General features: G+C 46.1%; 2 protein-coding genes across 20 annotated transcripts in view; one reads left to right on the forward strand and one right to left on the reverse strand.

Annotated features, from left to right (window-relative positions):
* Nucleotides 1-2,234: 2,234 nt before the first annotated feature.
* Nucleotides 2,235-37,305, forward strand: PARP6 (poly(ADP-ribose) polymerase family member 6). 5 transcript variants are annotated; one of them, XM_078380954.1, is made up of 22 exons: nt 2,235-2,513; nt 3,774-3,851; nt 4,163-4,257; nt 7,504-7,564; nt 8,539-8,629; nt 8,886-8,952; nt 10,171-10,320; nt 12,369-12,519; nt 14,753-14,806; nt 15,747-15,842; nt 16,778-16,870; nt 18,354-18,479; nt 19,674-19,739; nt 21,966-22,033; nt 22,935-22,983; nt 24,126-24,235; nt 25,018-25,090; nt 27,030-27,099; nt 31,840-31,919; nt 33,965-34,028; nt 35,886-35,970; nt 36,732-37,305. In XM_078380954.1, the coding sequence occupies exons 1-22, from the start codon at nt 2,511-2,513 to the stop codon at nt 36,832-36,834; spliced, it is 1,833 nt and encodes a 610-aa protein (XP_078237080.1). In that variant the 5' UTR covers nt 2,235-2,510; the 3' UTR covers nt 36,835-37,305. The 5 variants fall into 5 exon arrangements, 4 of the variants coding, with proteins under 4 accessions (XP_078237080.1, XP_078237077.1, XP_078237078.1 ...); XM_078380951.1 differs by having other exon boundaries at nt 2,380-2,513; nt 12,369-12,546; nt 24,123-24,235; XM_078380952.1 differs by having other exon boundaries at nt 2,380-2,513; nt 12,369-12,546.
* Nucleotides 37,306-55,995: 18,690 nt separating this feature from the next.
* Nucleotides 55,996-70,894, reverse strand: part of CELF6 (CUGBP Elav-like family member 6) — a 179,917-nt gene continuing 165,018 nt past the window's right edge. For 10 of the 15 annotated variants that reach the window (XM_072982145.2, XM_072982143.2, XM_078380956.1 and 7 more), the window contains 5 exons: nt 69,781-69,843; nt 67,784-67,864; nt 63,539-63,682; nt 60,877-61,032; nt 55,996-56,402 (listed from right to left, as the gene is read on the reverse strand). In XM_072982145.2, coding sequence (XP_072838246.1) covers nt 60,905-61,032; nt 63,539-63,682; nt 67,784-67,864; nt 69,781-69,843 — 416 coding nt within the window. In that variant the 3' untranslated portion in view covers nt 55,996-56,402; nt 60,877-60,904. Of the gene's footprint in view, nt 56,403-59,479; nt 59,590-60,876; nt 61,033-63,538; nt 63,683-67,783; nt 67,865-69,780; nt 69,844-70,894 lie in introns of all 15 variants that reach the window. The other 5 variants (XM_078380959.1, XM_072982144.2, XR_012081638.2 and 2 more) reach the window with 4 other exon arrangements.

Here is a 70,894-nt window from a genome sequence, read left to right on the forward strand (position 1 = left end):
AATAGGTTGCTCATCCTACAGAATATACTTCAGTAGATTCACCATATGTGACGAACCCAGGGTGATTTACTGGGTGTGGATCTTATTACTCCTGCACAGGGACCGATGTGGTAAGGTCGCACATTAGCTTCCTGTCTGGGAAGAGTGTGGAAACCTGAAAAATGGCAATTCTGCCAAATTGAATTACATGTTTTCGAAAAGAAAATCACTTCTTAAAGAGAAAAGTGGCAACAAAAAAGTTTACAGGGGCTAGGAGACCAGAAAATAACAGATGATATTGGAGGGAGATCAACAGCTAGAGTGTGTGTGATTTGGCAAGAATGGTCTATAATACAGTGGTGCCTCGCAAGACGGTGTTAATTTGTTCCACGAAAATTGCTGTTTTGCGAAAACATGGTCTTGTGAAATGCGGCTCCCCATTGGAATGCATTGAAATCCATTTAATGCGTCCCAATGGGGAAAATAGTCGTCGTCTTGTGAAAATAATCCATAGGGAAAACCGTTTTGCGAAGCACGGACCAGCTGTCAAAATCACTGTCTTGCGAAAATCGCTCCCTTAAAAAAAACCATTTTGCGAGTCGTGGAGCTAGCTGTTAAAATTGTCGTCTTGCGAAAAATGGTCCCAAAAAACCCACACCGTCTTGCGAAGCAAGGACCGAAACATTGTCCAGTGAAAATCGCCCATAGGGAAAACCATTTTGTGAAGCACTATAGTGATCGCAAAAACTCATCGTCTTGCGGATAAATCATTTTGCGAAGTAATCGTTTAGCGAGGCACCACTGTATTGTGATAGTGTAAGTATTTGGCCTTAGTGGTGGGGGAATTTCATGCCCTCTGACACCAACTGGTGCTGTTCTTAATCACTGGTTGTGAGCTTGTGACAGTTAAGGTTGATGGGAATTTCTGGCTATCTCAGTAGCTTAGGTATTTGGCTGTGGAACCAGAGGTTGTGAGTTCGATTCCCCACAGTGCCTCCTTGATAGGGACTGGACTCTGTGATCCATAGCGTCCTTTATAGCTCTGCAGTTCTAAAACTATTATTGCAACATCTGGAGGCCACAAATTGCCAAACCTTGGCTTAGCTAAAAGACTAAAATTAAACCTCATTTCATGGGGCCATCTTGCTGCAGAATTCTATACAGATCTATGGAGGAGTAATTCCCACCAAATTCAATGAAGTTACTGTAATTCACAGAGATGTGGGAATAAGTGGACTTCAGCCCCAAAAGGAATCCAGCCACTCAGTTTTGTAGCCGTTATCTCTGGCAACGGGAGGCGTTTTAAGTGATACTCTACCACATCCCATCTCACAATGAACCAGTGGCACACTCCCCAGGGCCACAACGTTGTCACCTTGCGTCTCAAAATATTGAGAGTTGCCTGGGGAGGACATTCTATCTGAACACAAATCTGCAAAAAATGGAAGGAGAGAACACCATAAACTCTGTGCTCTTGTTCATAGGACAGTAAAATGGTCGCATATAGGAAGTGTGTGTGTGTGTGTGTGTGAGAGAGAGAGAGAGAGAGAAGGAATGATTCCACACACTCCAATTTCAATAGGATAGATTTTTCCTACTTCAGAACTCTGTGGGTAACTTTGGATCACGGCTTCCATCATCCAAGCTATCTTGGCTGGGACTGGTGGAAGCTGAGTGGGAGGTCTGGGACAGCTGCATTCCGATAGGATCTATTTTTATTTATGATTTTTGTAAGATGCCCCGAGTAAAGATTTATTTATTTATAAATATTTATTTATCAATCAATCAATCAATCAATCAATCAATCAATCAATCAATCCGTGGAACTGAGAACCTAAACTTTATTTAACATGCCGGTTTTGAATCAGTCTTGTGGACCTCGCCGACTTGAAATCAAAGGGGTTTAGGGAATCTGGTGGTGAAGCCAGAGGTCGAGGGTTCGATTCCCCTCCATGCCTCCTTGACAGGGGCTGGACTTGATGATCTGGAGGGGCCCCTTTTTTGCATTTCGAAGACCTCAAGATGATTTGGGTTGTGTGAAAGGCTCCTTCTCTGGGCCAATGGAAACGGGGGACATTTCTCTTTTGTGTCTTGCCGGAAAGGAAGCAAGCCCTTTCCACCAGAAGCAAGAGGGGACTTTCCTGCCTCCGCCTCACACCTTGTGTTTTACTACGTTTAGTCGAAGCACCTTAAAACCATCTTCTGTTTTCCCTCCCTTTTTCCCCGCCCCACCCCCCTCCCCGTCCTTTTTTCAGGCGGCTGAGGAGAGCCCTGACGTCATCCCGCCTCGCGCCCGGCCTTCCTGAGGAGGAGGAGGAGGAGGCGACGGGACTCGGTTGCCGGGGCAACGGGAGGAGAGGCTCTCCCCTCAGCCCGGAGACCGAGGCCTTCCCCCCCTCGTCGCGCCGCCAGGATGAGGCCCGCCTCGTCCCTTCCCGGCCGGCTGGTGGTGGTGCTGGAGGCGGTGGCGGCGGCGTGGAGGGGAGAGGCCTAGCCCCGAGGGGAGGCGTGCCTGGGAACCAGCGGCGCAAATGGTGAGCCGGCCGGGAAGGCCCTGCCCCAGTCGGGGGTGGGGGAAAAATAGAGTCCGAGGAGCATCCTTTCCCTCAAGGGGGGGGAGGGGAGAGAGGGCCGGTGGGGGCCCCGATCCAGACACCCCCCCCGAAGGCCAACACATTCGGGCGAACGAACGCTCAGGGGTTCGGGTCCCCAGTCGGCAGAGTTGGGAGTTCGATCCCCCACCTGGGGCCACTCGGTCCCTTTCGTTTCTGCCTTTCTAAGAGGGAATCAAGAGATCAGACTGCAACAAAATGTTGCTGTGTGAAGTGCTTCCGTTCCCCCCCCCCCCGGTGGGGAGGAGGGATTAACTGGGTGCTGCAATGATGGGACACTTCCCCTTTGCATTTGTCCCTAAAGGACTTCCTCCACTGGCCCTACCTCTACCTGTTGGTTCTTCAGCACAATGATTTTATTTTATTTATTTATTTGATTTGTATCCCGCCCATCTGGTCTATACGACCACTCTAGGCGGCTTCTGTTAGTCTTCTGTTTTGTTTAGTCTTCTGTTGTGTTTAGTCGGTGGTGCTTAGTCTTCGGGTTGTGTTTAGCTTCTTTTGCTTCACAGTCCCCCCACATGCACCCCCAGATGCTTTGCACATGACTTTTAAGTGTGGGGTCTGGTGGTCTGTGTTTTCGCTGCACGGGCCGTATGATGTTAAGAAATCGGCGTTTGGACACCTGTAGGAAAGAAAAAAATTAATAGCAGCCCCTGTGAATTAGAGTGCACAGGTTGTAAAACATTTGCAAAACTTATGGGTCCCCAGAGTTTGTTGTGCATGGCTGGCGCTCCTTTGGGCCACACAGGAATCCTCACTGGCCACTGGAATCTGAGAAAGAAGGGAAAGATGATTATTTACCCTGAGTGTATTGTCCAGAGTAACAACAAGGCAGGTCTCTGCCCTGAAATGAGTACAGTGGAACCCTAAACTCAGAAAATACAGGGCAGAAAAGGGAGGAAGCTAGAAGAGGGGAAAGAAAAAAGATAAACTAAGAAATGTATCTTAGCATATGTAATCCTGAAAGATATAGAATCATTTAATGTGGCTCCCAGCCCTTCCACAGTAAGGACTAGCAACTTACCTTTTATTTCTGTTTTTTTTTTAAAAGAAGGAAATCTAAGAATCTTGGGACATAACGGTGAAGCACTAAATTCTGGGACTGACGGTCTGCAGCCGTGGCTATATTAATATGTAGACCTCTCCTAGCTCCAGTCTGATAAGCTTTCTATCATTTAGGACATCAAAGGCCAGTACTGGACCGATGATGATTCCGATGGAGAAAATGAGTCGGAGGAGTTCTTATACGGAGTACAGGTGAGACTACCGGCTGGGTTGTGCTAGACATTTCTATGGATGTAGTTGAGGCTACCGTCTGGGTTGTGATAGATAATTCCAAAGAGGTAGCGGAACTAGGTCTTGCAGGGATGATGTGCCAGGACTTTTTGCTTAACAGAGATGATGATCCCATTTTGGGACTTTCTTTGAGGGTGGCAGCAGCAGGGGCTGTCCTGATGAATGACTCTCCAAATCCACTGCTTCGCCACTGGAGGCTTCTGTCATGAGGTTGTCCGGAAGCACTGACTGCATCTTCTGCTGTCGTTTCATCCTGTCTCTCCTCATCACAGGGGACCTGTGCGGCAGACCTGTACCGTCACCCGCAGTTGGATGCGGACATTGAGGCTGTGAAGGAGCTCTACAGCGAGAATTCTGTGTTCGTCCGGTGAGTATTGCTATTTAGATGCCTGCTAAAAGAGGGATCCAGAGTCAATGCTGGTTGAGGGCGGCAACGACTGCATTGACAAATAGTACGGGAATTGCTCCAGGATTGCTATCCTTAGATTTATTGCATTTTTCATAGACCACATGATGTACAGCTCAGTGTGAATCGGCCCATATGTTTTTCTTCCTTATCTACAATTTTTTCCTTCATTGCTGGGGCTTCTACTTTTTCGCAAGCTAATGTATTTGCATCAATTCAGAAGGGTGTGATTACCTGTGTCGAGGTCGAAAAGCAATTAAGGCATGTGCCGGGATCATTCAAAGTGCTGAAGGGTGGTGTTGAGGAGGCTTGTGGTGCAGTGGTTAAACTGCAGTACTGCAGTGAAGACTCTGCTCACAACCTGAGTTCAATTCCAAAGCGTTCATGTAGCTGGCTCAAGACTGACTCAGTCTTCCATCCTTCTGAGGTTGCTAAATTGAGTACCCAGCTTGTGGTGGGGAGGGGCAATGTGTAGCCTGCATAATTATATTGTAAACCACCCAGAGAATGCCTTCAGCACTGTGGGCCAGTATCTAAGAAGCACACACTTTGAAGGTGATGTTTTAAGTGGGACATTTCTCTGTGACTGTGGGGACACCCACCCCCAATAGCTCTCTCCTTTTCACGTACAGTGGTGCGATCGCTTGAAGTGATTTCTTCGCTATGTGGAGCGAGGCACCACTGTATTTTATTTTTCTATTTTTTGTTTATTTGTTTGAATTACCTACCCTAGCACCCAGTTAACTGGGTGCTGCAATGGGACACTTCCTTGGCATTTGTCCCTAAATTACTTCTTCCACTGGCCATACTCGTTTGTTCTTCAGCACAATTAGTCTTCCATTACGTTTAGCTTCTTTTGCTTCACAGCCCCCACATGCAACCAGATGCTTTGCACATGACTTTAAGTGCAGGATCTGGTGGTCTGTGTTTTCACCACACCAGGCGTATGATTTTAAGAAATCAGCATTTGGACACCTGTAGGAAAGAAAAAAATTAATAGCAACCCCTATGAATCAGAGTGGGCAGGGATTGTGTTTGCACTGTGTGTGTGTGTTTGTGTTTTGCAAAATCAATCAGTGCTGGTTGGGGAATAAGAACAAACTGGCAAAAGGTGGCTCACAGCAGAGATGAAACAGAGGAGGTGCAGGAAAGACAGAGAAGAAGGCATTAATAACGACAGACCTGGAAGAGGGGGTTTGATGCCACATATTGAACCACAGCACACTGATGTGCAGTGGGTAGGTGGCTGATATTGACCGGGAAGGTGTCATGTGGGAAGAAGGAGGGATACAATCTTCTACCACACGTTGCATCCCGATATTATAATAATATTAAAACGATGCCAACAGCAGCAACAATACATTTTAATTGCTCACTTCGCCATGTTTCAGTTACTTAAGCACCATGCTCAAAATGTGTCTGTCTGCTTTTCAAGATGATGCACAGTAGTGTGCTTTTGCTCCTTTTTCAGATGAGTGCCAGTGGCCAGGCACATTTTCCACCCCCCCTTCCAAGAACCTATTGGAAGCTTTCAAAGCAGGGTGGGTCAAAATCCACGAGTTTTTTAAAAAAATCGAATCGATTTGATTTAAATCAAACCCACCCTGTTTCAAAGGAATAGCTCTCTAATTGCAAATTGAGTTGGTGTCAGTATTTGGGTCTGGGGAGGTGCTATCTTTCTGGAGAAACAAACCTTGCTGGAGTGACTTCCTTTAGGCCAGCATTAAATTCGGGGGTGTTTGCTTCCAAATGCATAAGCTTAACCACTTCAGGCTTTCCCAACAGATCTTCGCTTGGCCAAAATGCACTGAGCCCCTTTCTGACAAGAGAGAGTGTGATTTACTTTGGAGTCAGAGAGCTCAGGAAGTCATGCATGCGGTTGAGTGGAAAGATGCCCAGAGTGCTCTGGCCAGAGGGCAGCCTTCTATTCCCCATCTAAATATAGTTACACTGAAAAAGCCCTTCCGTCATATTTGGGAGCTTTCAAGAGCTTTTATCTGTCCTTGAAAAAGCCAGGCCTTTACAAATTCTCACTGCGTGAACTGGGACGATGCAAACCGCCATGCTGCCCTCGCTAGAGGCAATCATCTTGAAGGAGAAGGCTATTTTAGGGGTCAATCAGCTCAAGTCACAAGGCCCATCCAGGTGGGCCAAAGTTGTGCTGAAAGTACTACTGCATTCCGTGTGGCTGGTTTTGGTGTTAAACATGCAAAGCATTGACCTCATGTGATTCGTGCTTTCTCCTTCCCTTTTTGTGCTTTTTAAATTTTCAGCCCAAAGGCCAGTGTAGTTTGGTGTGATTTTTTTTTGTTAGGGCGGAAATTAGCGCTATGCCACTTTCAGTGAACAGTTCATTTCCCCTCCATAGGCTTCTAGTTAGAAGGCTTTAATTGGGTTTTTAATTTAAGTTTGGAGTGGGGGGGAGGAGGGAGAAACAAAATCTGAAAGTAAGCTCTGCCAGCGAATTGGTCTTATAAAGGTTTCTTTTGGAAACGAGTGGTTTTTGAAAACAGGCCTCCTGCAGTGCATTCCAGATGGAAATCCATGCAAACCCTCGTTAAGAACAGTGACCAGCTATCACCAGCTGGGGCACAGATCGGCCTCTCTAGAGAAGCCCTTAGTTTAGAGCTAAGCCGTTGCAGAAGTGAGAAAGGTTTTGACTTTTAGATTGCCATTTCTAGAATTCCTCAAGCAGCATGGCCAACAGGCATACCGCATGTGGCATTTTGCAAGCAGGCGGCCAGAAAGTCACCAACATCTCTGAAGGATCCTAGGAAAGGACCAAGAGGGACTTTGGATTGGTCTTGCACTGCTTGGCATCTAGGCAGGAAGAGGAGGAGGACAGAGCATACATTTTCATGGACTCCAGCCAACTTCCTCGGATCCAATGAGGACTGTAGCCTGCTTCTGAAGAACTAGGCTATTGCCATCCGTGAAAGCTTATGCCAATTAAAACATGCTAGTCTTTAAGATTCCCTGAGGCCCTTTGTTATTTTTGCTGCAGCAGACTTAACACTGTCAAACTCCTTGAAAACTGACTCGCTCAAGAGAGGGTTGTGGCACCCGATGCAGGAAGAGGGAGCTCAATAAGAGGGATGTGTGTTGGGAGTGGAGTTTATTGCCATCAATCAGTCATTACCCCGTTTGGTCCTTTGCCGTTCCTTCCTTACACAGGATTTTCACTAACCCTCCTATTTTCTTCCATAGAGAATATGGGACCATTGATGATGTGGATATCGATCTGCATATCAACATTGGCTTTCTAGATGTAAGTCGGAGATGGAAGTTGTGCGTGAATCATAGCAGCTCCAAAGGGGGGTGGGTGGGTGGGTTGCATGGAAAGCTGTAGGCCATGTTTGGTTTTGTCTGGATATTTTGAGGTCTAGAAGCTTGAAAGATACCCAACTAGGAAGGTTCATTATTTTGGATTGTCAGTAGAGAACTCTTGTGTTTCTTTTGCATTTACTACAGCGTAGTAGTTGTGGTGGATGACACACTAGCAGTATTAGTAGTACCTTAGGACCTCTATATCCATGGGATCAGTATCCACTGATTCACCTATTATGGTCTGAAAATATTGAAAGAATAATTCTAGAAATATGTATTTCTAAAAGCAGAGTTAGCAGAACTGGCCACTAGAGGGAGCCAGAGACCATGCTATCTCTATAGTATTTGCTATTAAAATAGCTTTCACTATAATCTGTGTTTTTCAGCATCTGTGGGGGGGGGGCTTGAAACTAATTCCCCATGGATACAGGGGGCCTTCTGTAGTCATTAATCATCATAATAATATGGATAATAATTTTTCCTGTCTCTTAGAACTACTGCCCCAGACTTGCCACTCCGTCTCAAAATTGGATTGTCAAAAATAAACACATGGGATGTTTTACACCCTGTTTGTCTGATTAAACCTGTTTCCTCTAACTCTGGTAGCTTTCAAATGTGTTGCATGGCCATGGCTATCAACGGGACCATGTTGTGCAGGAATGATGATGTGAACTGTATTCCAGAGTTTTCCAGACTGGGGAAGGCTAGATTCACAAAGTAGTAATAGAGCCCCACAGATCAAATGAGGGCAGGGCCATGTCAAGCCAGGATGTTTTGCTGCCTGAAGTGAAGTATGGATCTTGGTTTCTTCCACTTCTAGGCTTTGGTCCTCCTTCTCCTTCTCTTTCTTTTTCTTTTTTCTTTTGTGTCTGAGGTCCAGCCTGATGGTTGATGATAGTCTGGTTCCCATTGCAGGAGGAAGTGGCAACAGCGTGGAAGGTCTTACGGGCCGAGCCCATTGTCCTCCGGCTGCGGTTCTCCCTTTCGCAGTACCTGGATGGCCCCGGTGAGTGGCATATCGGCTTGTCAGCCGTGATGGGGAATTGAAGAAGAGCACGCCCAACAGACGTCTACGGCCAGATGAAATTAGCCCCTCTTCCCCAACCTCATGCCTCCTACCACTTGTTCTGGACTACAACTCCCACAATCCATGTGGGTGGGGGGATGATGGGATTTGCCACCTTGCCTGTCACGGAGGTGTCAGGTCAAGGAAAAGCTCTGGGTTCTATCCCTACTAACAAATGCCTGGTATTGTTCCCCAGAACCATCGATTGAGGTTTTCCAGCCATCCAATAAGGAAGGGTTTGGACTGGGCCTACAGCTGAAGAAGTGAGTAAGACCTCCACGAGGTTCAAAAGGTTGGACTGCGGGCAAGGCTGGTTTATATAGGAGCAAGCACTGGCTATAGTCGCCCATCCCCATGGATTTATTTATGGAAGCAGCCATTATGAGGTTGTGGTTGCCTCTTAGGAAACCTGGGCTCGAATCATCGCTGTGCCATGAAATACAGACCTAGGACCTATCATCCTCTCTTAGCCCGACTTATCCACAGGGTTGTTATAAGGATAAAGTAGACAGGAAGGGAGCTGTCTGTGCTCAGTGGAGAAAATGTAGGGTGTAAACACTATAAATAAATATATATGTCCAGGTTTAAAGTGCTTTCATTCTTTCAGATACCGCAGCCCACACACAAGTGTAACTAAAACAATGCAGAATGTCATAAAAATACCCCAAATGGGTTAATAATCATCATGTGTCACTTTTGATGAATGGCAACTCTTTTCAGGGTTTTCCAGGAAGGGATTACAGTGGTGCCTCGCTAGACAGTTACCTCGCATGACAGTTTTTTTGCTAGACATTGGCTTTTTGCGATCGCTATAGCGATTCGCAAAACAGTGATTCCCATGGGGGAATTTCGCTGGACAATGTTTGGTCCGTGCTTCGCAAACCGATTTTCGCTAGACGACGATTTTGGCAGCTCCCTCCGCCCTCGCAAACAGGTGTTTTCGGGACCTAAGCTTCGCAAGACAGCAATTTAAACAGCTGATCGGCGGTTCGCAAAGCGGCTTCCCTATGTTCCCACTGTTTTTCCAGTTGGGTCCCTAAAAAATGTTCTTGGACTACAACTCCCAGAAGCCAACACCACTAACTGTGCTGGCTTGGATTTCTGGGAGTTATAGTGCAAGAACATCTGGGGACCCCAGGTCAGGAAGCACTGGCCTAGGGGAAGCCTCTGGTGAATGACAGCTGTGAAAGAGACAAATTGTGATGCAGTTAACGCCACTTAGGGGACTACCGGCGGCCCCGGTTTTTCTCTATGTTTCCCTCAACCTAGTAGAATTGCTGTTGGGTGGCTTTTATGTGTCTTGATGACATTTTGTGTGTTTTGAGACCCAGGGACAGGGATAAAAATGCTTCAAGATCTTTTCCCTTGGTCCTTCTCTCCCTTTCTCAGAGAGAAAACAGCAGAATGTGGGAGATCCCTCCCCCCCTCCCCCGTGGGCTTGCCTGCCACCTAATTTTGTGGTCTCTTGTTGGCTTTTGTAGGATCCTGGGAATGTTCACATGCCAGCAATGGAAGCACCTCAGCAACGACTTCCTGAAAACCCAGCAAGAAAAGCGACACAGCTGGTTCAAGGCCAGTGGCACCATCAAGAAATTCCGGGCGGGTCTCAGCATCTTTTCACCCATTCCCAAGTACGATTGCATTTCTGTGCCCTCTCCTCTAAATGAGGTTTTGGTTCTTTCCTTACTGCTTATTGTTACAAGTAGATGTGTCCACCCAGAGTGGGATCATTGGGCTGGTTGACTCCACAGCCTGGAAAAGTTACTCTTTGGGAATCTACTTCCAGCGCATGCAATGGAATCAAGCTAGTTGGTTACAGTGACTAAGAGGCGAAGCCATGGATCCAGAAATCCCTGGTGCAATGCCCACTTTCTTTATTGGCGTACATTAAATTCAGGGGTACAGTCGCGCCCCGCTTAACGATTGCCTCACTTAACAAGGAAATCGTTTTATGATGAGGTTGCGATCGCAAAACGATGGTCTAAATGGGGGAATTTCACTTAGCGATGATCGGTTCCCTGCTTTGGGAACCGATTTTCGCTTTACGACAAACAAAAACAGCTGATCGTCGGGTTTCAAAATGGCCACTGGCTGAAGAAAATGCCCCCCCGCTGTGCTTAGGGACGGATTCCTCATTGCACAGGCATGGAAAATGACCGCCCCTATGGAGGATCTTTGCTGGACGGTGAGTTTTCAGCCCATTGGAACGCATTAACCGGGTTTTAATGCGTTTCAATGGGCTTTTTTATTTTGTTTGATGATGTTTTCGCTCTACAGCGATTTTGCTGGAATGAATTAACATCATCAAGCGAGGCACCACTGCACTTGCTTCTGAATATGTAGGCTTAAACTTGTCAGTTTTTTCCAAAAGATCTTCACTTGGCCAAAACACACCCCTGATCTTTGAATTAGAACAGGAAACCATCTGTCAAAGAACTGGGGCTCTTTGAACTGTTAATGTGAAATAGGAATCCCATGAAGAAAGAGGAAATAAATATCTAGTCTCTGCATGATTGTTTCCCTCCTTGGCAGATGGGGTTTACTTGGCTCAGTAACACTAGACTTGAGAACGATCTTGAAATTGTTGTAGATCACACGCTGAATATGAGCCAACAGTGTGATGGGGCAGCAAAAAAGGCAAATGAGATTTTAGGCTGCATTAACAGAAGCATAGTTTCCAAATCATGGGAGGTGCTGGTTCCCCTCTATTCGGCACTGGTCAAACCTCATCTTTAGTACTGTGTCCAGTTCTGGACACCACATTTTAAGAAGGCTGCCAAAAAAACTGGAGTAAGTTCAGAGGAGGGCAACAAGGATGATCACGGGACTGGAAACCAAGCCCTAGGAGGAAAGACGGAAAGAACTGGACATGTATTTAACCTTGAGAAAATGAGAGGAGATCTAATAGCACTTTTCAAAGACTTGGAAGATAGTTGTAAAGAGGAGGAGCAGCATCTGTTCTCGATCATCCCAGAGTGCGGGACATGTAATAATGGGGAGAATCATGTATACTGCCTGAGCTTATTGGAGGAAAAGAAGGATATAAATGTAACAATAAGAACAATGATAATATTAAAATATAGCAGCATGTTTTAGAACTTGCTCTCTAAGAGTAACTTATGAATCAGTGTTTGGTTGACCCCTAACCAGCATTTTGTGATTTATTTATTTATTGGTGGCTTGATCCAAGAAGGCCACCCACCATATTGGGCATCATCCATCCTTGAAGGCCTAGTTCTGCCAAATCTAATACAGAGAACAAGGACTGCCCGAGATATTTTGTGGGTTGAGGCAAAGGCAAAAAGGTGGCCCTCTGATTTCACATGTACAGAAACCAGCCAGATGGGCAGCTGAATTCTGTTTTGGCTCTGGAACAGGGGCAAGATCCGTCACCAGACCTCAGGCAGCCGGTGAGTTTAGGGCCTGCAAGACAGACTGTGTGGCAGATGTGGCTTTGTCCTCTGATGGAGAGAAATGACATAGGGGCTCGGGAAGAACAGTTAAGGACGCTGCCCCCCTCGTCCTCCTCGAGGATGTACTCTTTGAGGTTGTTGCCTCCTTTTGTCCAAGGGTAGGACTGAGTTTTGCAGAGAAAGTTCCGAAAAGGCATGCAAATAACTCACCTTTTGTAGTTCCAGGAGAGGGATCCCTCATGGCTGATCTCTGCTTGATCCCCTAGGTCTCCCAGCTTTCCCGTGATCCAGGACTCCATGCTGAAGGGCAAACTCGGAGTGCCGGAGTTGCGGGTCAATCGCCTCATGAACCGCTCCATCTCCTGCACGATGAAGAACCCAAAGGTGGAAGTGTTTGGCTACCCTCCTAGCACCCAGGCAGGTGTCGCGCCATTCAACATCCTGGTGGGTTTCCTCTCTGCCCTTGTCCCTTGGGGGGTTGGCCTGTGGAGGGTTTTCTTCGTGTGGCTGTTGATTGTGCTCCCCTCCTGTTAGTCATAGTCATAACCATGTCAGATGATCTAGAACTGTGGTTCCCAACCTTAGGTCCCCCCTTGGGTCAATAGTCCCCCATGATTGGGGACCGCTGACCTGGGTGAATCTGATGGTGGAGAACTTGGGTCATGCTACATGAGACTGCAGCTGGGAAGGGGGGAGGGAAATCCAGTGCTTCTGGATATAAAACCACTTATACCACAACAAAATACTCTCTGCATGTAGAAAAATAGCATCTCAAGGAGAACACTGGGCAAAACCTTGTCATGCTAGCTTTCTCTGCATTTTTCAAAATGTTCGGTATAGGAACAACAGTCAGATGGGATCTGTCGCTTGCAGGCAATGTGTTGCTGTGGAACTTATAATTCAGCATCAACTGACTAGAATCTGCTGTACAGAGAGGAGAAACATTTTCTCAAACTACAACTCCCAGAATCCCGTAGTTAGCTTAGCCGCTGCGGTGCTGGATTCTGCAGACTGGGATTTTAAAAAGGGAACGTTTACCATCTTTGCTGCTGTGATTACTTTTCATCGGTATTTGAGACCTACTGTCTCTCTTATCAACGGACTAGAAAATGTCCTTTGTTCTCAAGCTGGAGCCAGAAATGGCTCAACTCGCCAAAGCTACTCATTTTCTCTTTTTGGGATTCCAGCTATATGCAAGAGGGGTACATTCAGCTGGCTGGCTTTGTAAAGCTAGATGTTTTGGACTGCAAGTCTCATTAGCCCCAGCTAACAATACCAATGGTGAGGGATGGGGGGGAATGCAGTCCAGCTGGAAGGCATCAGATCGGGAAAGGCCATAAATATCAAAGGAGAACTGGAGACTGCCTTTGGACCACGTATCTATTTAGCTGAGGATTGCCGATTCAGAGGAAGTAAGGATTCTTCAGGCAGAAAGTGCTTTGTCTTGTGTGACAGTGTCACCTTTCCCAATCGGATGGTCTCCAGATGTTTTAGATGGCAACTCCTATATCCCTCATGGTGGTAGCTAGGGCTGGCGGGAGTGAGGGCCCAAAACATCTGGATTGCCTGAAGTTCTGCATGGAGTTGTGATCCCAGGGATTGAATCTGGGCCTTCTGTGTGTGAGACCACGTAGTATTTCACCCCTGGGTATGGTCCCTCCCATTTTCTCCTTCCTTATATATATATATGGTAGTCCTTGTAGTACCACTTAAGGATTTAATTTTAACAGTCTGCCCCACCAGTGACATCCTTGGGATTGGAGGTGGGCACAAACTGGCAAGACGAAAAAAAACCCAGGGTGGTTCATGGCTACCCCCGAATCCTGGACAAACAAACCGATTCGTGGCTTGTTTTTCCAGTTTGGGCCTGGGGTTAGGGGAACCTCACATTTCCACGCCTTCTGGTGTCCGCCCACGGCCTTCCCACTGCTGCAGCCACTTCCCTGTCAGGTCCTGCGGCCATCTGCAGTGCCAGCAGCCTGGCTTCCCTTCCGGGAATGTATGCCCGTCATCCCTCTTGCCAAAGCAAAACGAAGCGCTGGGTAGAAGAAAGTTGGGCATGTTTGCTTCATTTGGGCAAAATGGCTCATATTCACTTATTGTACCATGAACCAGGTTGGGTTTGTGTTTTCCCCCGGTTCGTGCCCATCTCTGCTTGGGACATATCCTATTACTGCTCCTCTCTCTAGATACTGGGAAGTTGGCTCGGAAATTCTCTAGGGAGAGAGAATGACTGCTTTCCCTTACCAACTACACCAGAACTTCAGTCTTCTGAGCAGGGGCCCCCAGAGATGTGAATCGGATCAAACTCCCATCTCCTCCAGCCAACGAGGGGCATAGCTAAGGGGATAATGGAAGGGGTGATGTCCGGAATCCATGCAGGACCATAGATTTCCCATTTCTTATCTAGAGAGATGACAGAACGCTTGTGCACCAGGATCTTGATAGGAATCAAAATGGCGCGAGGTGGGGGGGATTTGTTCGGAGGGGCTTCCGCATGGACGTTGCGTCATGTCATGGAAGCCACTCTAGATGACTCCGCCATCTTTGCCAGAGATTTGCATGCAAAAAAGCAGTGTCTCCTATGAGAGATGAATGGACAGATGCTGAGTAATGTGGCTGGATTCTCTCCTTGTCTTGCTCTCTGTAGGTTGGCAGTCACTGCAAAAACATTCCCACCTTGGAGTATGGATTCCTTGTCCAGGTCAGCAGCCTACGTTTCTAGGCAAAGCCTGGAAAAATTATGCTTTTGTTCTGTAGCTCTCAGAATCCCACAGCCAGGATGATCAGGAGGTTTGGGGCACCTTGATGCTGGTGACGGGGTCTAAACCAGGAGGGTCAAGTATAAAAGATGTGGCCTCTTTTTCTAGTCTCTCTTTCTTCCACTTCCTTCTCCCTCCTTCTTTCCTCCACCCCTTTGTTTCATTCCTTCCCTTGACACCAGTGGTTTCCATCCTTGCGTCCCCAGGTGTTCTTGGACTAAACCCCCCCCCCAAATCCTGGCCAGCTAGGGGTGAAGGCTTCTAGGAGTTTTAGTCCTAGAACATCTGGGGACCCAAGGGTAGGAACCACTGCTTTACATAATTTGCTTCCTCCCTCTGTTTTTTTAAAAAAATACCTTTGTCTCCTTCGTCTTCCCATTATCCCTCTCGTTCTCTCTCTTTCCGGGCCACCGCCTTTCCCATTATCTCTCGCCTCTTCTGCTCACCATCCAGCTCACTCTTGACAGTGGTCTAAACCACCAAGGGCTGACATTAGACCCAGGTGCACATGAAATGAAGCCTGAGGTTGCTGGTCTGTAATACAGTAGGATCACCTTATCCCTAGGGATCGACTCCACGGCCCCTCCACAGATGCTGAAAAATATGGAAGTGTTAGAATGCTAATGATTGCATGGTCTCTGCCTCCCACTAGTGGCCAGTTCTGTTAAATACACCCTGGAAATACATATAATTACACATTTCTGGGTTTTTAAATTTAGTATTTTCAGCCAGTGGATAAGTGAATTGGATAATGATCCCATGGACAGTGTGTGTGTGTGTCCTATTGTATATCCCAACTTGCAGTGGCTTGTGCAGCCTATTCTCCCCCAGTTGTAAGGTAGATCTTCTAACCCGGGTGTGATGGCCTTCCCTTTCATTCAGATTATGAAGTATGCTGAGCAAAGGATTCCGACGCTGAATGAATACTGTGTGGTATGCGATGAACAGCACGTCTTCCAGAATGGATCCATGCTGAAGGTACCGTGCCCTTTCTGAAGCACTCACCTCTCTTGTCGGCTAGCACAAAAGAAAAGAACAGGAAGAGCTCAGAAAAGTTCCCCCTTTTGGCTGATGGCTCCCAGAATCCCCCAGCTAGCGTGGCTACTGGCCGCGCTTGCTTTTAGGATTCAGGAACATGTGGTCTGAAAAGGAAATTTCCCCAGGTCTGTAGTTAGGGAAAGCTGACTGGATAGCTCAGTGGTTGAAAGAACTGACTGAGGAGCCAGAAGTTGGATGCTTGATTTCCCACTGTGTGTTCTAAGAGAAGAGCCAGCCTGGGTGGCCTTGGGCAAGCTGCACAGTCCCAGGGCTCCCCCTAGAGGAAGAGAAGGGAAAACCACTTTAGAGTATCCTTTGCCTGGAAAACCCTGAAAAAAAGAGGGGGGGTGTAAGTCAAAATGGACTTGATGCTACATGATTATTATTTATTATACTGTAGTTAGGAAAGGTGTGCATGGATTTTCTCACCTGAGAAGAACCTGAGGTCAAGATTTATTGACCTCAGGATTCTTTCTTTAGATAAAAGAACTGGGTAGAATCTGAGTTGTGGACAAGGGAGGTCTTGCCTTTGTTTCTTTGCATTAAAAAGAGAACAGAGAAGGTAAAGACCATGCTAATGAAATGTGGGACCGAGAAGAGCCGTTGTTGAGCAGTTAAGCAGGACTAGCCCTATCCTTGGGTTTGATCCAGAGTGGCCCTTTGTATCCGTGCATCAGCCATGAAAAGCAGCAGCTGAAGATGGCTTTAGACAACAATCTTGAGTTTTCTTTAAGCAGAAGATGATGGGGACTGGAGCATGAGCCTTCTGCATGCATTTCAGAGGATGTCTGCCAGCCTCTCCATGATGAAGTCAAAAGAGCCGTTTACTGTCATGCCGCTTTCTCACTACCCTTGCGGGCTTTCTCCTTCTCTAGCCAGCCGTGTGCACGCGGGAACTGTGCGTCTTCTCTTTCTACACTCTGGGTGTGATGTCCGGTGCTGCAGAAGAAGTGGCCACAGGGGCAGAGGTAAGAATGTTGGGATGTCAGACTTGGAAAGGAGACGGGTAACAAACAGAAGGGCCGAATTCAATGGATGGATAAAAGGTTATCTTGGACTTTCTTTAGAACTTTCACTGTTTGCGGCTGAATGATGGGGACAAAGCACTTTTCAGTGGCAGGCTTTTGAAATACAGTAGAACCCCTATGCCCCTAGGGCAGTGGTGGTGAGCCTTTCTGGAGCTCGCATGTCCAAACTGAAAACAATGACAACAACAAAACAACCCAGCTGGCGGCGTGCTGCTGTGGCAGAAGGGGGAATCCCAGGCCCAGAGGTGCCTCGAGACCCCACTCTGGATCTGCCGCCAGTGTCAGCTGCTCCAGATCCGCCCGTCAAAGCGCCAGTACTGCGGCTGCAGACGCCTCCTGCGGTTTGGCTGTGTGTGTCTGTGTGTGAGAGAGTAGCGATCTGGTGACTTATGGCTTGTTTGCCCACAGAAAGGGCTCTGCGTGCCAGCTGTGGCACGTGGGCCATAGGTTTGCCATTGCTGCCGTAGGGGATCTGTTCAAAGCCACCTTGTGGATGCTGAAAAACGCGGATTATAGCAAACACTATTTTAATAGTCAATGCTATATATAGTCTGATCTCTGGCTCCCTCTAGTGGCCAGTTCTTCAGCCTTAGAAATGAGATTTTTCTTTTTAATATTTTCAGACCATGAATAAGTGAATCAGTGGATACTGATCCCACGGACAAGGAGCTCCTACTGTATAGATAGATATAGATAGATGACAGATGATACAAATAAGCCATAAATACATAAAATATATTATTCCAAGAACCAGTATTACTGTTACCCTAAAGCCGTAATAATAAATTAAGTAAAATCTACTGGTGGCATAATTAGTACTGAATGTGTTTCCCGCTTAAAAGTTTGCTGCAATTGACAAAAACTAACTATAAATGTACTAAAACCGTTCCTTCACAACTTTTGACTGCAGCAGTGCAAAATCTTGCTACATTAAGCAGCATATTCTGCCCTGAAAGCAATAAAAGGATGTAGTATGGCTCTGAACCTCCAGGAAATAACATTAAACAAGGTTCAGTAAAAGTTTTCTGAATATTGAGAGAAAAAGAGGCCATACCAAAGAACACGAGTTATAGTTTCTCTTCCTCCAGAATTACATTTCTGTTTGCAGTATGGGATCTTTTTCAATTTTTAAATGTAATATTTCATGGTTGGGCTGGGAAAAAAATAGACCAAGGGTGCTCATGTAGTTTGTAGAAGCTGTTTGTTTCATACCTGATTTATTGGAACATCTGCTTGAGGTTTGTTTTCTTTGAAAGCCATCTATTGATATTTCTGAGTCTTGCTTGGCAGATGAACTCTCCCATGTATTTCAAGGGCAATGAACTGCCAGCTGCTTGCATCTGATCCATGAGGATGCTTAGGAGAGATGGTGGGATATGGGTGTACTTGGTCTCTTCCCTGCCTGAAGGCTTCTCTCTTACAGGTGGTGGATCTGCTCGTGGCCATGTGCCGAGCAGCGTTGGAATCCCCCCGCAAGAGCATCATCTTTGAGCCTTACCCCTCCGTCGTGGACCCCAGTGACCCAAAAACCCTTGCCTTCAATCCCAAGGTGGGTGAGATTCATTGGGCCCAAAGCAGTGAAATGGTCACAAGCCCACAGTGGGATTTGCTGTGCTTCTGATCAGCATTCTAAATCGATGTGGAAATTTACAGGAACGTTTAGGATTTCCCCCCCTTGAATCAAAATGCACGAAGAAGGGATCTAATCACAAAAGGCACACACACACAAAATTATGACTGGTTCCCTCGCAGAATGTAACCAGGTCCTTAGGACTTATAGCAGTTATTTTTTTTTAAAGTCCTTTCCAAGGGCAGGTGCTGATAAAATATCAGTTTCTTTACACATAGAGACATTCTGTTTGGGGCTCCTTCGGATCCCTCTGCTGAGAAAAAGACAGATTATATATTAAAAAAGGGGTTGATTCGTTAGTTAATGTCTGGTCCATATTCATAGTGATTGGAGTATGTGCCTACGTATGTGTGTGCCTAGTTAGGAAACCACGTGAGGACTTTAACTAGCAGCAGTTTGTGGGGAGAGTGACATCATTTCCCTTCTGCCAGTGTAATTCTGCAACAGGATTTGGATGGCTCTTTCCAAAATTCTTGTCTTGAAATTCTGCACCTGGTTTGCAGAATTTCAGAGTAGAATTTTAGACATACTGAAATGCAGTATTAGGTGAGCAATAATAGGGGCTTGAATCTGTCATAGACAAAGTTCTTATATAGGCTAAGCAACTGCATTTGTTTCCAGTGGAAGTGGGACATGTTAGAATTATGGGAGACCTGTTATATTCTACATTAAGGGCTGCGATTCATGATTTGTAATACTGCTTTGAGAGTGAAACACTTGTCAAAAACTCAGAAATGTGCACCAAGATCAACCCAGCCTACAAGGGGCCACCTTAATCCACGTCAAGGAAAGGAGAGGAAGGCTTATGGGGGGTGAACACTAGCAAAGCTACTGCCAAAGCAGAGCTTACAAAAGCTATTTTTTAAACTACAGTTTCTGGTATCCACCACAAATGGCCGTGGCTATGTAAGCCATTTATGTCTCTCTCTCTTTCTCTGTGTAGAGGTTGTAGTACAAAATTTTAAACTTTTCTGACCTCTGATGCATGTTAATGTGGCAAGATAAATAACTCAGACTTATGTTGTTCATGTATTCAAGACCTCAGCATTCATACTGTGTGACTTGCTGCTAATGAGGCAATGAAATATTGTCTTCCCTTTTCTTGATGTGTAGAAGAAGAACTATGAGAGGCTGCAAAAGGCTCTGGACAGCGTCATGTCAATCCGTGAAATGACTCAAGTAGGTACCAACACTTCCATTCCACACCATTTTTTTCGTGCTCACCCTCATTTTCTAGGGGTCTGCCATTTTTGGAAGGGAGTCCAGGTTCCAGAATTCTCCCAATAATTCGACAGACAAAATTCTGGAAATTCCTACCCATAGACGGACATCTGCTTATCACTCATCTGCCACAGTCTCTGTCTTCCAGGCTGTCTACTGCTTGTTTTAAAAAAGGAATCTGTCTCAGTGCTTCCTGGCAGTCCTAGGTTTTTGTGGGAGAGGTAGTCTTGTTGCCCATTAGGGCACCCCTCGAGAACCGCACCGCCTACACATCCCATGAAGCACTGGGGTGGTTTCCTTTTTGTACAGGAAGTAGGCCCAAGGCAGCCTGGAATATAGGCCCTGCTCCAGGCGAGTGAAATGCAGGTGCCTATAGATGTGCATCTATAGGCAGGAACTCCCAAAATTCTGCCTGGGGAATATTTGGAGAATTCTGCCAGTCGGAATCCAAAGAAAAAGAGGCGCACCCCATCACTTTGTATCCGGGATGGCTTAAACCCATCTCTGAGCAAGTGATACTTGGCGTCGCCTCTTTCTCTGTGTCACTTCATCTTGACGTTAATTGCAAGAAAGTGTAGAAATTGTGTACGATCCAAATATATGGATCTTTGCCCTAAGTATGTGATGTAATATGCGTATATACGGAGGACTGTGAGAGGAAGAAAAATGGTTTGTTCATTCAGAATAATTTTGCCTCGGGACGTGGTCACAGGGCTACATCTTACAGGCTGCAGCCCTATTTCCTGGTTTAATAATCTGGACTCATCAGCACACTGACAAGGTAGGGGCTGCTGTGTTGCTCCATTTTGCTGCTTTGCTCATGGTGAGTGGCAAGGAGTCTGAAGAAGATAATTTCTTGCTCTCGTGGCAAATTTGCCTTGGCAAATCCGGGTTTTTGGGTGTGCAGAATCTCTCTTCCAAGTCATTTACCGTTCATATGAACCAGGGAGGGGGAGAGGCAAGCTCCTCCCCCTAGTAACCGTTTTGATGATTTGGGATGACAGGATGAGTCAAGAAGGCTTGGGTGTTGTGGTGATGTCATCACATGGGCCGGGTTCCCTGAGTGGCCAGAGAACCAAGTGGATCAGAAGAACCTGCTTGTCAACACTTCTGTTCAAAAGAGCCCCAGAGCAGTTATTGAGAAGGGAAGTGGACTGTTGTAAAAAGAAGGAGCAGGGTTTTTTTGAGGTCTTTTAAGACAATATTTTGGGCTCTGCAAAATATTGTGAACATTTTATGCATCCCTTATATTTTCTGGTAAGGTGTTTGAGAACCCTTTCCAACTACTTGAAAAATGGTCCCACAGAAGAGGGGCAGGATCTGTTCTCCATCATCCCAGAGCACATGTCATCACAGGCTCAAATTACAGGAAGTCAGCTTTTGGCTAAATATCCGGAAAAGCATCCTAACTGTCAGAGCAGGAAAGACCCTGGAAACCATGATCTCGGCAGGTGGCGAGCGCTCCAACGTCGGAGGCCTTCAAGAGCAAATTGGGCCACCCTCTATCAGACCTGCTTTGATTGGGAGTCCTGCCTTCAGCAGGAGGTTGGGCTAGATGGCCTTATAGGCCCCTTCCAACCCCATGATTCTGTGATTCTGTATAGCTGAAAGAATGATATCTTCGTAGGTGAGAGAGGAAATTATGAAAGAGCAGAACAGAGGGGTATTATTTGGCATCAAATCTCCTTTCCAGGGATGAGGATGCAAAAAAAAAAAAAAAAAGTCCCATTGTCCTTCTTAGGGCCCTTTGATTAACGATTGTGAGGTCCTTGCTAGCCTACAACAAGCAACCAAATAAACCAAACAAACCTTACACAATACAAAAGCAAGAGCAGGTGATACCTTTGTTGGATCACAAAAAAAAGGCTAGCTTTCAACCTCTTCATCAGGCTGTGTACCAATATATTATGGGTCGTGCAGAAGAAGACATATGAACATCCCAAATGTCAATGCAAATATCTATACCAAGTCTGTACCCAAATGCAGGCTGCAAACATAAACCAAAAGTATAGGCTTCAACGTCCACTCCTGGGCCAGTTGTTGGATGATCTCTCTGAGCTCCCCAAATGAAGGGCTGCCAGGTATTTGGCATGTCACCCCCCCCCAATTGTCTTCTTTCTGGGTGAAGTTCAGAGTTTCTCTTTGTAGTAGTAACTCTGCCGACAGTGCTGTCTTTTCTTTTAGGGTTCCTACCTGGAGATCAAGAAGCAAATGGACAAGCTGGACCCTCTGGCTCATCCTCTCCTTCAGTGGTAAGGCGCCAGGAGACACGCTCGTGTGGGAGAGGGCCAAGAGGAAGACTGGGAAGAGGGTGTGCCAGAAGAGTGAGCAGAGTGTACAGCATTATCCTGAGTGACAGGGACCCCAAACAAACCTCCTTTGAGGTGTACCCCACAAAACAATTGTGAGTTGACAGGAGTTCTGAAGTTTGGATGGCCATGTATCTGTGGACGCATGGATCGTGAAGTGTCTGGTTGAACTTAAGTTCTGAGGTTTCAGCCTCAAGACAACTTGGGACTCAGGACAAGTTAGTTCTGGCATGAGATAAAACCTGTGGAATCCAACAGAAATCACTGGAAGATTATTATTGCTGCCAGACCCCCCCTCCCTCAGCATCTATTACTTCTGGCAATTTGCATCCAGAAAATCCTGGGGAAGATTGCTAGATCAGAATCGGCTGGATGGCACACACATAATTATTGTGATTAGAGATGGGCACGAACACCAGTTTGGCCAAAAAACGTCTCTAATTATGATGATGCCCGGTGAGGAAAGAGGTGGTGCTATGTAGTCCCCCTCGGGCAGAAGAATGTCTTGGGGCATCTCTGCCTCCAGGAGCAAATACCTTGTGCCTGCCTGCCAGGGAGGGCTTTCTCCACCGTGGTCATCCTGGCATTCACATCTCCAGGTTATGGCTCGACGAGAGAATGGAAGTGTTACCTTTTCAGACTACAGCTCCTGGCCGTGCTAATATGGTGGAGCTGCAGTCCACCAAAGCATACCTTTCCAAGTTCTGAAATAGTTCTGCTCCCTTGTAATATTATGGTAGGCTGTCACGCTCAGTGGCATAGGTTGGGGTCTTGCTGCCTGGCCACCAACGTCAAGGTGAACGTGGTTCTTCCAGCATTCTGACAGTCTCTCTCTCTTTGTTAGGATCATCTCCAGCAACAGGTCTCACATTGTTAAGCTACCTCTCAGCAGGGTAAGTGATTGTTCCTCCCTTTGCTTGAACCTCACAGCCATTTCGCTAACAGGACGAGACAACCTGGTTTGCATACCGAAGGTCCCCAGATCAGTCGCTGGTCTTGTCTGCTTAAAGCCCTGGAGAGCTGCAGCCAGAGAAGAACAGATGATATTGAGCTGGTCCGATCTGGCAGGAGATAATTTCCTATGTAGATAGAGCAAAAGTCGCCCTCGAGATACTGCTGAACTCCAACTTCCATCAGCTGTAGCCATCCCACCTCTGATCTTAAGATTCAATATACTTGGAAGCAGAACATTTTAAGAAGGGATCTTTTTTCTTTTACCATGCTGGTTGAGGGATTGTGAAAACTTCAGTCCAAAAAAGTTACTTTTCCAAGCTCTGCTTGAAAGTTGGGCATACCGAGGTTTCAAATTTTTGTGCAGTCACTGTTAAAAACCTCTAACTGGTTAAAAACCTCTAACTGTGCAGCAGGAGAGCAAGGATTTACAGAGAAGAAATAGCTTCAAGTCCCCCTGGAGTAGACCTCCCCCTACTGCCTCATCAAATGGCACCTACAGTATCAATAACTCACTCTGAGACATTGGTAAGAGAAAGAGTAAAAAGAAAACATACCTAAATATTGCCACTACCTCCATAACTATAAAGATGAATAAAAGTGGTTATAATTATATTGTGGAAGGGGTGAAGCTATATCTCCTTACAAACCACTTGAAGTTTAACTCATTTAGGAATAGTTATTGCAAAAGAAGAGGGAGTAATAACAGATAACTTGATGAGTTTACTTCCAAGTTCTAAATACAACAGCCAGCTAAAGATCACTTGAAGTGGAGATCAGATCTTGCAAATGTCACTTGGTTAGGTCATGCTGACGGGGATTATGAGAGTTATAGTCCAAAAAAAGTAATGTCCCCAAGCTTTGAATTATTTGGTACTTTCAACACCTCAAGTAGTGGATGGACTTCTCTGTATGTGAACATCATTTTCTATCTAACTTGCCTTTTCTAAGGCAATCTGGTTGGCCAGACTCTCTTGCATGATGGTCTTCTCTCTTTCTCTCCCTCTCTTTCTTTCTCTGCTTTTGTTCCTCCTCTGATTCCCTGGCTTTCCCTTTCACGTGGGTCTGTTTCCCTTGGTAGCAGCTGAAATTTATGCACACCTCACACCAGTTCCTCCTGCTGAGCAGTCCTCCTGCGAAGGAGGCCCGCTTCCGAACGGCCAAGAAGCTCTATGGTAGCACTTTCGCCTTCCAGTAAGTCCGGATGCCTCTCTTCCCGTTTCTTTCTTTCTTTTTTTTTTCAGAGAAAGGACATGCCCTTCGTTCAAAGAATCTATCCTGATTTGTGCCTCTACTTCTCCTCTGCCTTTTAAAATATTGAAGCGCTGCATTCTGGCTTCAAAAGAGGAACCTATGATAAAAATTTGCAGTACGAAATACTCCAGTTTGTGGTTTCAGCCAGCCAGTCAGCCATGACCTCTGTCACCATGGCAGGACTCCTTGATGTCGTAAACCACACTAGAGGACTCCATTGAATCTGCTGGGATTTGATGAGTCCTGCCCTCCATACAAGGTTCCATTGATTCAAATGGACCAGTTCTAGTTGTGACCTACTTCAGCATGGCATGTCACTGCTCGAAGAGGCCCATTTAAATCAGGGGAACGTATGGAGGAGTTGATTCACCAGATCATCTCTTATTCAGTAGGCCTACTCTGGTGTAACCTGCTGTGGATTCCAACGGGATTTTAGCTGCTGCTCCATTCAATCAAGGGTCATTTTCTCCACTGCAATTGGTTGAAACGCCTTTTCTTTGTGCCCTACCGATTCTGACCATTTGAGCCCCTCCCTTCAGGCTCTGGCCCTGCCTGCGGCTAGCCTTTGACCCCAGTAACTTCTCTGACATTGAATTTGGGCTTTGGGCTGAACGAGGGTTGCTACCCCTCCGCGAGGAGACAGAGTGAGGGGGCCACCAACGACCGGGATGCTCTTGCGTGCCTGTTGGTTGCAAACGGAGCCTTTTCTTCTTCTTCCACAGTGGCTCTCATATTGAGAATTGGCATTCTATTCTGCGCAATGGACTGGTCAATGCCTCTTACACCAAACTGCAGGTAAGGGACCGCTCCACCCCCCTCCACCTGTCTCATTTCCATTCTTTGTGGCAGGGACAGCTTACTGAAGGTGATGTCCTGGGAACCCCTCCCTGCTTTCTCCTTCTCAGACAGGATTCAGGGACTCTGATCCACCATGAGGGTTGGAGAACTCTGCCTGCTGGTGCTCTCTGTAGAACCAGCTTCCTTTGGGCTGATTTTTTTTCCTCCATTGCCTGTGGTGCCCCCTGTGGTGTGTGTGTGTGTCAATGTGCCTCTTCTTAAGGCTCCCATCACTTGTTGGGCCAGTGATCTGGCCATTAGCCACAGGTGATCCGAAATAGGTCTTTTCCTTTGCAGGCTTTCTCTGTGTCCCAAAAACTTTGCATTGATTTCAATTTAGCACCCTCACTTTCTCAAACTGACCCACTGTCCCAAAGGCTGGCTTCTACTGATTGAGGTTTGTCCTGCCTTTCCTCCAGGCAGCACAAATCAGGGCAATGTAGCTTTCTTTTAACCCACTCATTGCCCTAACACAGGGTAACTGAAAGAGGGACTGAATCAAAGAGGAGCTTCGTGGCTGGAGGGAGATTTGAACCTGCATCTCTGGAACTCCAGATGTGCATTATGTCTGCTACATCGGGCAGTTTTCGCCAGACGTTATTGGTCTTGCAACAGTAGATCTAGAAATATCAGCTGCGGCTGATGGAGTTTTGAGGCCACGTGTTTTTGGCTGTGTTTCCCTAAGAGGCGCTGGTCCCGAAGAGCAGGTGGATGCTCTTCTCCCTTGTGTATCACTCCTCCTGCTCCTTTAGATGAAAGCTAGCAATCATGTGACCTATGGGCTTTGTAGCCAGATCCCCCCAATTGTGGCTCTGGACTCCACCTAGGGCCCTTGGATGCCCCACTAACTGAAACTCCCCCCCCCCACATCCATTGCTCCTATATAGAAACGGGTTCTCCATTAGAGCAAAAGAAAAAGAAAGTACAGCAGAATCAATTATTTGGTACCTTGCTTTGCTCACACAACTCCAGTCCCGAGTTGTTTTTTTAAAAAAACCAAACTGGAAGTGGACTTGTGACCTTTCTAATTTTTTTAATGTTTAATTTTTGGTTATTTGGTGGCGTGGGACAGCCTATGCTGGGTGCTTATGGTGGAAAAAGTTGCTTCTGGAGGTTTTTCTGTCCCTCTGCTCCATGCAGAGAGCCGCTGTGACTTCTAGCAAAGCTGAAGTGAGGAGTTGTGAGCTTCCCCCCTCAATGTCTAGACTCTTTGTCTGACAGTGATGTGCGCCTTCGGCAACAGGAAATTCCACGACCGCCCCATGATCTTTCTGAAAGGAAGAAACATGGGCTATAACCGGTAGTACTAAAACTAGGGGTAGTTGTACTATGACTAGTTCAGTACGACCCGCTATCCGCGGAATCAATATCTGCTGATTCATTTTGTCCGCTGTCTGAAAATACTAAGTAAAACCCCTCAGAAATATGTATTTATTTATGCATATGTCCAGAGTGTATTAATCAGAACTGGCTATGAGATGAAGCCAGAGACTATGCAGGGTGTAACATTTGACGCTTCCTCAATTTCCAGCATCCGCAGGGTGTGTGTGTGTTTAGAACCGCTCCGCCACGGACGCCGCACTCCTCCTGCTCCCATGACATATACCCAGTCTTTGCTTCCAATGAGCTTAGAGAATGTAAACGGCTCTTCTGCTCCCCTGCTCCGTAAAACAGCCTTGTGAGGGAGATTAGGCTGATGGAGAGCGTTTTCTGCCTTGAGCCAGGATGTCAGAGCCCCATTCCGACTGCCAAAGCACAGTCGCTCTCAACCTTTGTGATGGGTGTGAATGGAGGTGTGCCAGTGGCCAGACTTGGCTGTGTCTGCCCTGTGGGGAGGTTGGGTTCTTCCCCCCTCTTTTTTTTTTTTTTTTGGCTCACATTAGTGTTTCTCTGCAAGCTGCATGGAGCAGCCTATGGCAAAGGCATCTATTTGAGCCCCATCTCCAGTATTTCCTTTGGATATTCAGGTAAGCGGCTCTCTTTCTTCCTTCATCTGTCAGTGCCTCTCGTGTCCCATAGCAGACATGCTTGCTTCACCTCCAAGAGCCGCTCTCCCCTCCCTCTCTATGTGTGTTTCTCCTCACATCCTGGTGAACGTCCAGCGCCCAGTGCCAGAAACGGATGCTGCCTTTCTACGTCGGTGCTTCCCCCAGAACCTGTTTCGCATCCACAAGCATTTCTCCTTGTTTAGATTTCTGCTTGGTTGGGCTTCTTTGAACGGTGGCGGTGGTGGTGGTGGTGGGTCTCCTTTCCCCTTCTGTGCTTCCAAACTCTTTGGAGGGCACACCCTGCTGATGCGCATTCTTTGCAACATTGTTGGGATGCCCAAAGGCCACGGTGTTCTGTCTGCCCTCAAGAATCTTGTCCACCTGTTTCAGGGTAGAGGTAGACTGAATATCTTAACTGTTAGAGCAGTACAACAATGGAACGGATGACCCTTGGAGCGCTCCAACACTTGGAAGCCTTCAAGAGAAAACTGGACAGCTGCCTGTCAGATCTGCTTTGATTTGGATTCCTGTCTTGAGCCAGGGGTTGGACTGGATGGCCTCATTGGCCCCTATCGACTCCATTATTTTCTGATTCGGCAGTCTTGGTCCATAGGCAAAACAAGGAAAAGTTCAATTGTTGGAGTACTGTTGCTAAAATACCTGAGGCAGCCTGGATGACCACCATCTTTAATGATTTGATCCGTTTTCTAGCTGGCTTTTGGACCATCTAATGCTGAAGTTGAGTTTGAAAAGATCATGTTAAGAGAGATTCTGGTTGGGACATTGGTCAGTTGGCGGCAACGTGTTTTAATGTATGTTTTTGATGAAGGAATTGGACCAGCAGAGTGGGAAGTGCAAGTCTTCTAAGATGGTGGTGTTGGATTGGCTTCTTTGAGACTAGAGGTGACGAGACATGAAGTCTTCTCATTATTGTCTTGCAGGTGGCAAAGTGATGGCGGTGTTGTTGTTGAAAAGCAAAGTGTGCTGTTTATACACTGCCCTCTAGTGCTTAAAGCTCTCTCTGGGTGGGGTACAATTTAACTTATGCAGGCTACACAAAGGCCCCCTCCTCCCAGCCAGCTGGGTACTCAGTTTAACAACCTCAGAAGGATGGAAGGCTGAGTCAACCTCAAGCCGGCCACTGGAGCCCATTGAGATCGGACTCAGGTTGTGAGCAGAGTCTTCGCTGCAGTAGTGCAGTTGAACCACTGCCCTACGAGGCTCCTGAAAGCTGTTGCCAGCTCTGTCAAGCATGGTGGGAGAATTTGCCAACCTGGGCACAGTGTGACATAGGCTGTGACTGAATGGGGGGCTGGCTTCTGATGATAGGGTCCTTGTCTGTTTAAGAATACCCTTATGAATCTATGATCCCATTCATTTCTTGTAGTGGTAGGTTCTTATTACTATCCTTATTCTGCTGTTGTCATTGGTCATTACTCTTCTGTACCACACTTTCTCCAAGGATTTCGGGCAGGGGGGCACAGAAGCTCCCCTCTTCTACTTTTCTCACATCAACCTTGTGAGGTAGTTTTGTCTGAAAGTGACTAGCCAGGGTCCCCCAATGAGCTTCACAGCTGGGCAAGGATGCTCTTAATTGCTTGGTGGGCCACTATGGGGGCCTCTTTTAATCACAGAACTTGCTGAGAGCCTCCAATAGGGTCATTGTGGGGTAGACTTAGTGGAAAGGGAGCATTGTGTGGAAGGAGGACCTCTGCCCTTCCAAATGTTGTTTGACTCCCACTTAGTTATAGGGATGCTGGGAGTTGTAATCAAGAGACATCTGGAGGGCCACAGGTTCCAAATCCTGGTACGGGTGGTCAGGATTTTCCAAAAACCTTACCATCTCTAGATTTATCCCTGACTACTAGAGATGGGCATGAACTGCTGGTTCAACAGTTCGTGCTGGTTCATTTAGCAGCCGAACAGGTGTTGGGTGCATCAAAGCTCCGCCTCCTCCATCAGGTGCCCACTCAGAGGCAGCAGCCAGGCTTCCCTGCCCTGCCTCCTCTGGGCGCTGCCTCTGAGTTGGCAACCTGCTGGGGGAGGCAGAGCTTTGACGCACCAAACACCTGTTTGGTTACTAAATGAACCAGCAGGAACCGCCAAATGGACAGTTCCTGCTCATCCCTACTGCTTCCTTTTTTTCACTTAAATCTACAAAATGAGGTGTCCCCACAACACTGCATACACATTTTAAGGGGCACAGTGTTCTCATTAGCCTGCTGCAGCCTTGTCCTCTGTACAGACTGCAAGATCAGAGTCCAGGACAACATGTGTTTCTATATTTAGTAAGTTTGACAAACTGTCCTTTCTCCAAAATCCGAGGCGAATAAGAACACTGCTATATACGTGGAAAGGAACAAACAGGAAAAAAAGAGAGATCCGTCAATCCACCCATCAATCAGCCACCCGTTTCTGCATGGAGCCAGAAGTCTAATTAGTGCCATCCTACTCTCTTTCCTTTGGGAAGCACTTCTTTGCCTCTCTCATCCATCAAAAATGAAGCTGGTGAAGGAGGTCATTATTGTCCTCATTTTACAGGAGGAAAATGTGAGATCAGAAGGGGGGGGTTATACAATCCCAATCAGGGAGGGAGTCCATGGCGAACCTGATGGGCAGCAGAGAATAGAAGTAGGCTGGTTGATTCCATTCACATTGGGGCCCAGTAGCTCTGAGACGGATAACCCTCTCCTTCCACGGTCAGGGTTTGATGTTTGAGGGCTACCTGGGAAGAAAGTGGGTGCCATTGCCTGATGCCTGGGCCGCATACATGGGGAGAGTTTTAAAGGACAAGACCAAGGCCTGTTCATTCAGTTCTATTTGTGGCGTTTACACTGCCAGCTGGAGGCGAAAGGCTAGGGCACTCCGTGGTGCTAATTCCCCATCACACCTAATTAATCTGTCTGATTTGGCAGATAAAACTTCATCAAGGCTTGTGATGGGATCGTGTTCTGCATCACAACTGAGGATTCAGGCTAGTTGAAAGGATCTGGGATGGTTTCTTTGGGGCACCCCCATCTCTGCCGATAGATGTGAATGGTTGGAGAGCTCAGGAAGAATAAACAGGAAGGTGTTGCTGTTGCCGCTCATCAGCATCTTCTGCCTGAGGCACTCTAGCCTGCCTTTCATCGGTGACAGAGCTCAACGTAGTAGCATATGCAGAATTTGGGGAATTTTGTTTTTGGACTACAGTTCCCACACTCCCCCTCTCATTGTGGACACTGGCTGGGAGGTTTTGGGAGCTGTTGTAGAAAACCCTAAAATTTCTGAGTGCAGGACACGTTTCAATGGGCTTAAGTTATAAGAAGCCAGATTGCGGTTGAATATCGGGAAAAACTTCCTAACTGTTAGAGCAGTATGACAGTGGAACCACTTACCTCGAGTGGTGATGAGTGCTCTAACATTGGAAGCATTCAAGAGAAACTTAGACAGAACCTGTATTCCTGCAGAGTGAGCAGGGGTTTGGACCTGATGGCTTTAGAGGCCCCTTCCGACTTCATTATCCTCTGATTATCTGATAAGTTGTGGTCCTGAGTGTTCATTCCGTTCCTACCTTCAACACAGTGGCTGAACCATGCATCTTCTCAGACCTTGCCCTGGGTCTCACCTTTGTGCATGTCTGTGCCTCCATAGTCATGCATACCCTCTAAGCCTTCACAGAGAGACGGAGCATTTACGCTGTAACTGTAGGCTTCCTCTTCCTCCAGTGACCTCTGTGTGGTGCATCGTGCTTTTCCCCACCTCTTTATCCTCGGATCAGGGTGAGAGTGGGAGACTGGCAAAAGCACACCGAGTTAGCTTTTGCGACAGTTGGGGACTTTAGTCTCTAGAAATTGAACATGACACATCTGGACATAGATAGGGATGGCCAGGGGTTGAAAGGAGGGCAGCAGCTATTGACCTAGGATGCTCCTGTGTCTTCTCTCTCTCGCTTTCTCCAAAGTGTAACATAATCATATCATGACACCCAGCATGTTCTGGTCCCATCCTCCACTCCAGGTCATCGGCTTCTCCTTTTCCTGGGGAAATGGCAAACGTCACCGCATCACACCATGCATGCATTTTTAAAAATGTATTTCTGATGTTTGAAATGTATTTTGAAGTGTGTGCTGAACATATATATAGAGAAAAAAAATCCATACCTTTAACGAAGAGTCTGTTAAAAAACAACAACACCCTTCCTTCCTCTGAAGAGCTCGAGGCTAAGAGGGTAGCATCTTTTTTAAAATAACGTCCTACCTCACTTGCAGTCATGTGGTGAAGGTGTTGGGTAGACAAGGGGAGAGAGAGAGAGAGAGAGAGAGGAAAAGACCTCTTATCACATGGTTAGTTTTGCTACTGGCCAGTGAACCAGATGTGTGTCTCCATCTTCTTGTCCATTGGCTCCGATTAGGAGTCGTAGGGAGTAGGAACCACGTATATTTGATTGATTGACAGATTGATTTGCTGTGATTTTTCTAACAGATCCAGGAGGGGTGGATATTCTGTCTTGCATGGAACACCTGTTTGTTTGTTTGTTTGTTTGTTGTTTGTTTTTACAGTGCTTTTAGCCGGGACCCTTAGGGGTCCTGTTGTCTCTCAGCTCCTTATTTTCCACCACATATTCTCTTTTGCGCCATCACGGAGCTCAGAATCCCGCGATCACCAGCGACAGAACCCCCCCCCCCGGCCCAGTGTACGGTCTCCCTTGTTCTCTTACTCTGTTTGTTGTCAATGCAGGGATGGGCAAAGGGCAGCACAGGATGCCTTCGAAGGATGAACTGGTGCAGAGATATAACCGAATGAACACCATCCCTCAGGTAACTCTGTGTACGTGTGTGTAGATACCTGTGTGTTTTTACAGGCATGACAACCTCTCATAGAGTCTGAAAACAACTACATAAATAGAGAAATGCTTGTAATGCTTGCACAGTTGTTGTTCAGTCGTTAAGTCATGTCCGACTCTTCGTGACCCCACGGACCAGAGCACGCCAGGCCCAAGGCCCTCCTGTCTTTCACTGCCTCCCGGAGTTTGGTCAAATTCCTGTTGATAGCTTCAATGACACTGTCCAACCATCTCGTCGTCTGTCGTCCCCCTTCTCCTCTTGCCTTCACACTTTCCGAACATCAGGGTCTTTTCCAGGGAGTCTTCTCTTCTCATCAGATGGTGAAAGTATTGGAGCCTCAGCTTCAGGATCTGTTTTTTAATTACAGCAGGATTCCTTTATCCATGGCATCAGTTTCTGCTGATTCATTTATCCACGGTCTAAAAATGTTAAAAGAAAAAGGCTAGAAATATCTATTTCTAAATAGGAAGTGACCAGAACTGACCAGGAGAGGGGGCCAGAAACCATGCTATGTATAGTGTTGGCTCTCAAAACAGCTTCTGCTGTAATCCAGATTTTTCAGAATCCATGGAGGGTTTAGAACTGATCCCTCATGGATGTGTGTGTGTGGGGTCCTACTGTACTTTCCCAGACAACAAAGCCCGTAAAAAGCTACATGATGCAAGGGTTTGTTTGTAAATCTCAGACGTTCAGTTCTTTTCATCGTTTGGGGGGCGGCAGCTTCACAAAATGGTGCTGGAACTGCCTCACCTGGATCACGTGTGGGCTTGGGCTGTCGGCCCTGTTGTTCCTTGGTTGTGCATCTTGAGGAGAAAATGTGATGTGTTTGCGGGGTGGGGAGTGTGTTTTTGAGTCCTAGAGTAAATACTTGTATCAGATAGTTTTTAAAGAAGTAATTAAGTGCGCCAATTACTTTTGAGAAATGGGAAGGGGTTACTTCCAAAAAGTAGCTATTAAAACTACACCTGGAAGTTGTAGTTCCAAAGTGCTGAAAAGTGGTGACATCCTCACAATTTTGTGACGTGGGAACAACTCCTCAGGAACAACCATTAATGTGAGTTTAAAAGATTCTAGCTCAGTGGTAGAGCCTTTGTTATGTGCATCAGAGGCCCCAGATCAAACCCAGTGGTCTCCAGGTTAAGCAGGGATAGATCCCCTGCGTGGAAATCTTTGCCATCACTGGATAGAAGGCAGGTTTTGAAACGGAAATCCAGAACTGCAGAAGCTGGAAGGGACCCTGTGAGATCATCTAGTCCATCCCTTGTCAAGGAGGCCCTGTGAGGGGAATCAAACTTCCAACCGCTGGCTCCGTAGCCAGGTATCTAAACCGTTGAGCATCTTTGGTTTCTAATCCAGGAAAGCATAAGTGTGGTTTTCATCTCCTGTCAGAGATGAGGTCCCTTGGTAATTCGCTTTGTGCACTCATCCGAGAACCATGAAGTTGGAAGGGGGGGCTATAAGGCCAGCGGGTCTCCCCTCGGTCTTCATTTCTCAAGACTAAACATACTCAATTCTTTCAGTCTTTCCTCCTAGGGCTTGGTTTGCAGCAATTGGCTGTGGCAGCTGTTAGGCAATTTATTTATTTATTTTATTAGATTTATACCCCGCCCATCTAGACCTAAGGTCTACTCTGGGCGGCATTACAGATTTTAAAAACAGTAAAACCAGTAAACATGCAATAAATCCAAGATGGTAAAATGTGAATGTAAGATACAGCAGGAGGGAAAGCAATGTGGTCAATCCTTTCCCACTGGAATAAGAGTTCATCTCTTTACTCTCCTGTCTGGGTACATTTACCATGATTGGCTGATCTCTTGGATTCAGCCAGGGCTCCTCTTGAGCCACTTTCTTCAAACCTTTCTGAGGAATGGGGTGGCCTTCAAACCTCCCCCTCCCCCACCCGTTGCTGGGGGAAGATGGATAAAACTGCACACCCTCCGGCACTCCCAGGCTGAGGAGGTCTGTTCTCAAGGGAAAAAGAAGAGGATGTCATTCGGTTTCTGTTTGTTTGCTTGCAGACCAGATCCATCCAGTCCAGGTTCTTACAGAGTCGTAATCTGAATTGCATTGCACTTTGTGAAGGTGAGTGACAGAAGGAAGCCCGCAAAGCTCGCGTGTCACGGTTTTGTCTCCTCCTGCAAAGGTTAGCTGAGCAGAAGGCTCGGGGGGGGGGGGCAGTTCACAGAAAGAGTCTTTGAGCCATGCCTGATCAAACTAAAAACTGAGGAAATGGGCTTTCCCCAGAAGGCCCACTGGCATTGGAATCATGGAAGCTCCCCTGCTCTCTGGTGGGCTCCCTCCTTTGCATGTATAGGATCCATGCCCCAGCCTCTCCGGTCGAGAGGGTTTCCCAGAGGAGAACTGCCCATGACCAGGTGCCTCAAGAGGTTGAGGGCAGAGATCAGGTTCATACGAGGTTCCTGTGCAGTCCTCTAGACCAATATTTCCCAACCTTGGGACCACAGATGTTCTTGGACTGCAACTCCCAAAAGCCCTTGCCAGGACAGCGAGCGGTGAAGACTTCTGGATGTTGCAGTCTAAGGAAGTCTGGGGACCCAAAGTTTGGAACCACTGTTCCAAGATAATAGTGATGGTGGGCTTTGAAGCTGCTCTTACAGAATATGGACTTGGAGGCATCTCAACACACCTTCATCAGCCTTTTCCGAACTAGTGCTCTTCAGATATTATGGACGGCACCTCCTGTAATCCATGATCATTGGATATGATGACTGAGGGCGATGGGATCTGTAGGAATTAACATGTCAAGGACTGTGTTGTGTCCCATCATTTTTGGGGAAGAAATGGGTTATATTCCTGCCCCCTCTTCAGAAAGAAGGGGATGCTGCGGTCATAACATAAACATCTACCTGTTGCCTGAACTTAGGGAGGGCTTAACCTTTGGTATAATCCTGATTATAAATTTAGAACTGCAGAGCTGGAAGGGACCCTATGGATTATCGAGTCCAGCCCCTGCCAAGTGGGGAATCAAATTCCCAACCTCTGGCTCTGCAGCCAGATGCCTAAACCACTGAGCTATCCAGCAGGTCTGAAGAGGCTTTTGTTGTTTCTCTTGGGCAAGAGCCTCTTTGCCCTCTCAGATATAGGATTCAGTTTCCCTTCATGGATTTCTGTCCCCATCGCAGCCAGCATCAAGCAGCTTCTGGACTGCAGAAGCCATTGTTAGCTTGGGTTCATGACGGCTGCTTCATTGGGGTAAGGAGCATCTTCCAATATCCAAGAGGTTTGTGCCCCAAGGAATGAGATTAGCGTTGTTTTTGGAAGCCCAGGTTGGGGGGGGGGGAGGCTGATGCCAGGCCTCCTTTCCCTGGATTATTTATTTGCACCGTGTTCAGTAACCTTGAAATTAGTGGCTTTGTTCTCCCTTGAGCAATCTTCGAGTCTTGTTCTTCTGAGGCTCTGAGTGGAGCAAATTTCAGAATTCAAACTTCTGGAGGGACGCTTCCTGAAATCATCCTAGAGAGCAGCTTTAACACCATGGAGCTCCTGGAGTGATTGTAGATCCCAAGTGTTGCGATCTTGCAACCCATGACTGTGGTATTGCTCCTTGTGTGCTGGAACATCTGGAGGGCACGTCCACCCTTGTAGTTCGATGCCTTTTTTGTACAGCGTCGTGGTCTGTCCTTGTCTTGTCCCTCAGTGGGAAATGCGCATGAGCCGCATCAAGCATATATAACCAGTTAGGTTCAAAGGGTATTTGGGTAATAAGGATCAGATTCCCACCTTCTGAGTTGCACTGTGTGACTCTTCCCAGCATGCTGTGTCTTGGAGGGTTCCGTGACCTCCAAAAACAGGTTGGAGTCGGCAGCCACATCTTGAATCTCGGGCTCCGAAACACCTAGCTGTCCTGCTGAATGGGTGGCACTGCGGCCGGGGTGTCGCATTCTCCTAGTGTCACAGCTGTTCCCTTTCTCCTTGCAGTGATTACATCGAAGGATCTCCAGAAGCATGGCAACATCTGGGTCTGCCCTGTGTCGGATCACGTCTGCACCCGCTTTTTCTTTGTGTGAGTAAATGGCACCGGTCTAGGGGAAGATGCCCCTCCGTATTTTAGTAGGATAGTTTTGGGCAGTGCTCACCTTGAGAAATATGCAAGAAGAAGAGAGTTCAAGCGTTGCAGAAGAAGGGCTATGTTGGATCAGGTGAAGAGGTGCCCATGCAAAGCTCATGAGCAAGACAGAAATGATGTCGTCTCCCTCGCTCTTCTGGCCCAAGACATTATGCTCTCTGTGGCTGGCAAGTTCCTTGTGTAGAATTTGGCTCGATTGTCATTCACCTTCTAGACTGGTAAGGGGATTTTGCCCTTCCCTCTCACTAGAGGCCACAGAGTTGTTTGGAAGACCTGGGTGTCCTACACAGGTCTGCTCTCCAACACTGGGAACAGCAGGGGAGCCCAGGAAAAAGGATAGCTGGGAGCCTGTGACCACCACTCCCATCGTATCTGCCCTCTGAGGCCATTGCCCTCTTCTGCCGCCTGGTAGGGCTGGCACTCTGTTCTCAGCACCTGCTATTAGAGAGGCAGTCCCTGATTCCTGGAGACTGCTTATTGAAAATGTGCCTTGTAGTCATTGCTTGAAAACAAGCATCCCCTTCTGGACTGGTGTTCCCAGAATCCTTCAGCTTGAGATTCCACAGTCTCTTCCTTGAGAGAAAAGCAGCCTACAAATGACACGAAATAGACAGAAGGGGGCAAATTTCCAAATGGTTATGGTCAGTCCATCATGGCTCGCCTCCACAAATCTAAAAGGGTTTCTCTCTTCCTCGCAGGTACGAAGATGGCCAAGTAGGAGACGCCAACATCAATACTCAGGACCCCAAAATCCAAAAGGAAATCATGCGCGTGATTGGCACTCAGGTGTATACAAACTGAGTAAGGTGGAGGATCTCTTTCCCTTCTGCACATGACCAGCGCTGCTCCTGCCCCCTCTGACCTGGGCAGAAGGGAGCCAGGTGTTGGAGGCTACAGAGGAAGCAATGATCACCCTGGCTGGATAAGGGCCCAGACCCACGGAGAGTTTGGGGGGGGTGGGAGAAGGGGGCAACCTGCATCACCTCTGAGCTGCAGAGGCCCATGGGAATGCCTCTGGAGGACTGGCAGTTGCTCTTGCCACCCTAGATGTAGAATATCCAAGAGACACTTGGAGGGGGTGGAGTGACTTGAACTCATCTCCCACGAACAGTTGGGGCTGTGGGCCCTGTACTCCCACCTTCGTGGCGATGACATTTTTAACAATGAAAAAAGGAAGAAGAAGAAAAGAAAAGAATCAAAAAAACAAGTGAGCGAGAGGGTGTGTGAGCAAATGGTTTTAGCTTATTAAAATTCTCTTTAAAATAGAAATAAGCTGTTGCATGCCAGTGTAAACTTTGAGCATGATGGTGGCCAGCAGATTTCCGGCTCGCTGTGCCACACGGAACATGCTGATTTTGTTTGAGTTCGGAAACTAGAGGAGGGTTGGTCGTTAGAAATTAGGGACTGCCGTAAAATGCAAGGGCTTCCCAGGTAGGGTGGGGGGAAAGTCTGGCCTGAGAAATTGCAGTGATGAAGAGTTGACCCAACTTGGGAATATGGACTGGTGGTCCCTATAAGGCAGCTTCTTACATGTCCCCTTCCACTCTTTCTTCCTCTCTCTTCCCCAGGGAGACAAGATAGCTCTTTGAGCTGCCCTATTCCCCCCTTCTCCTGGAATGGGTGCATTTATGAATGTGTCACAGTCACCAACTGGACAACAATTTGTGTGAAAGGGCAAACAGCATTAAGTACAGCAGGACCCCCATATCCATGGGGGATTGGTTCCAAGTACCTCAGTGGATACTGAAAACCGTGAATAATCGTGAATGTTATACATAGCATGGGAAAAGGGAGGGGGGAGGAAATCAGAAAAAATATTTACTGTGTATTACCAGAAGTGGCCACTAGAGGGAGGCAGAGATCATGCTATGGAAGTGGTCACCAACCTTCTCCGAACTGCGGATTGGCTGGGGTGAGCGGGGCACCTGTGTGTGCATGCGCATGCGTGGGGGGGGGAGATCTGCCTCTGCGGCCCAGTCTTGACAAGGCCGTGGCCTGGGGGTTGGGAACTATAGTGCTATGGTATATATTCTTCATCAACAAGAATACATAGCATGGTCTCAGGCTCCCTCTAGTGGCCAGTTCTGGTAAATACCCCATGAAAATAATACAATGGTGCCTCGCATAGCGATCGCTCCATTTAGCGACGAATCACTTTGCGACGATGTTTTTGTGATCGCAAAAGTGATCGCTTTGTGATGGTCCCTATGGGCTATTTTCGCTTTGCGATGATCGCAGGGAAGCGATCATCGCAAAGCCTCCATTTTTGGCCAGCTGATCGGCAGTTTCAAAATGGCCGACAGGTAAACAAAATGGCTGCCCCCTGTTTTCAGGCACGGACTCCTTGCTTTAGAGGCACCGAAAATGGTGGCGCTATGGAGGATTTTCACTCAAAGGTGAGTTTTAAGCCCATAGGAATGCATTAATCGCATTTTAATGCATTTCTCTGGGCTTTTTAATTTTGCTTAGCGATGTTATCGCTTAGCGATTTTTTCAGAACGAATTAACCGCTAAGCGAGGCCCCACTGTAGTTCTATTTTTTCTTTTAATATTTTCAGACTGTGGATAAGTGAAACTGTGGATACTGATCCCATGGATATGGGAATCCTACTACATCATGAAACTGTTATTTAATGTGTTGTTATATTTACATTGCCAAGGATAGGGGGAACTCTCGTGGGAATTCTTTCTCCAGTCACCAAAATACCTTCGTCTGTCTTAGTCCTATTAGATTTGATGGGTTTGATGGTGAATAACAGCCAACCAAGGGAACAGGATCACACCAGTTCATTTTTCCCCATTTATATTTTGGGAATATTCTGCACCAGGTGCCAAATGACTTGGTTGGCTTTGGGTATTACGCACCTTGAATGTTGGAGAGAGAGGCCTTTGCTGCTCCACGTCAAGCAGCAAAATGTCTCTGGTGGATTGCTGAGGGCCAGGTGGCCTTTTGGTGACAGTATCTGCTCTTTTCTTACTGCCCCCTATTGAAGAGGTGACAATGCAGGAGGCCTGCCTAGATTTACCTTTTCTTGAGCCAGGTCCAGAAGCCAAACTTGGGGGTCTTTTACTTGGTTGGGATGTGTTCAATGCAAAAGAGCTTTCCGAGACCGATATACAGTTCCTTTGCAATTCTGTGTCGCCTGAAAAATCTCTAGGGGTGAGACGAAACATAGCTGCGACTACAAAATTTGACAGATTGTGTAAAGTGGTTGCTGACAGCTGAACAACAGTGTAACTGGGTTGTGGTTCCTTAATGGGTATTTCCAACATTTTGCAGCGGTCTGGCAGGGGGCTTTGAGCAGAGGCTGGAAAAGTTTGGGGTTTTTTGTTTCTTCTTTGCTGCAAATCCCAGACTGCAAAGCCACTTTCCCGAGCTCTGGTTTGAGTAAAAGAGTTCTGGCTGCTTGGCTTGAATGCTGTGTCCCTAAGCAAGCCAGTGCATCGCTCAGAGGCACGGCAGATGTCCCAGGTTTGACTCCTGGCATCTTTGGATGGGGATGGTAACAAGCTTGTAGGCACATAGAGCCAATCTCTTTTGCAGGCTGCTCGTGTGCTAAATTCCTTGCTGCTATTCTTTCAGGGAGTTTTTTTCCTTAGCCTCATTGCTGCTGAAAAGTGTGATATATTTTCGGGCTGGATGTGTATTTTTAGCATTTATACATTACTGAAACAGCGACATCTACATTGGCTCGGGCATGTCATGAGAATGGTTGATGGCCGGATTCCAAAAGATCTCCTGGATGGAGAATGAGTGCAGGGAAAGCACCCCAGAGGGAGACCACAGCTGTGATACAAAGATATCTGCATGTGGGATCTGAAGGCATCAGGTATGGACCTCAACAGATGGGAAACCCTGACATCTGAGTGTTCAGCCTGGAGGCAGGCGGTGCATCATGGCCTCTCCCAATATGAAAGAGACTCTTGTCCAGCAGGCCGAGGCCAAGAGGCAGTCCCGAAACCAGCAAAACCAGGGAGGGAGCTGGACAGGGGACAGATTGTATTTGTCTTTCGTGTGGAAGGGATGGTCACTCTTGAATTGGCCTTCTCAGCCACACTAGACGTTGTTCCAAGCCCTCTATTCAGAGCACATTACCATAGTCTCTCGAGACTGAAGGATGCCTGCACATTGATTGGATGTGTATGCAATGGATGGGGAGGGTCAGCTCTTCCCTTCTGACTGCGCCCACAAATTGGAACCCCTTCCCTTACGCAAGTAGGTTTTGTAAAGTCACTAATGAGAGATTATTTTTGTCAATTCTAAATGCTGCCCATTGGGGGCACCCCACACAGTCTGTTTGGGGAAGTCTTGGAGGCCACATCCACCCCACAGGGGAGGTGATGGATGTGGTGCTGAAAAACCTGCCCCCCAGCCGCGGTGCTGAAAATACTGCCCCTGTCCATGGTGCTGAAAATACTGCCCCTGTCCATGGTGCTGAAAATGCTACCCCTGTCCATGGTGCTGAAAATACCCCCCCGTCCGTGGTGCTGAAAATACCCCCCTCCAGTCCATGGTGCTGAAATATACCGCCCCCGTCCATGGTGCTGAAAATACTGAGCTGAATGAAGCCATGGCTCAGACTGAGATAAGGGGATGTCCTATGATGTCTGCATTGGAAAGCACACACAGTGTTTAGGGTAGGCGTCCTGAACATGGTTTCTCTATACGTTTTGGATGTCAGCTTCTACAACCAAGTTATCTAGAGATGATGGGAGCAGAGGCTAACAGAAGGCAGCCATAGTTTGTCTAGGAGTTGTAGGCCTTCTTTCCCTTATGTGTATGTTGGGCTGGCAGTATATGTTCAAGTATGGCTAGATTCATGGAGGATCAAAAGTTGGGATCACTATGTTATCAGTGGAATGGGTAGGAGAGGAACCCGGGTGCCAGCAAATTGGCACAGTGGATCCGGTGAGAGACATCAGTGCAGGGGTGAGGCTAAGCTGATCAGATATCAGAGTACCTAGTCAACCATGGCTGTAGAAGTGAGAGTCAACATTTCACAGAAGTGTGAAAAATAAAGGATCTCTGTCTCCTCCCTCATCTAGACCAGTGGTTCCCAACCCGGGGTCCTCGGATGGACTACACCTCTCAGAAACCCTCACCACTAGCTGTGCTGGCCAGGATTCCTGGGAGTTGCTGTTCAAGAGCATCTAGCACCCAAGGTTGGGAGCCACTGATCTAGCCAAAGATCTGGCCTACCTTCAGAAGGGGTGAGGCTGGAGCTTAGAAAAAACTGCATTTTTGGATTACAACGGTCAAGATTCCCACCACTAGAATGGCCAAGGCTTTGCTGGCTGAGGGGTGCTGGGCATAATTTCTAACCCCAAATTAAGCCTTTCAAGCTTTGAGTGAGGACAGCTTAACGTGGCAGACACTGGCAGCTCATGGACCAAGGTGGGAGCCCATCTCATCCCAGAATGATGGAGGACGTGGCCCTCATTCCACTGTCCACAAATTGCCTGTAGCATCAGATGCAAGAGGCCATCTTTTAGAGGACAGAGATTCCAGTTCTTACCCTTCCAGCAGGTGGCTCCTTCTGTTTGGGAGAAGATGTAATTCCATTTCCAGTACTCAACCAGCTGTCCAGTTAAGTTTCCGAAACTGAAGGGGGCGCCCTCTTTCACCACTGACAGCAAAAACTCTCTTAGTCGGTATCAGAATGATAGCCCAAGCCCTAATCTTACTATGGGGTCTGGTGGCAGATCAAGTGGATCAGTGGCATCAAAACGTGGACACTTAGCAGTAGAGCCTATGAGTCAGTGGTTCCCGAACTGTGCACCACAGTGATCCGGGATGCTGCCAAACCCAACTTGGGGTGATGTGGACTCCTTGGGCTGGGCTTCTCCCCCTCGCCCAAAGTACAGTATGGGGGGAGCCACAGCCAGTGGCCAGTAAGGCAAGGGAGGTGTGAGGCGAAAAGGTTTGGGAGCGTTGTCCTCTGAAGATTCCGGCCACAGAGACTGGAGAAACGTTAGGAAGAACAACCTTCAGAACACGGCCAAAGAGCCCGAAAAACCCACAACAACCGGTTTGGGAACCATTGCTATGAGCTGTTGTCTCAACACAGAATTCGATGCTCAGGGGCTGACGTCCCGCCGCCCATTTTGGAGACGGTGGAGGCAGCCAGGTGGTTCTTTGGAGTTCGCAGGACCTGTTTGCCCAGCAACTGAAAAAGGCAACATCCACCCCAGAGGACTGTCAACAGGAAGGCAACTTTTAATAAAGAGACTCAGGCGTGGGCCAGCTGGGCAAATTCCCACTGGACTGTGCTTTATTTCAGTCTAAGCAGAATATCATTAACTACAGAGCTACAGAGCTACAGAGATAACAATGTCCATTCGTCTTTCTTTATTATACTACAAGAAATCAAAAGAAGGATCAGTCAAAATAATCATAACCCTCTGGAATGCCAAAACTGCCTCCTATTCCCCGGAGGAAGCAGTGTTTCCTTTTTTTTTTTTTTTTTTTTGGAATGACCGAAACAGAAAGCTCCTTGGCGGGAAGGCAAGTGGCAGGGTGAGAAGACCTCCCTCCAAGTAGCCATCCGGTAGGGGAACGCAGTGGAAAAAAAGGGAAATGAATGCCTGGAGGCCAGCAGGTATGTGGTTGTCCTCTTTAGAACCTAACATGAGCAAGATACTCTACTGGCCAGGATGGGTTAAATGGAACAAAAGAATCCGTGGGGGGCTTAGATTTGGAATTGGTTGTCAACCAGCCAGCAGATTCATCCATCAGAGATCAGCAAAACAGACTCCCTCCACATGTTCGAGCCTCAATCTGGGGTATCAGAGGACCTTCTCAATCCTTGGTTAGGCGTTCCACTCCATCGCTTTCCAGCGTGTCCAATTCCCTTCTGTTTCAGGTTTGTGGAACTGGGTTACTGACCTGGGGCTGAAGTTCTCAAGTTTTCGCATGTGGTTCAGAAGGAAGACAGCAAACTGATTCCCTGCTTTGAAACACTGCTGCGGAGGGCTCGCCATCCATGCAACCTTTCCACAGGTGTGGTTGTGGGGTCCTTCACGTCCATATGAACATGAAAATGTTGGAATTGTTTCTAACAGGATTCTTTTGTGTGCCGTTGTGGGCAGCCTCACCTTTTTGATGGCCCGTTTCTGGATGGTCCTTTACCTTTTTGCTATTGCTGCGTGCACGTTGGTGTGCCTTCTAAACACCTACCATGGATTTCGCTCTCGAGAAAGAACTGTGACCAAGTTTGACCTATTGATCAGGATGGAGACCCTTGTAAGAGCCATGGAGTCTCAAGCTGGAACACTTTCCTGGGGTGGGGTGGGGTGGGGCTGGTGTCAATCTCACCTTTTGGCTTGTGTCGTCAAAGCAGAAGCTGAAGGAAACAGCAGGATGATTAAAATGATGAATGGATTGCCTATGATGGTCTCCGTGTTGACGCAGCTGATGGTTCTGTTGAGAAGAATAGGATGTAAAGGCATCCATCAACGGCAGTTCCTCCCGTTCTGACACCCGTCGCAGTTTGCTTGGAAGATTTCCTCTCCAACCGGCTGCAGAGCTGAGATGTCCTTCTAAATATCCCAACAACCATTACAAAATAAAAGCAGGGATGGCTAGGCTACCCCCCCCCCCCCCCGGGCAGAAGAACCTCAGCAATAGTGTTGCTTTTGGGGACCTGTAGAATTTGCTTTAATTTAAAAAAAAATTAGGCACAGTCAATTTCTGCATCAGGAGTTAGCAACTGGATCTGACCCAGTACCTCACTGGGGAAAGGAGGTTGCTGGAGAGTTGCAGTTTCTTGGCCCAGAAGCTTGAACCCTAAGCCCCAGAAATTAGGGCAACAGCTGGATGGGAGTCGGTGGTGATGGCAAGGCACTCTTTGCTCCTGTAGTACTCTTTCTGACAACAGGCATAGACCGAAACAGTCTCAGTAGACTCATAGTTCCAGTCTTCGAGCCCAATGCTGCCTTTGCAAGCAACTTAGCAGAGGTTGAATGCCAGCAAGCCCTGGATCAAATTAAATACTATTTTCCCCACCCCAATATACACATCAGTCCCGTCCCTCCCCTCCCTCCAATAATGTACAAAACCAATCTTCTATGGGCACACAGTTTCTTTCATTCAAATAATCTTAAAAACTCAATCAGCATTGCATCCACGAACTAGGCAGTCAGTACCAAGGACATCCAAGACTCGGGTCCAAGATGAAAAGAATGAGTTGGAGAACAGATGAACCCTCCACCCGCCGCCCACCCCCAAGGTTTCTTCTTTGGAGCCCCTTCAACATGAGAATTTCTGCTTCTGGGAAGCTGTGGATAGCAAAAGGTCTAGCAAAGATCGGAGCAGGGCGGGTGAGAAGGGGGGGGGGGGCAGCAGGTCCACTAGGACATCAGAGGTAGCTTTGCAAATAAGAACGCCCCTACAGTCTCTAATCTGTGCGTCCCTTCTAAGGTAGCAAATAGAGTATGGTAGCAAAAAGGTAGCCCTTAGAGATGGCAGTCACTTCAGGAAGCCGATTGTGCTCTACGGGAGGCAGGGATTGCTATGACAGCGGTGGTCAATGCAACAGTGGGGGCTGGGGGAGGGCAGGAAGATGCTGTACAGCAGAGGGAGAAGAAACCTGTCTCTCTCCCTTTATTTCCGGTTGCAATGCCCACAGTTCCTTACCGGCCAGGCTGGTCGGTGCTGATGAGCATTGTAATCCGAAACAGCTAGAGGGTGTCAGTCTGCCTCCCTCTATTATGATGTCATAAAGTCATGCAATGCAGGCAGGAGCACTTCTACAACTCAACCCATCTTCCATTCCTGCATCCCTGCAGGGTTTCCATCATCTCCAGACCCTCTACTAGAAAGGAATGTTCCCCGTGCATGTCTTTTTTTTTTTTTTAAATCTTTTTGGTTAAGGCTAAGTCCTAGTTCCTTCATCTGAACAGACCTAGAGATGCCAACTGATCTGAAAGTAGGTTGGATCGCTCCCCTTTGCCCTTGGCGATCCGTCAAGATTTACTGTTCTTTTTCTCTGTGTTAAGGACCACTCCTCTTTGAGGAGGGAGAGGAGGACCTTCTGGAGGCTGACTGCACTCTCTGACTTGTGGCTCGTGGTGTTTTTACAGCCGGAGGGAAAAGTCCAGAGGGTGACCCCTTCACATTTCACCTACAATAGAGGATTGGACTGGCAGTTGAAATTGGTCATCAGTGAAATTGGTCATGGGAGAGCATCTTCTACCACACCCGAGGGCATTGGGCTGACTCCTGGGGTGCCAGACAGTATTGGCTGGTACCCCAATCCTTTCCTCCAGCACTCAGCATCCCAGATGGTTACCCCATTTTTCTCTAATGGTAGGACCAGCCCTGTTCTCTCCCTCTTCCCACCCAGCCAAGCCCCCATGAAAAGGCAGATCATACTTGGCAGAGGTTTCAGCTGATCACTTCTACTTCCCTTTTGCCTCTGGCCACCAACCACCCCTTTCTCTCCTTCCCACCCTTCTAAAACCTGTCCTCCTTAGCCACAGGTCTCTTAACTCCTGATCTAAGGTACAAGAAATCACTAAGGATTCTTCAATCCACATGAGTCCAGGCCAAATCTGCTGTCCACCATTGCCACTGCTATTTTACTGCACAAACTCAGTGGAACCACTTGTATGTGTAAAAGCCATGATTTAAGGCAGTGGTCCCCAACCTTGGGTCGCCAGATGCTCTTGACTACAACTCCCAGAAGCTTTCACCACCATCTCTGTTGGCCAGGATGTCTGGAGTTGAGGTCCCAGAACATCTGGAGGCCCAAGGTTGGGGGCCACTGATTTAAGGTCCATCAGATTTCCTTTTTCAAGAGCTAATTCGGTGTACCCCCAAACTTTCTGCACTGCTTGATTTTGAGTTTTTAAACAACATCTCCAGCTCAGCATGTGGCAACATTTCTAGATTGTAACTCCTTTGGATGCAGAGATGCTCCATACTAAGAGAAAGATCAGGTGTCAGGGTTGATGGCTATAGGAAAGGGAGCTGCGCAGGATAAAACCTCTGACTAGAGTCTGAGCGAAATGAGTTCTCTTCCATATCGCAGAGACACCGTAACAGATTATCATCTTCTCTGAAAGGGGGAAGACTTAGCAAGAAACGGATCTTCCTTGGTTATTAAAAATGCTCTGAAAAGTTGTTCTGAGCTCAGACATTCTGGGAAGGAATGAAAGCTGCAGATCGGCAAACTTTCTCTGAAACCACCATGACAGGTATCATCTCCTTGAAATAACTGTTAGCGCCCTGGTAGGGCCTCTTGCTGATGCTTAGCCTAGGTTTCCCTTTCTTTTCTCCCTCATTCCTGCCAAGACAGCAGAGAACAGCTCCCGTTTTACCCTCTCCATGATTGCCTCGCTCAACCATTTAACTGTGCATCCTAAACAAGAGACTTGCAAAGATGCATTTGAAAAAATGGGAATTTTCATCCCCCCCTTTAGGACTCGAAAAGCTTCCTGCCACCATCGGTGGGCAGGATTTGCAAGGTATTTCATTTAAATATGTGCAGATGTAATGTGGCACGCATCCTATACATTTTTTTAAAAAAACTGGAGCATAACTTTTTAAGAAACGCAAATAACTAGCGGACTATATACCAGAGCAATTCAAAGATCTGTGCTGAAAATAGTGCATCAACCTCTTGTCTCTTAGTCTCCTGCTTTCTTTATCATTTGGACTTCAGCTCCCAGAATACCTGGCCATTGGCTTCTGGGAGTGGAAATCCAAAATTACTTGGGGACAAAAGTAATTCCCTGTTTCAGTTCTTAGAAATGGCTTCCCTTTCCAAACTAGATAACAAAACACATGCATCCCGGCAGGACGACACTACTGCAATTTATTAGATTAGATTAGGCATCCTTCAGTCTCGAGAGACTATGGTAACATGCTCTGTATGAAGGACTTGGAACAGTGTCTAGTGTGGCTGAGGATGCAAATTCGAGAGTGACCATCCCTTCCACACTGAAGACAAATACAATCTATATCTGTCCAGCTATCTGATTTTGCTGCTTTTGTGACTGCTTCTTTGCCTCGGCCTGCTGGACAAGGGTCTCTTCAAATTGGGAGAGGCCATGATGCACCGCCTGCCTCCAGGCTGAATGCTTAGATGTCAAAGTTTCCCATCTGCTGAGGTCCATTCCTAAGGCCTTCAGATCCCACTTGCAGATCTCCTTGTATCACAGCTGTGGTCTCCCTCTGGGGTGATTTCCTTGCACTAATTCTCCATACAGGAGATCTTTTCTAATCCGACCATCAGCTATTGTCACAACATGCCCAAGCCAATGTAGACATCGCTGTTTCAGTAATGTACACATGCTAAACATTCCAGCTCAATCTAGGACTACTTATTTGGAACTTTGCAATTTACTAATTATCCTGTATATAGTATGAAAACCAGCCTTTTGAAAATGCCTTTTCCAATTACTGGCAATGACAATTTGAGAAACAGAGCATACCAAGGGTGGTTTGACAGAGGCTCCATGCAAATCAGGACTTCTGGACACTCTGAATACACTCTTGGACTGGATGAGTTCAATAGAACCTGAACAGGTTCAATAGAAGGCAGATTGCCCTCTAAACAGAGTCCAGCTGATGAGCAGTCATTCAAAATGAAAGATGAGCACCTGCAAAAGGCTTAGATGAGGCATCCCATTCGGCACAGCCGCCCCTACTTTGAACTTAAAATACTGTTTGGAAACAATACGTTTTGATGAACTGCTAGATAGCTCTGTGGTTTAAGCATCTAGAGGTTGGGAGTTCAGTTCCCCACTGGGCCTCCTTGACAACTCTTCAGTTCAATGAGGAGGAGTTGATGTTCTTGCCAAAAGTTTGGGCAAGTTGCCTTTGGATTATAGTTCCCATAAACACCTCCCAAATAGCACAGCCAAGTAGCCATGTTGGCTGGGGCATGTGTATAATTCTGGGAATTGTAGTCCAAAACCAGAACTTGCCCAAATTCTAATTCCTGCAGTCTTCGGTCTCTGTAAACTCACTCTTCCGTCTCCCAGCATCAATACATGGAACGGGCACGAAGGCTAAAGCTGATCTTTTCACAGTGCATCCTAAACCCTCTGTTCCAGATCTCAAAATTTCATGGTTAGATGCCAGAATTGCTGCATCAAATGTACATTGCTGGCAAGGTTGTGTCTCAAGAGGACACATCCATTGTTTTAGTGTGCTGCCCCACACTAATCTCAGCATACAGTGGTGCCTCGCTTTACGATTGCCCCACATTACGATGAATCTGCTTAACAACAATCTTTTTGCGATCGCTCAGTTAACTGCAGGACTGTATCTCTGGTTAGCCCTTACAAAGTTCTATGGCTGTACACATGAACATGAGCACAGAGCAATGGCTATTGAGTTGCGATGTCCCAAAGCAAAGGAATAAGGCCAGATCATTGTTCTAGGTAGTCTCCGAACATTCCACAGCCACCTAACTTAAAACAGCCACACCAACATCGAGAATTGGCCTTCCAGATGCTTTGCCCTGTCATCATCATCATCATCATCATCATCTTAGAACTGAAGAGATGGAAGAGACCCTATGGATAATTAAATTCAGCCTCTGTCAAGGAGGCCCGGTGGGGAATTGAACCCCCAACCTCTAGGGGTCCTATCAGCCCCATCCTGAATGGTCAATGATAGATGACTGCAGTACAAAACATCTGGATGGCCAAAAGGTTCCTGACCCATCAAGGCTTCCATAGCCCTTTCAAGGTTCTGAAAAAAAGAGACTTGTTTCATGTTTGCACCAGGACTATGCTAAGAACTGTAAAGTGCTTAAGGCCTGCAAACTTCTCATGGTTTATTGGTCAAACTATACATTACACATGACCTGTCGTTAGAGCTGAAATTGCATTCGTGTTCCAGAGATGTGATTCAGGCAGACTTTCACGTCTGAGAAAACCAGACTGACACATGAATGAACAGGATTATGCTCGGAAGAGCAGTCACAAAACAAAGCAAGCTAATTCCCAGCTACGGGAAACGAGACACGTTCTTGCAGTGGCAATCACACACAGTCAGCACTTAAGGAATGCCCTCTTCTCGTTTTATGTAACCTATTGTTTGGCCCCACTTTTCACGCTATGTCTGCATACAGAAAGCTACAGCACCACCAGCCTCCACCTCCTGGCAGAACGCCCAGCATCCTTCCCCCCAACTCCAGTGGCCTGGACTGCTTCCTGGCCCATCAAGGAGGGCTCATGACAATCGCATCCACGTTGAAGCCCCTCTACTGCCCGTGGCCCTTGTCGGTTTTTGTGCAAAGCGTTTGCTTCATGAAGAAAGCCGGTTCCTAAGGATGAAGAAGGAAAGCATCTCTGCAGGATAGCAAAGGGGGAAATCCAGAGGCCCTCTGACCCACACGGATCTGGTTCTTGGTCTAGAAAAGCTGACTTGTTAGTTTGAAGGCAACGGCACACGTTCCAAACAAAAAAAAATCCCTCATACCCAAACACAGGAGGTCAAGATGATCTGACAGGTTAGAACCTTTATGCAGATGGTTCTCAGAACCGAATCATTGAAAACATTCTCTTACGAGCCGCCTCCCATCCCTGGCATGCATCATGCAGTCCAGCCGTCCAGCGGTAGCTTCTGTGGACATGGCCAGTTCCATTTTCCACCTAAGCACATGGGAATGATGCTGTAAAACGGACTGAACCAACTACACCAAGCACACAGATCCCTTTGACTCCAGGCCTTTCCTTTCTTTACTAGCTGTGGTCCAAAGTTGGCCTAAGTTCCCCTCTTGCTTGTCTTTCACCCGGCTCCTCTGACTTCACCTAGGAATTGCCCTCCCAACCCCCCCCCCCCCCAATTTGATCTCTGTAGAATGCATGTCTAGGCATGTATGTGTGAGTGTTCCGTTTTGTTTCACCTTTTTCTTTTTCTTTTCTTTTTCTTAAAAAAGTCACTTTCACAAAGTCGCTAAAGTCGATTGTCTTTTTTTCTTCTTCCTTTTTTCCCCATTTTTTTTCTAGGTTTCGCTTTTTTCAGATGGAGGGTTCTTCTATGTTAAATGCTAACCACTCTACAAAAAAGGATTCTGTCGTAAACCACTAGGAAATGGAACCATGGAGCACAAAAATTAAAGAAGGAGAGAAGGGGGGGGAGGCAAAGAAAGAAAAGAGAAGAAGAAAAAGCCAGTGGCCCAGTGACTGCATTAGGGAATGTGGAATCATGAAGGACAGGATGACGCCACATCCTTCATGTAACCTGACCTTCATTCACTCTTATTTGGCACTTCCTCCATCCTGCTTTTTTTTTTCTCTCCCTTCCCCTCTCTCTGAACTCCTCCTCCTCGCCATGGGATTTTTGAAAGCTGTATAAAATTTGGCTGACATCACACCAGTGCAATGAGAGACACAGAGACACATGTTTCAGGATGGGATGCTGTCTTCTCCTTCTTTCCAAGCAACCTGCAACAAGCATCTGCCGGAAGAATGGCCAAAGGCAAAAGGAAGAAGATGTGTCTCCATTTAATAATGATGCAGAATTACCTCCCTCTTGTTCTGATTGAGGAACAGAACACATGTGAAGTAAAGGAAAGGGCAGGACCAGAAACTGGCATTCAGAACCACGGAGAGCTCCCTGTTGAGTAGGACAAGAGATGTCTAAGAGTTGTCTAGAAGGAGTGAAACAGCAGCCTTGGTCTAGAGATGACTGAAGCCTTATATAATTCTTGGACTTCAACTCCCAGAAATCCTGGCCAGCAGAGCTAGTGTTGAAGGCTTCTGGGAGTTTTAGTCCAGGAACATCTGGGGACTCCAAGGTTGGGAACCACTGCTCTGGGGAGCCTGAACTTTAGAAAAACTATTACTAAAATCAGAACTGCCAGTTCCTCACAGGCCATGCTGGCTGCTGGATTCTATGAGTTGTAATTGGAAAAAAGTAACTTTTCTTTGCTCTATATATGGCTGAAGTCCTGACCCCTCTTGAATGCTCTTGCTAGGAAGTTAAGGAGGTTACATTTAACATATGAGCATGTGCTAGGGCATGGCTGAGATACCCCTTGAACCCTTGGCAAGGTGGAAGATGACCACGAGCCCTCAAGAGCTACAGGTAGTTTAGGAGAAAGATCTTAAAATAGTTCCCCAAAGTTGATTTTCTTATTTTTATTTTTCTACTTGGGAGAGTCTAGGGGAGTCCTTTCTTTGTCATGGTGTCCCAGAGGTGAGTTCTGAAGTCTTCAAGGACAGAGATATCTGGGTTCATGAGAAAAAAAATGGTGGGGACATTTATTGTGTCCATTAGCTCCTCATTAGCTTGCTTCCTACTTTTTGGAGACGGCTACTTGCAGAGCAATGATGCTGAAGAGGCTGAAATTGACCAATTCTATGAAGACTTATAACACCTTCTAGAACTGACACCAAAGAAAGATATTCTTTTCTTTATAGGAGATTGGAATGCTAAAGTAGGGAGTCAAGAGATAAAAGGAACAACAGGAAAGTTTGGCCTTGGAGTTCAAAACAAAGCAGGGCAAAGGCTGATAGAGTTTTGTCAAGAGAACAAGCTGGTCGTCATAAACACTCTTTTCCAACAACACAAGAAGCGGCTCTACACATGGACATCAGCAGAGGGGCAATACCGAAATCAGATTGATTATGTTCTCTGCAGCCAAAGATGGAGAAGTTCTATACAGTCAGCAAGACCTAGAGCTGATTGTGGCTCTGATCATCAGCTTCTTAGAGCAAAACTCAAGTTTAAACTGAAGAAAGTAGGAAAAACCACGGGGCTAGTCAGGAATAAACTAAACAAAATCCCTTATGAATACACAGTGGAAGTGAAGAACAGATTTAAGACACTAGATTTGGTGGGCAGAATGCCAGAAGAACTGTGGTTGGTGGCTCGTAGCATTGTACAGGAGGCTGCATCAAAAATCATCCAAAAAATAAGAAAATGCAAGAAAGCAAAGTGGCTGTCCAACGTGGCCTTACAAATAGCAGAGAAGAGAAGGGAAACAAAATGCAAGGGAGACAGGGAAAGTTGAAGTTGCAGAAAATTGAATGCAGACTTCCAAAGAATTGCAAGGAGAGACAATAGGGCCTTCTTAAATTAACAGTGCAAAGAAATAGAGGAAAATAATAGAAAGGGAAAAACCAGAGATCTGTTCAAGAAAATTGGAGATATTAAAGGAACATTTTGTGCAAAGATGGACATGATAAAGGACAAAAATGGTAGGGACCTAACAGAAGCAGAAGCAATAAAGAAGATGTGGCAAGAATAAACAGAGGAAATATACCAGAAAGATCTGGATGTCCTGGACGACCCAGATAGTATCGTTGCTGACTTTGAGCCAGACATCCTGGAGAGTGAAGTCAAATGGGCCTTGGAAAGCATGCCTAACAACAAGGCATGTGGAGGTGATGGCATTCCAATGGAAATATTTAAAATCTTAAAAGATGACGCTGTTAAGGTGTTATACTCAATATGCCAGCAAGTTTGGAAAACTCAGCAGCGGCCAGAGGATTGGAAAAGATCAGTCTACATCCCAATCCCAAAAAAGGGCAGTGCCAAAGAATGCTCCAACTACCGTACAATTGCACTCATTTCACACGCTAGCAAGGTTATGCTCAAAATCCTACAAGTTAGGCTTCTGCAGTATGTGGACCGAGAACTCCCAGAAGTACAAGCTGGATTTCAAAGGGGCAGAGGAACTAGAGACCAAATTGCTAACATGCAATGGATTATGGAGAAAGCTAGAGAGTTCCAGAAAAACATCTTCTTCTGCTTCATTGACTACACAAAAGCCTTGGACTGTGTGGACCACAGCAACCTATGGCAAGTTCTTAAAGAAATGGGAGTGCCTGACCACCTTATCTATCTCCTGAGAAACCTATATGTGGGACAGGAAGCAACAGTTAGAACTGGATATGGAAAAACTGATTGGCTCAAAATTGGGAAAGGAGTACAAGGCTGTATATTGTCTCCCTGCTTATTTAACTTGTATGCAGAATGCATCATGCGAAAGGGTGGACTGAAGGAATCCCAAGCCGGAATTAAGATTGCTGGAAGAAATATCAACAACCTCCCATATGCATATAATACCACTCTGGTGGCAGAAAGTGAGGAGGAATTAAAGAACCTCTTAATGAGGGTGAAAGAGGAGAGTGCAAAAAAATGGACTGAAGCTCAACATAAAAATAACCCCCGAAGATCATGGCCACTGGTCCCATCACCTCCTGGCAAATAGAAGGAGAAGATATGGAGGCAGTGACAGATTTTACTTTCTTGGGCTCCATGATCACTGCAGATGGTGACAGCAGCCATGAAATTAAAAGACGCCTGCTTCTTGGGAGGAAAGCGATGACAAACCTAGACAGCATCTTAAAAAGCAGAGACATCACCTTGCTGACAAAGGTCCGCATAATCAAAGCTATGGTTTTTCAAGTAGCAATGTATGGAAGTGAAAGCTGGACCCTAAAGAAGGCTGACCGCCGAAGAATTGATGCCTTTGAATTGTGGTGCTGGAGGAGGCTCTTGAGAGTCCCCTGGACTGCAAGGAGAACAAACCCATCCATTTTGAAGGAAATCCAACCCTGAGTGCTCCCTGGAAGGACAGATCCTGAAGCTGAGGCTCCAGTACTTTGGCCATCTCGTGAGAAGAGAAGACTCCCTGGAAAAGACCCTGATGTTGGGAAAGTGTGAAGGCAAGAGGAGAAGGGGATGACAGAGGATGAGATGGGTGGATAGTGTCATCGAAGCTATCAACATGAATTTGACCAACTCTGGGAGGCAGTGGAACACAGGAGGGCCTTGGGCCTGGCGTGCTCTGGTCCGTGGGGTCATGAAGAGTCAGATAGGACTTAACAACTAAACAACAACTTGCAGAGCTACTGAGAGTGACATTCGGACGCTCTTCAGCTATCCTTTAGCTAAAATCCTGTTGGGTGGGGTCTGCCTGCACAATGGGAAAGATGTCAGCAGCAGACTGCCACTTCCTGTTGCGATCTCAGGGTGCATGCAGTTTCATAGCATTGCATTGGCCATGCACCCTCCAAAAACTGCAAAATTAAGAAGCCTTTTGTCAAGCAACCTGTCAGTGATAGATCTTCGGTGATCAAGAATGCCTTCTCTTTGAGCCGTTTCTTATGAAACCAGAAAATCCTCCTCCACCCTGTTATTTCTTTTGTAAGCTATTTGTTTGATTCCAGATAATCAGATTCTAAGGTCCACTTATTCTAGCGGTATTTGTATGTCCCTCTTTAATATCTGTATACCTATTGTTTTCAGATTTAATATTGTTTTTCAAGGATGTAAGCCACCTTGGGTCCTTTTTAAGAAGAAAGGTGGGGTAAAAATAAGTTACAGTAAATAAAAAAATAAAATAAATTTCGGACTCCATGACAAAGACGTTACTCATTGAGATTTGCAAGAAGCATGTGTGTGTTTTTTTTTAAAAAAAGCTTTTGGTTGGGCTTGAGAATATAGCTCTCAAGGTTCCCCCGAAACCATCAGCGAACTGGAGAAAACATTGCCTGTGTTGGCCACAGGATTCTGAGAGGTGCAGTAACTTTTCTGAGCTGTCTCTAGAACTATGGTTGGTCACAGTCTATGTTCATAAAGGTTATACCAGTGGACCCTTGACTTACAGACGGCTTGACTTACAGACTTTTTGAGTTACAGACTTCTCTGGCCGCAAAATTTAGGTTTGACTTGCAGACTGAGATTTGACTTACAGACCAGAAAAAAACCCAAAATGGAACAAAAACGGCCTGTTACGGGATTAATCGGTTTTCAATGCACTGTAGGTCAATGGAGACTTGACTTACAGACTTTTTGACTTGAGAACCGCCTTCCAATACGGATTAAGTTCTCAAGTCAAGACCCCACTGTACGTACTAAGAGATGTTGGCAAGTCTTTGTTGGGTTCAAGTTCCGAGTCTGAGTCTCTATTAAAAACAAACTTTATTCCCCAGGAAAAAGGGAGGGTGGATGGGTTGGCAGTTGCAAGTTGAGTCATTAAAAAACAAACAAACCCAACACACATTATGTGTAAGTCAAGTCGCTGGTGTGACTTAAGTCCAACTTGACTGAGCTACGCAGACCCATGGTCTGGAGGCTTCCCCCACCCATGGATGATGACTCTGTGTCTCTTCTCACACGGTTGGATGCTAATTTTCAATGCATGCAAGCAGCAGATCGGGTGTTGCAATTATATCCCCCCCACACAGCCACACTGTTTCCCCGAAAGCCAGCCTTCTGCGCGGGGAGAGAGGAGGAGTCAGCGGCTGCCAAGACCCCCCCCCCATCTTCCCAACCAGCTTCTCTTTCCGCTTAAAACCCTCCAGCGTTCAGTGCGGTCACGAGGCCACCGGCCGTTGCGACACCGCGCGCAAAGCGACATCCGCTCATTGGCGTAACTTGCGCTCGCTTCTCTTTTTTGCAGCTTTGACATGAAGCTCTTTTTTTTCCGTTTGCTTTTTTTAAAATTTTCTTTTTTGAGTTTCTTTTTTTTCTTTTCTTTTTGTTTTTTAAATTAATTCCTTATATATATATATTTATATATATATATATTAAAAAAGCAATAGTCCTTTGGTCCCTAAACTCTAAGGAATGATATGACTTTGAAAGAAGTTAATCCAATCTCCCCAGTTGGGGGGGCTGGGTGGGTAGAGAAATCCCACCTCCCCAATCCATGGGATATAGATATATAGACCTATTTATATATATATCTTCTGTTCAGTTCAACATCCGTTTTAGCAACTGATTTTTTTTCTCTTTCGTTTCCCAAACAGACGCGGTGCGGGGGAAAAAAATCTCTCTCTTTTTTTTTTCTTCCCCCCTTTTAAAAACAAAAGCGTTACTCGGGTGTAACGTACAGGCCTGGTCCAAACCCAGCAGCTTTGGTTTAGATCTGTGTGGCCTCCCTCTTCTGGAACCTCAAGCGCTTTAGAGAGGGAGGCTGGTCCCACCAGCAGGCTCGGCGCCTGCCACCATTCCTCTTGCAAAAATCCCACGCTTCTCGAGGCGAGGGATAATAGGTTTTTCTCTCCTTTTATTAACAAAAGAGTCTTCTTCAGCGGCCTCTTCGCCTTGCGGAGCTTTGCATCAGCCAACATCAGTGCCTTTCCCTTCTTGTCCATTATTGTCATAACCGCCTTCTTTGTTTTCCCTTGCCTTGAAAGAGATTTTTTTTTTAAAAAAAGAAAAACCCGCAACCCATTTGAAACTTAAAAAAAAAAAGGAAGGAAGGAAAGGAAAAAATAAGGTACAACCAAACTGGCTCTCTTTTTCGCGAGCATCTCTCCTCCTCCTCTTCTTCCACCACCTCCTCCTTCTGCTTCTTCTCCTCCGTGATATGTTGCAAAGAAAGAGAGTTACAAGTCTGGATACGGCCCATGGAACAAGGGGAACGCTCTTTGTATGCCGCATGGCATCCAGTCTGCAAGACAAAGGGAGGGGGGGGGAATTAAGAAGGGCTGGAGTGGGACCAGGAGGCACGGTGAGCGGGAAGAGCTAAAGAACACAGACAGACAAAGACCTAGGATCGGGGCTGTGTCTACCCTCTGCTTTAAAAACAACAACCGAAAATCGACACCAGGGGAAATGGAATACTGCACAGTGTCTAGATCCGTGGTTTTCAGCCCTTTGCCCTCCATGTTTTGGCCCTCAACTCCCCAGAATCCTAGCCAGTGGGGTCAAAGGTCCAGAATTCTAGGAGCAAGTCCAAAACATCTGGAGGACCAAAGGTTGAACCTCACTGGTCTACAGTAGGGGTTCCCAAACTTGGGTAACTCAGATGTTCTTGGACTACAACTCCCAGAAGCCTTCACCACTAGCTGTGCTGACCTCGATTTCTAGGAGTTGTAGTCCAAGAACATCTGGAAGACCAAAGGTCGGCCCCACTGGTCTAGAGCAGGGCCCCCCAATCTCGAGTCTCCAGTTGTTCTTGGACTACAACTCCCAGAGGTCTTCACCACTAGCTGTGCTGGCCAGGATTTCTAGGAGTTGTAGTCCAAGAACCTCTGGAGGACCCAAGACTGGGAAACCCTGGGGTGGAGGATGCATATCAAAGACATTTGCATGAACTTTTTTTTATTTTCCATATCTGATTCTTCCTTCCACCAGTCATAAGGAAGGACTAATGCAATAAAGCATTAATCCTCTGATAGAGCACTGGGAATCCAATTGAATCCTGCCACTGGGATCAACACTGGAGTGTGTGTCAAAATTTGCACGCACACACACACAAGCACGCGCACAAACACATCTGAACCGATCTTTGCATGGCCAGGCCTACACACATGCTTTCCATCAAATAAGGGAAAAAGAAGTTGGATTCTCCTGTACTTTGGTGGAGCGAGAGATAGCTCAGTTCTTGGCAGAACTTGGAGAAGTTACCTTCTGGGGTGACAACTTCCACAATCTGCCTGTCAGTCAGAGGCCATGCTGCCTGGGAGGAGTCTGAGAAATCTAGTCCATAATTGCCTAATTGTTCCACCATCGGTGGTACCTCACACAAGCTAACCCCGAGCTACGGGCCCTCATCAGGGGGCAGGGAGGAACCTCACCTAACCATGCTTAGAACAGAAACACTGAAATCAGTGGCCAGTTAATTATGACCCAAATTGTCCCATTGATTTCAGTGAATAAGAAAACGCATGTCAAGATTCGGTCCAGGGCTGGAGGTTCAAGGACTAGAAAGAAAAGTCCTTTGAAATGGAAATGCCACGGATTCAATGTAAGATCAAGTAAAGCACTATGTTTTAGGCCTAGAAACAAAACTGCAGACTTTTTAATTAAAAATTATAAAAGCAAGGTTTGTGGGGGTTTTTTCCCCCCTTTCAAAAAAATCCAATTCTGCTTCTTCTGGTGCTGTTTCTTTTTTCTTTTTTTTCCCCAAAAGGGAAGCCACTTTATCCTCCATCTGGTGAAAACAAGGACTGTTCTTAGCTATCCTTGTTCTGGAACACACAACCATATCAACGGATCGCTTGACTTCACAGCCCCATAGAAAACACAGAGTATGGCTTGGTTTCTACCTTCACATTTTTTTTTAAAAAAAATACAATAAATACGTTACATAGGCCAGGTTAGAACCAAGCTCAGACGAGTTGTGTTTTTGTGATTTACTTGGCCTGTTCGTCTTCTCTCGTTCTCTTTCATATATTTTTGTGAGTGTATGTGTTTGCGGACACACGTAGGTGTAAGAATGCCTAGGGCAGGCATTCCTACACCCCCTAATCAGGTGTGCTCACATACATCAGGGGAGGGGGACCACAATATATATAACCTTTCATATTTCTACTCATTCTCACCCCCATCCTCAAGGTTTAACTTTTTAATTTGCTTAGAATCTTTAAATCAGAAACATAGGATAACCCAAATCAAATCAGATCATAGAGGCTTTCCAAATTGCTACTGTCTAAATCAATGGTTCCCAACCTTGGGTCCCCAGATGTTCTTGGACTACAACTCCCAGAAGCCTTCAACATGAGCTGTGCAAGAACTTCTGGGGACGCAAGGTTGAGGACCACTGGTTCTGAATCATGGATGGGGAATCAGTGTGTGTGGTGCTGGGCCAGATTCCCTCCCCACCCACCCTGTTCAAGGAGGATGATATCAGGGTCTCAGCTAGGTTGTGATGCTGGAGCATGTGATCACATGCTCCAGCATCACAGATTTCCAGCCTGCTCCACTGGCAGGAGCATTCTCAGGTTTTGGACATGGGATCCCCCTGTTTTTCCTCTGTTTCTTATTGGAAGTATGAACAGGGTGGGGTGGGAAATCCTCCAACAGCCTGGTGACGCCTGCAACCCTTCGTGGGCTGGATTGAGACGGCTCCATTCTATGGGCTGAAGTTTCCTCTCCCTGGAAACTCATGCTTTGATGCTAAGCCACAATCCATTGCGGGCGGAGGGGGGAAATGTTGCTTGTCTATATGCTCAAGAAGCGAACAAAGGTGATCGTACTGAGCTGGCTAACCTATGACTCTCCATATGTTATTCAACCACAACTCCCATCATCAATCACCTCTGGCTATGCTGGTTAGAGCAGAAGGGAGGTGCCTGATTCTGAGTGTGTACCGCCTGCTCCTTCTTACCCAAGTCTGATTTCTTAAGGGAGACCCAGCCGTTTTTAGTTAGCCATGAAGACCGAACAGTGGATAGAGAGGGCACGCACACACGCGCACACACACACAATGGCCACACATCACGACAGAGAGGAAAAGAAGAAGAAGAAAATAGAAAGTGGAGTTTATGGGCTTAAAAAAATCCACAACTAGTAAAAGACTGACCAATCAGCACTCCAAAAACTATCCACCACGGGCACCAATGTGGTACTGCACAATCGCCAAAAGAGAAGAGGAAAGGGGTCGGGAGGTGATGGGGAAAGAACCGATAAGAAATAAAGTGTAGATATAGAAAGATTAACGTCAAGTTCATGCAACAAGAGTACAACCGGCCACACATGGCGTCATCGGAGAGGACGATGACAACATGAGTTGAAGTCACTTACAGTTTTCAGACATTTGGGGAGGGAGAGCTTTTGATTTGGGCCTCCCATAACAGCTAGAGGGTTGCTAGGCAACTGTGGGGGTTCATCCTTGGAGCTATGATTGGCCTGGTCTGTTTAGAGACACAGTAGTGGATGGGTTGGAGGAAACAAAAACAAAAATATAAAGAAAAGAAATGAATTGGTTGGATGGCGTTCCCAGAGCGGTCGTTCATCAGGGCCTGCCCAAGACATTTTGTCACCTGAGAAAGGCAGAAAATGGCAAACACCCCCCGCCCCCAATAGAAAGCATAGTGCCCAAGACTCATCAAGTTATTCAAGCACCTGGAAAAAAAAATGTAACCACCCCATCACTGCCTATAAGAAATATAACTATGCATTAACAAAAAAAAGGTTTCTGAGTGTCGTCTTATACACGGAAGTAAGCTGAGGAGAGAGAGAAAAGTGGAGGGGAAAGCAGGGATCAAAGTGATCCTACAGGGCTTTGATCCTTTTCCCCCCTCCACTTGCTAAGCCCCACTTAGACTTCTTAATTTTGGGTTAGAAAAGTGGGGGCGTCTTATAAACTGAAAAAAATACGGTACTTCAGATGTACTCAGGAGGCACTCAAGGCGTTTAAATAGTGCTGGGTCAAAAGGGCAACTTCTGAAGATGTGGCATGCAAAGCCTATGAACCACATGGGTGAGAAATTGCCAACAAGGCTGAAGACCACTCTTGCCCCCCATGAGTTTTAATGTTGATGGACCCTCTGTGTCAGCTTTTTTAATCTATTCTTCTACTGTACTCTGATTCCTACCTAGCTCGGATTAAAAATTGAGCCCACAGAAAATTCCCTTCCTACATTCCTTTCTCTTACCTCCATCCACCATGCTTCCTTCCAATCTACCCCATAACTCATCAGCGCTTCAAGCCTTCTGCATTTCTCCCCAACAGACTGGACTCCTTCGGCTGAATGCAGTGGTAGATTGGTCAGCCTGCCAGGCGAGGCAGGAAAGGATTCCCTTCACACGCCCGGGAAATGTTGCATGGCACTACATCTCCCAAAATCCCCCAGTCAGGGGATTCTGGAGGTTGTTAGGGTCTAAAATAACCTTTCTTCCCCTGGGTTCTGCACTCCGCCAGGAATGAAATATCAACTGCTTCCTTGCGGCCCAGCAGGGAGCATAGACAAAATCAATGATCCAGACAATTTTTCGGCACCATCCATAACGGAGATGCGCGCAGAGTCTGAGGAAGTAGCTTTCATCCACAAAAGCTTAGCATTTATTTATTTTTTAAGTGGTGCAATGAAAGGTATCTCCTAATCTTGCATTTGTGTCATCAACAAACGATATCCCTCTCGTCTCCTGCTTGTGTTTGCAACCAAGGCAGACTATCTGGGCCACGCGTCTCTTCTTACCTGTTTTCAGGGCCAGAGTAAACGGGGGTCAGTAGGGTCTGTTGGCATCTTTCGGCCGCTTTAGTTGGACTTTTAGCCTCTTCATGCCGATCTGGAAGCCGTTCATTGCTTGAATGGCTGCCTGAGCGCTAGTTGGATTGTCAAAACTGACGAAACCTAAGACAGAGGCAACGGAAAGCGGATGGAAGAGGGTTAAGGAAAGGAGTCACCTCCATTGGCTTGGTTGGTGTTCCATTATGCTACAACTTAAGGTCATCCCGTTTTCAGATGAATTGCAATGAAAAGCATACTGCAGGTCATCTGACATGTGGAAATCTGGCATTCATTCGTTCGTTCGTTCGTTCACTCATTCATTCATTTCCCCTTGCCTTCTCCTTAAAAGGACCCAAGGTAGCTTATATCATTAAACAAACAGTATTTAAAAGCTCAAAACAGTAAGTATATGAATATTTTTCTTGAACCTGTTATCCTTTATGTTGTAAGCCGCCTAGAGTGGTCGAAATGACTAGATAGGTGGGGTATAAATACAATAAATAAATAAAAATAAATAAAAAAATTTTAAAAAGAGAATTAAACAAGAATTGTATTTAAAAGGGTAAATAAAATCAACATAAAAATCCTATTTAAAAGCAAAAAAAAAAAACCATTTAAAAGCAACAGAGCACAAAAATCCATTTAAAAATAAAACACCCTCTCAGATAGCCAGTTACTGAGGGAAAGCCCACCTGAAGAGAAAGGTCTTTTGCCTGCTTGCAGATGGATAGCCAAGATGGGGCCAGGCTGGCCTCCAGTGGGAGGGAGTTCCACAGTCTGGGAGCAGCCACCGAGAAGGCTCTCTCTCCTGTGGCTCCACCAAGCACACCTGTGGGGTTGGTGGGGCTGAGAGAAAGCCCTGATGATCTTAAAGCCCATACAGCCTCATAGAGGGAGATGTGGTGTTTTAGAAAGCTTGGGTTGGAGTATGAATGTATGAAGCTCATGAGCCGTTTGCTGTAACTTGCAAAAAACGGCCTGGCTCCATTTATCATGTATGAAAATCTTGTCCTGTCTTTGTTCTTTCAATCCTTACAAAAGAATTTTTTTTGAATGTGGTATAGTAACTTCCCAGGGACAGAAATCAACTTAATGAGATATAAATGGTGGCTTTTAAAGCGGAGCGTTATGTTTGCTTTCCTCAAGCCCGGTGGAACCTCACCTGTCATGCACGATTTCTCAAAAATGATTGCTGTGCGGTTCTGAGATGCCTTCAGCATCCCGAGATACACCTCCTTGTGACCTGCTGGCTTCCAATCATTCAACATTGTCAAATATTCTTTGCACAGATCTTTGCCAATCTTAATCTTTGTCCCTCTTGCACTCTGCACATACTGCATCAGATCGGTTATGTTTGCAGTATCCATGATGGAACTTACGTGAACGGCAGATCTTGAAGCTTCAATACCTACCCAGGATGAATTTTGCATCTATCATCCCTCTCCCCTCACCCAGCTCTACAATTCCCAACATTACAGATGGGCACGAACTGGTGGTTCGGCAGTTCGCGCCGATTTGTTTATTGGATGAATTCGGTACTTTGCAGGCTCTACCCAACATAATGAAGAGTACTACAGCACCAGTTTTAGGGATCAACACGGTATAACAAAGATATGACTCCCTCTCACTTTTGTGATTTAACTCAACAGTCCTTTCAGCCAAAGCTGGAGATAAACCAATAGACTGGATAGTCTGGTCTTAATTCACATAGTCTTTATATCCATCCCTTTGTTTTCTACTGAGCATCCAGACACTCCTTGCTGATATGTATATTAATTAAGGCAAGGCTAATTCCCTTTGGAAACCTGGCTAAGATCTGGCTTTTTACATATCTTAAACATGCCACACAAACACACTCACTATGTCTCAGAATCACCTGAGGAAAAGGGTCATTAGCTTTCGCCTAAACTAAAATGTCTTTCCTTTAATAGAAAACATGCTCCTTTACATAAGGAGACTCAATTGCTGTCTTCCTCCATCATAAGCGAGTTTTGGGTTTTTTTTTTTCCAAAAAAAGCTTAAAACCAATTATTCCAGTAGAACAATAAGACTTGTACCCTTGATCAGCTAACTTGTCTTTGTGTTTATTGCCTGATTTTTAGGGAGTCAGGAGGAGATCATATATTTTTTTGTTCTTAAAGAAATAGTTTTTGATATGAGGATACTAAATGAATTTTGAATTGGCTGATCCATGAAGTTCTGGCCTGAATCAGAAAGAAACCGATTGCTTGAATGTAACATGACAAAGGTTTTGAGGGAATAAGGTGAAAATAGGGAACTTCGGCATTCTGTTGAAAAAATAATAGGACAATGTAAAGGCTTTCCTCCACTTAAAAAAACCAGCCTCTTACAATTAATGCTCTCATAGAAGTACTTAACGAATCCAAGTGGGTGGAGTCAATGTTTTTGTGACCAAAATATGGTCCATTTTGCTGATTTCTCCTCCCTCCCATTCGGAACCAGGTCCCAACTGCCTGAGGCTCCATAGCTATCAAATATTTTGAAAAAGCTACCACTTTTGGATCACATCCCACCTTCTATGAATTTCTGGATCAAAGGACAGGAAGATTCTAATTGGAACCTCCAGAGGGTGACGGCCAAGAGAATCATGAAACGAGTAGATACTTACCAAAGCATTTACTTTGGTTAGTGGCACGATCGACGAAAACTTTGGCAGAGATGACGTTGCCAAATGGCAAGAACATCTGCATGAGCTCAGCATCCCCAAACTCCTGGGGCAGGTGATAAATGAAGAGATTACAGCCTTCGGGACCTGAGGTGACAACACAAGAAGGAACTATTTAGCCTTTAAATTTGGCCGAAGTCAAGAATTACCAGCAATATTTTATCAGTCTCTGTTCCTAACATCATCATCATCATCCTCATTGAACTGCAGAGCAGGAAGAGACCCCATGGAGTCCAGCCCCTGTCAAGGAGGCCCAGTGGGGAATTGAACTCCCAGCTTCTGGCTCTGTAGCCAGATGGCTAAACCACTGAGCTATCCAGCACTTTCATGCAACTCTTGTGACAACAGCAACATGCCACATAGAATCACAGACTCATAAAAAGTGAAGTTGGAAGGGGCTTACAAGGCCATCAAGTCCAACCCCCTGCTCAGTGCAAGCATACAATCAAAGCATATCTGCCAGGTGATTATCTAAGTTTTCTTTGAATGCCTCCAGTGTTAATAGCCTAAACATCACATTGCAATGATTGGTAAGCGAAGCATTGCGATGTTTGCGGAACAGCTGATCGGCGGTTCCAAAATGGCCGCAACATTTTTTGCGCGATTTCCTCGCTTACCGAGGCAGCGAAAATGGCGGCGCTATAGAGGATCTTTGGATAACGGTGAGATTTCACCCCACAGGAATGCATTAAATGAAGTTTAATGTGTTTCTATGGGGTTTTTCCCCCCACATTGAGATGTTTCCGGATAGCGACGATTAATCTGGAACGGATTAACATCGCTATGTGGGGCACCACTGTATTTGAAAAGTGCTATCATATCATCCCTCAGTCTTCTTTTCTCGAGGCTAAACATGCCCAATTCTTTCAGCCTTTACTCATAAGACATGTTTAACATATTTAATGCTTAAATTAAGTTCTGGGTTTAAATAGCGTATGACTCAATAGTTCAATTTTTTACTTTGGTGACAGTAAGCAATCTGTCCATTGATCATGAACGAAACACAACGTAAGAAATACATTCACTCACCAAGTTAGAACTATATAATTTCTAATGGAAGCAAGAAATATAGCAGAAATAAACCGTATTTATCAGAAAACTGTTTGCCACCACTTCACATCTATTGATCCTGTCCAGATGGAGAGTGAAAAATACTCTTTTTTCTCTCTCAATGCTTTGAGCAAGCCATACCATTCTTTCCCCACTAGGAGGCCATGATATTCAATAGAGATGGGGACAAATAAAAAAATGGCGATTCTTTTTGATGCGCTATTCGTCAAGGTTAACGATCAACAAATATGAATATACGAACATTCTTCAACGAAGTGACGAATCAATCCGTTGATTTGTCTCCATTTCATACAGCTATAACACTGGCCCCTAACCACCTAGAGATACCAGATTTGCAGGGAACCCTCTTCAGATGCTTTCCTACAACTCCTGAAAATTTGGTGAACGTTGGATCATGGACCCCCAAGTTATATAGTCACAAAGAGGACATCCCCAGGAAAGCTCCCCTCAGGTACCTGGAGACTCCAGAATCACAATGGAGCTTCCTATGTCTTTCCCCCAAAAGCCTACCAACTTTGGTGAAGATTGGATATCAGACATCCGAGTTATTCATCCACAAATTGGGTCCCATCAGATAAGTTTACCACAAGGCACAGAAGCCCATTCTGCCTACCGGCCGCCAATCAGCTGATTAAAAATTGACAGGCGGCCGGTAGGCAGTAGGGTGTTTTTGTTTTTAATACAAAGGACGAATAAAAATGGATAAATATCCATCCCTTCGTATCCGTGGGGATCTCCAGAACCCACAAATACGGACTGACAAATATTTAACAAATCTGCTATACTTGCCGGAAAAAGCTATCCGTTTTTAAATTCGTCCCCATCTCTAATATCCAACCCTCTACCTGCTTTCTCTTCTGAGAGCCTGGAATATTTCTAATTGCTGCTGATACTATGTCTTAACAGGAAAGATCGAGGAAGTTCCTGTATTGCTTTCCAAAATATTGGTATTTTCCCAGCACACAAGTTGATGCAACCCCCTTTTATAATCACTTTCCAGGGTTTTTTCAAAAAGGCCCACAGGAAAATTCATACACATTTTCATATGCATAAACAATTGCATACATATTGAAATATATTTTCCCCCTACAGTATTGTCCAATTTATGCATTTTACAAGCAATTGCTTCTGATAAATGAATCTCCCGAATTAGGGCGCTGTCTTCCTGTATTTGGAGAAGCATGAAAAACAAAGGAGAATCACATGATCGTTCATGCATTAGTTTGGGAAACGGGAATTAAGTCAGTGCTGATTCAATTATATATTAAAATGCAAATCAAATGCATTTTGCTCCGTTCTCATTGGCAACAGAAGCCAAGCATGACATATTCAGTTTCTTTCTCACAATGCACTCGATCTGCTTCCTCGTTGTATTCCTTCTAACCAACCCATATATCTTTTTAGAAAAATCATTTGTTACAATAATTTTTTTTAAAGATTGTCATTAACTTGTTGGAACATGTAACTGAAACCAATCACAATAAATCTTGAACTACTATCGACCTAAGCACAGAAACAATATTACACCCCCCACCATTAAATATCGTCAAGACAGAACCAGTTCCTTGAAATCCTATGCCAAACCTTCAACAGGTGATTTATTTCCTAGGATGTTAAAATATGACATGGAGAGAAAGCCCTCACTGGAATAATGACTTCCACCATCCTAGCATAGATGAAGTCTCCGTTTTCTGTGAAGGCACTGATAACGTTCAGTCAGTGGTTGAAATCCTGTCGCTTTAGTATTGGAAGGATGAGACCGCACCGTTCATTACCTCATGTTTTGGACCACTTTTAGCATAATTAGCTCCAATCTATTTTCCCGTGACTACACGACACACCAGTAATGGCAAACCAGCCCGGCCCTTTTCCATGGTTACCTGTATTTTTTTTATTATTATTCAAGGCCAACCCCCTGCTCAATTCAGAAATACCATGAAAGCATATCTCACCTCACTTATCAATACTTAAAAAATAATAATCCCAGCTTTCTCATGTTCCTCGTGGAAGGGAAGATGAGAAAGGATGCAGGGGAATGGAGGTGGAGACGAGTGAGAGAGAGAGATGGGTCAAATATTTTTGCTTTGAGGTACGGTGCGGTTTCTTCTCCTGAAACTACATGGCGCTTGCATGTGGACGCAAGGACTGTGCTTTGAAGTTGAACCTTTTTATACTAAGCAGCAGGATTTCAGCCATTGTTTTCCAAATACCGTAAGGTAAAGGTTCCCCTTGACATTTAGTCCAGTCGTGTCCGACTCTAGGGGGTGGTGCTCATCCCCCTTTCCAAGCCGTAGAGCCAGCGTTTGTTCGTAGACAGTTTCTGTGGTCACGTGGCCAGCGCGACTTAGACACGGAACGCCGTGACCTTCCCACTGTGGTGGTACCTATTTACCTACTCTCATTTACATGCTTTCGAACTGCTAGGTTGGCAGGAGCTGGGACAAGCGATGGGAGCTTACTCCATTGCGTGGATTCGATCTTACAACTGCTGGTCTTCTGACCTTGCAGCACAGAGGCTTCTGCGGTTTAACCCGCAGTGCCATCATGTTCCTTTTACTAAACACAGTAAGGCTCCCATCTCTTGGGGATCGCTTCCAAGCGATCCCGTGGATGCTGAAAAATGCGGCAATGGTGCGGCTAAAAAATATTGTAAATAAATAAAATAAATAAATAAATAAATGTCAACATAGCGAATACTATACATAATGTGATTTCCGGCTCCCTCTAGTGGCCCGTTCTGGTAACTTCACCTTTAGAAATATCTCTTTCTAGGATTTTTCTTTTAATATTTTTAATATTTTCAGACCATGGATAAGTGAATCAACAGATACTGATCCTGTGGATATGGAGGTCTTACTGGAAAGCTTAATTTGAAGTTTTTCTTTAAACAAGTAAGCCAACATTTTGAAATAAAGTTTATTTATGTCCGTTGACATAAATAAATGAAGCTTTAGAACTTTCAGTCATGCCTCCCTTACTCCTGACACAGCAGTGTTGATTTCAGAGACGCTTGTTATTGATCACTTCAGTACAGCGAGCACTCCAAAAAAAAGTGGTGCTCTCCCGGTTGTTGTCTCCTTCTACTGCTCAAACCTCCTTCCTGCGGTTCCATCTCACCTTCTCTCTGTTGTTGCGGGATGATGGGCGCTTGCTGGGGGAAGGCCTGGCTGATTGGTGCATAGGCGGCTGGATATGCTGCTGGAACACAAAAGGAGAACAGTCAGGGCGTGTCCAATGTCATGGCTTGCTCTCCGAAAAAAACGGTAAGGGAAAACTGGATGCCGAGGGTTGCAGTCTAGGGCAGTCCACCAGGCATCCTGAGACGCAAGGCTCATCTACAAAGAGCTTACTCAGGGGTGCCCTACTTGACTTGTAGGACTCTATGATGGGATGAGCTTCAAGACATAATACAGTGGTGCCCCGCATAACGAGGGCCCCGTTTAACGATGAATCCGCATAGCGACACATTGCGATGTTTTAAATGGCTAAACATTGCATTGTGATGATCGGTAAGCGTTTCGCTTACTGATTTTCGCATTGCGATGTTTAGAAAACAGCTGATCGGCAGTTCCAAAATGGCCACCGGGTACAAAAATGGCCGCCCACTCCGTTTTTGCACCCTTTCCCTGCTTACCGAGCAGCGAAAATGGAGGCCGGAAGGAGGATTTCCGCGTAGCGGTGAGTTTTTCCCCCATAGGAATGCATTAAATGTGTTTTACTGCATTCCTATGGGTTTTTCCCCCCGCATAGCGACGAATCCGGATAGCGATGATTTTTTTGGAACGAATTATCATCGCTATGCGGGGTACCATTGTAATGGCTGAAATCCTCCTGCTAAGCTCAGTAAGTTGGACTACAGGAGGCCAACTGAGTCAATGGGGATTGGGTAAGTCAGCTCCTCCATAAATCCTACTGATTCAAATGGGCTTCCTCTAGTTGCAACTTACTACACTAAGCAACAGCATTTCAGCCATTAGTTGATACTTAGCTGGGACCTCAAATAACTTCTTCCTCGTTCCTGAAGGACATTTTCTTGACATCAGTCATGCAAACATTGGGGGCCCTGAGTTCTTCAGTAGGAGCCGTGCTCCCAAAAAGCTGCCCAACAGCTACATTTGGGGATTATATGTGGTTGGACTACAACTCCCAAGATCCTCCAGCTGGCATGGCTACTAGGGTCTAGAAAAGTAACTTTTTAGTTCAAAGGAGTAAAATTTTCAAGCTCCATCCAATTCAACTTCGTATAAACCAGAAAAGGAGAGCTCAGAAAACTTGTGGATTGTTAAGGTCGCAACACCCAGCATCACCTTTTTCTAACACAAAAAAATTTAGTGTGAGATCAGATGGCTATTCAAGCTCGCATTTTTGGACTGCTTGTGACACAGCCCAGTTTAAGCTATTTTTTTTGGGCAACTACATGACATACACGGAATTGCAAACCATGCCCATTCCAGACCATTGTGCTCCAGCAACAGATCTACTCTATTTTGGACCTCGTCTTGATTGATGGCATTGCACAGCAATGACCCTTTCCAGCATAATCCAACATGATCCAGCTTCCCAGTCTGATTGCACCCTGACAAATGATAAAAACCAAGCCTCCCTAACATGGGAGGTAGGTGAGGGATTTGATCATACTCCCCATACAATGGTTCCCAATCTTGGATTCTCAGATGTTCTTGGACTAGAACATCTCAGAAGCCTTCACCATGAGCTGCGCTGGCCAGGATTACTCTGAGTCATGGTCCAAGAACCTCTAGAGCAGTGGTCCCCAACCTTGGGTCTCCAGATGTTCTTGGACTTCAACTCCCAGAAATCCTGGCCAGCAGAGGTGGTGGTGAAGGCTTCTGGGAGTTGTAGTCCAGCAACATCTGGAGGCCCAAGGTTGGGGACCATTGCTCTAGAGGACCCAAGTTTGGGAACCATTGCCCCACAGCGTGGTCTTCAGAGCTTGGCACACACATACACACGCTCATCATATCACAAAGATGTCATGAAACGATGGAGACAGAGGAAGACACAAGGAAACTGGAAGAGATGGACAGAGAGAGTGGAGGTGGTGGGAGGGCAGAGGTAGAGGAGGAGGAAAAGAAGGGCAAAGCAATGTTTGAGACCTGCATAGTGCTGCATGCCTGCATAGGCTTGCTGGAGGGGGTCTGCCACAGTGGGACTTTGAGCTGGGAAGAGAAAAGAGGAAGAAGAAAGAGAGTAAGCAAAGTCAATCAGAGGTGAACAGCTTTCAGAGCAGAAGAGCCAGATGTTGCTGGTGGGCCATGAACCACTTGAGGTGCTTCCTTGATTGACCATCATGTCTTTCCTCCTCAATGCTCCTCAAAACCCACTTATGCATTATCCACTAACACCGTATCAACAGTACTGCTTTGCAAGAGCTACGTCCATCCTTCCTCTCTCTCTCTCTCTGCCATCAATAGCAGGAAGACTGGAGAGAACAGGAACCACCACTGAAGGGAGAGCCCACTGGCTCTTCCTTCTATATCTGCCGTTCATTTCCTCTTTTCAGAAACATCTCCCTTAAGCAGTGGTCCACCACAGAAGCAAACTATGGGGAGCCAAAGCCACGGATGGAGAAAGTAATATTTTAATGTTAAATTTGTTTCATCATTTTTAAAATACTATAATGGTTAATTGTTTTTAGCTTTTAATATTATTTCCTTTTTTGTACTGTAAACTGCCTTGGGTCTTATTTTAGGAGAATGAGATACAAATATTTTAGATAGATAGATAGATAGATAGATAGATAGATAGATAGATAGATAGATAGATAGATAGATAGATAGATAGATAGATAGATAGATAGATAGATAGATAGATAGATAGATAGATAGATAGATAGATAGATAGATAGATAGATAGATAGATAGATAGATAGATAGATAGATAGATTGATTGATTGATTGATTGATTGATTGATTGATTGATTGATTGATTGATTAGGTAGGTAGGTAGGTAGGTAGGTAGGTAGGTAGGTAGGTAGGTCGGTCGGTCGGTCGGTCGGTCGGTCGGTCGGTCGGTCGGTCGGTCGGTCGGTCGGTCGGTCGATCGATCGATCGATAGATAGATAGATAGATCTGCAGTTCCTCTACAGCATGATTTATGTGTATCCTTCAGCCCTACCTCTTGGTGGGGACACCAGAAATTTCAGAAGGCAGAGTTTTTATGGGGCAGCACTGCTCTGAATGTGATATTCTAGCCAGACTGTCTGAAAAG

This window comes from Pogona vitticeps, chromosome 12 (genome assembly GCF_051106095.1).
Source record: "Pogona vitticeps strain Pit_001003342236 chromosome 12, PviZW2.1, whole genome shotgun sequence".
Classification (NCBI taxonomy): Eukaryota; Metazoa; Chordata; class Lepidosauria; order Squamata; family Agamidae; genus Pogona; species Pogona vitticeps.

Excerpts from the sequence above, each read along its gene's own strand:
- PARP6 (XM_078380951.1), top strand. Across the intron at positions 14,807-15,746 it reads AGTATGGATTCCTTGTCCAG|ATTATGAAGTATGCTGAGCA; the intron begins GTCAGCAGCCTA and ends CCTTTCATTCAG. Across the intron at positions 18,480-19,673 it reads CCCTTGCCTTCAATCCCAAG|AAGAAGAACTATGAGAGGCT; the intron begins GTGGGTGAGATT and ends CTTGATGTGTAG.